Genomic DNA, 72,089 nt, shown 5'->3' with positions numbered 1-72,089 from the left:
GTAAAATCGACGCACCTTTACAGCTGCTGTACTAGCGGTAACGGGAACGACAGCAGAAGCGTTACCACCGCGTTGCCACGGTCCAGCGATTTCCCAGCGATTTTGTTCGGCTTTATCTTCCGTTCTCTTTTTTCGTTTATTTTCGTTGGTTTTTTTCCTTTTTGTTTTCAGTTCTTCTTCGGTCAGAGTCTCTTTGTCTTTTCGTCTCTTTTTTCGCATTCTCTCGTTGCGTTTTTTTCTTTGGATTTTCAACTCTTCTTCGGTCGTCGTTTCTTTGTCTTTTCGTCGTCTTTCGTTCTCTTTTTCCCTTTTCGTTTTCAGCTCTTCTTCGGTCAACGTCGCTTTTTCTTCTCGTCTCTTCTTTCGCTTTCTCTCGTTGTCTTTTTCCCTTTTCGTTTTCAGCTCTTCTTCGGTCATTTGATGTGCTCTTTTTGAACCGCCGATCGTCGTCAGCTGTTTCATCACTTTCATCGCTTTTTTTCCGCCTCCGTCTTGCTGTTGTTTCTGTCGAACGTAAGACACGGCTTCAAAACGAAGCAAGCACAACACGCTCCAACCGCTCTTTTTCATTCCCATCGAAACGGCGCTTTTTTCCAAAACTCTTTTTTGATGATTTTTCAACGAAATCGCGTACGACAACACGTTCACCGCATACACGGGACTCTTGTATTCTTGCAAACGAATCTGATAATATTCGTCGTCCGCGTCGTATTCCACGCCCAAGCAATAAGCCATCGTAACGTTGTACTCGACGTAATACGTTTTGTTAAAACACGACAATCGATTCGGTTCCAAAAAAGTCTTTTCGTAAAACGTTTTAATCATGTCATTCATTTTTCTTTCGATCGAAGCGATCGTTTCCGAAGATTCGACGATAACGGCTTCGTTGACTATTTCTCCGTCTTCGAACACGTTTTTCGATTCGTACGTTACCCTGTTTAACACGTCCTCGTTTTTAAACTCTTTTCTTTTGATTTTTATTATTTTTTTTTTTAAATTTGTTCTCTAAAAAAAAAAAACAATAACAAATTAAAAAAAAAAAACGTCAATCAACAGTTTTTATAAAAATCGATCACTTTTTGATTTCGTTGCGGATAACCGATAACGTTTCCCAAATACAATCCTTTTACATCTCTCACACGAGACAAAGCGGTAAACAATTGCCCCGGAGCAAACTGATACGAAGAAAACACCACCAGTTTGTCAAACGTGCAACCTTGCGCTTTGTGAACGGTCATCGCGTAAGCCAAAATAAGCGGATAGTTTGTTCGACTCGAAACCACCGTTTCCCCTTCGTAATGCCTTTCTTAGATTTTTTCGATCGCCGTCGTTTGCTTTTCGTTATCGAATCTAACGTATACGCAACGTTCGTCTATTTTAGTTATCGTTCCCAACGAACCGTTGTGCAAACGTTCATTCAAATTTTTAACCAACATTACCATCGCTCCCACTTTAACTTCGACTTTTTGAGGCAACTGAAACGAATAACCGCGAGCGTTGTAATCGCTGCTCGTAAACACGTGCGTTTTTTCGTTTTTGATCAGACTCAACATGTAACGATTGTGAACGTTGCATTCGGCGTTTTTAAAATAAAACCGAGGAACGTTCAAAGGCAAATCTTCTTCGTAACGCGAATTGAGAATCGACTAAGTTTTACTCGACACCGTCCCAACGCGAATTTCGCAAAGCATGCTCGCAAACGCTTCGTCTTTTTGTCGTCTCGACGTTTTCAGTTCCACTTTCGCAAAGTTCATTTCTTTCCAAGTTTCGCTTTCAAAACAATACTTTCCGCTCACCGGCGATATTTGAAAAAAATCACCGCTTACGATCACTAGCACTCCTCCAAACGGTCTTTCGTTTCCTCTAGCCTCTTTCACCGATCGATTTAAAAGATCGAAATAACTCCCGTCCAACATGCTTATTTCGTCTACGAACAACACTTCCAATTTGTTCCACGTTTCTTTCGCGATTTCGTTCATTTGTTTTTTTAAACCGTTTCCGATTCCGATTCCGCCTAACGAATGCAACGTTGTTCCGTCTTCGAACAGACTAGCGGCTATTCCGGTGCTTGCCGTCATGCGACATTCCGTTCCGATCGATTTTAAGTAACGATAGCATTTTCGAATCATGTAACTTTTACCGCAACCACCGCTTCCTGTTAAAAAAACGTTTCTTTTAGCATCGACGTTTTTCATAAACGAAATTTCTTGTTCTTCTTCTTCTTCTTTTTCTTCTCAATCTGGTTGTTTTTTATTCGTCATTTTTTTTTTTCTTTACGAATATTTTTTTTTTTTTCGATGAAATCGATAAGTTTTTTTATATCTTTTTTAATGTTGGTTCAGCTGTTCTCCGACGTAAAACCTCGTTGTCTTGGTAATGTATGACGTCAGTAAAAAAGTGTACAATTAACTATAAATATTGATTTATACTTTGACCTTTATTGTAAACGCTTCCGTTTACGTATATATCGTTGTCTTGCCAATACATGACGTCTATCTGACGTCACTATTAAAGTGTGCAATTGTCATGACGATACGCTAATATTGGTTTAAACTTTGTCCTATAAACATTGTTTTTATTGTAAACGCATCCGTTTATTTAAACAGCTGTTTAAACAGTTTTATGGTATAAATACGAGGTTTTTTTTACGATAAAAATCATTCAAAAGCAAATCGATCAAGAAGAAACAACTCATCAATCAAAAAAAAAAAAATGTCGAAGAAATTCGGTTATCCTAACTTATCCGAAGCTACTTGCTACATGGTTTCAAACGTGGAAAAAGTAGTCAACGATTCCATCACCGGAGGAGGTTATGTTCAAGCTCACGTAGTTCCTCTTTTTCAACTAGACACTCTCACTTTGAACAAGGTGTATTCGACTGTCGATTCTACTTTTTACAAAAAACCCATCAAAGTAAACTTACCTTTGAAAGCGGATCGTCGTTGGACAACCATTAAAAACGCCATGCCTTCGTATTCTTTGCTCGAATTTAAAAAAACCCTCGAACAGCACATGGTCTTTTACAGAGCGGAGAGAAAATTTTGCAACGACGACTCTTCTGTCAAACGAACCATGATTTTGAACAACAACAAAGAAAGATCGTTCGAAGTTCGCGATGAAATGGATCTCTTTTGCGTGCAACTCGTCGATACTTCTAACCCTGAAACCATGATGAAACTCATCAAAGAATGTGTCAATTATCAAAACACCATTTGGAATCGCGAACATTTCGAAAATCCATGGAAGGCTAAAAAAATAATGAACAACGAGTTTGTCGTTCAAGAAATTTGCATCGATAACAGCGAAAGATTGAGAAAATTTTTCACTCGTTTTTATCCTGAGGCAGAACAAATTAACGCTGTCGATATCACATTGTAATTTTTGCTCTCTTTTATGTTAATAAAAAATATGTATATTATTTTAAAATTGCGTTTTTTTTTCAGATTGTAAAAAAAAAAAAATGTCATTTTCTACTTGTTTGGAAGTATACGATGAACTATCTACTCGTTTGGAAATACACGATGAAGCGAACGGTTGTTTGGAAGCATACGAACAACAATGCAATAAAATCCTGTTTGGGATTGACGTCGATTGGAAAGAAAACGATTGGAGAAAAAAATTGTATCAGTACGACTTAAATCCCTCGCTCGATCCTTCGGTTGTTCGTAAAATAAAATTTCGTTACATTCACGACCTTAAAGAACTCGTTATTTTAGATCGAAAACTTAACGAGTTTGACTACAAATATCCCGGTCTTACTTTGGTTAACGCTTTGATGTCGTCTATTAGCAAGCAAATAGACTTGCGAGAACGAACGTTCGAAGACGAACACGAGAAACTCAAAACCGATTACGAAAAAATCGAAACACGACTAAAAGATATGCGTGAAGAAATGTTTGACGTGTATTACTTTGGCAATAGGATGACACCAGGTTCTAAAAACGCAATCGATTTTGGAATTACTCCTCATCATATAACGCGACTGTATATTCAAGACGAATGTTTAGACAATGATGGAAACGTAGTTTCTTCGATAACGAATTTTTCCATCGATATCGGATTGAACGATAACAACTTGGTTTGGAAAACAAAATTGTTCGATCGCGTCGAAGCGTTTTTGGCGTTAAAATCCACAACTCCTCATTTTTCAACTTCGAACGCTGTCTCTTTTGTTCGTAAAATAAAAGTTTGCTATTTTACCGATAATTCATTTGCTATTTTACCGATAAATCATTTTACACTAGATCGCGAAGTGAACGAATCTGATTATAAACACCCCAAAAGAATGTTCGTAAAAGCAGTGTTGAGCTCGATTAACCGACAAGTCATTTTACACGCTGAAATATTCGAAAAGGCGAAAGAAAAACTCACCTCCGAAATGAAGCTTATCGAAGACAGCGTTCAAGAAATGTACAAAGATATGTTTTGTGAAAGCGAAACGATACAATCGCACGAATTCGAATACGACAAGTGCTCGCTATGCAATATAGACGAATACGGTGATTGGGACGAGAAATTGGACGATTTTATTTGCAACTTGTGTAAAATTAAAAAATGCGATATATAATTATTATTATTTAAATACAATTTTTCTTTTCTTATAGATGGATGATATAAAAAAAAGAAAAATAACAAATGCAGAAACGGATAACGAAGAAAAAAGACAGGTGAGAAGATTAAAATTTGAACAAATTGCTTATCAACTTGCGAGTGATTGGAAACGATTGGGAAGGCTATTAAACATAGACGAAGACGATCTCGATTGTATCGATATCGATTATAAATTTATAAAAGAAAAAAGTTTTAAAATGTTAACCAGTTGGTTTAAACGAGAACAAAGAACAAGAAACGAAAACGATATCGAAAAAGAATTATCGCTTAAAATTCAACAGATTGGTCGATACGATATTTGTGCAAAATACGATTTTTTATTTTAGACGGAAAAAATAAAACCACCTCCTTTGGTTATACAACAACAACAACAACAACAACAACAACGAATCGTCGTAGATCCTTACGGTTTAAAAGAAAAGGGTTTAAACCCTGACCAAAGATTGTCTTTTCATAACAACCAAATAAAAAAATTCTAATAAAAAAAACACATTGTCATTTTTTTTTCAGATGCTTGACTGTTTGTGCAAACGATGTGAAAAAAAACATTTTGAAAAAAAATCGCTAGAATGGAAAACGTCTCGTTTCATGCAGCATATTCGAAGAAAAAAAGAAGATATTCGACAACTCAGAAAGATTAATTCGATTTGTTGCGATTGTGCGTGTTGTCAAGTCGAAAAGCAATTGAAAAAAGAAAAAAAAGAATCGCTTTTACAACTCGCAAACGACAAATTAGTCGATTGGTTAGAAAATCACGAATGTTTTGCTAATTTTTACAAAAAGAAAAAAATGTTCGTTGAAGAATTGTTTGCAAAATACGACGTTTACGTTGTAGACAAAACATCATTAACTTATTGTAAAAATCACGCTCGTACAATAATTCAAAACGAAGAAGGAAAATCGATGATTATCGACGATACTACTATAAAAAGCGGGTTCAAGCTCATTGTCATTTTTGCGCAGACTCATTGTCATTTTTGCGCAGACTCATTGTCATTTTTGCGCAGGATTTTTTTTGCGTCTTTCCATTTTTGTGCATTTTCATAATGAGATGACATTATGAAAAAAGGATGTGAATGACTTAATTTATTCTTTGTAGTGGTTCTTCGCGTTTTTCTTATTATTTAAGCAGCAGAAGCACACACTCTATATTCATCCTTTTTAAAACCTTCAATCAACGCCTCAATCTTTAATCTATTTCTTTTCTCCTCCTCATCATTGATGTAAATGATAAAGTTGTTTCCACCCGTTTCATTACGCATATCTTGTAACAATTCATTATATATATAATCATCATATTCATTTTGTTCTTCAACACTCATCGAATTGTAATCTAAAACTATAGTATCATTGTAAGGTCCATTGTAAGGCAAATCTTCAGGATCATCATCTTCAGGGCCAACTAACATATGCCAATTGTAAGACCTATCCTCAGCAACAGAACTATCATCGTGTTCGCTTTCATAGAGTTCATCGCACTGATCTAAAAAAAATTCATTATCTGACATACTCATTGTTATTTTTTATATGAAAAGAAATTTATTTAAGTCATTTTCAATTTTTTTTCATCTGTACATTAGATCCATGTAAATCCGCTTGCGGATTCATGGAAATAACTAGTGATTTTTTAAGCGTAATAATAGGCTTGTCCTAGAAGAAGGTAAAAGCTTCCGGATTGGCCGACTTGAGCATCACCAGAGTTGAGCGTGACAACGAGTCTTCTACCAGCTGCGACAGTAGGCATAGAATCTGCTTCTCCAAAATTTCTGTAAAAAGAGATGGTGGTGGCGGAACCGATGGAGGATGTGGATTGATACAAAAGTCCAGTCGATTTGTTGTTGAAGGAAGTCACATTTGATCCGTTCCATGACGACAAATAAAAATCTTCCAGTCCGGATGAGGAAAAGAAGCATGTGCTGTCACCGTCATATCCTGGAAAATACGTGTAATTGTTGGTGTTGTACGGTGTCCAAGGAGTGAGAACAGTGCCGTTACCTGGAGGTAAATTCCCATCGTACATTCGGACTCTTGATTCCCACCAGTTTCCAGAGGCGCCAATGATGTGCATCTTGATGTATTTCAACGACACGCCATTTCCTTTTCCGTTGGTGTTCAGCAAAACGTATTCACTGCAATAAGTGGTGTTCAAATATCGAAACGTTCTGCAGTACAGCTTGTAAAGAGGAATGCTAGCAGGAATAGAAGCAAGAGTGGAAATGAATGGTTGAATCCAATACGTGATGGCAGTAGCATTTCTGTTGACCAGTTGAATGGAGATGTCGTTTCTGAAAGGCATGTCTAATGTGAAATATCCTCCCAAGGCAGTGGTGCTAAACATGTTGCATCCCTGCAAAGAGTTGGCGTAAAAAGCTCCTCCCAAAGGAGAAAAAAGCAAATCGGTAGCAAGTCCTGTTTGATCCACTCCAATTCCTTCTGTTGTTTCTGCATAATTCCCTACATTGATTTCTCCGTCAGTAAAGATTCGAATAAAAACTTGACCTGGAATATTCGTACCAGAGGAGCTGTATAAAGCCAACCACAATCTTCTCAGCACTCCGGATTTTCCAGAAAACGCAAACACAGGAGAAGTGGTTAGCGCCGCAACCGTCTGAGACTTAAACCCTAAACTGGTAAAACTGGATCCTGGAACGACACTGGTCAAACTCGATTTTTGCAACAACAAGTCTACATAATTCTTTGTTGATCCATCCTGTGAGTTGGTTGGATCAGTCACGTTGATCAATTTGTGTGAATTCAAATCCAAATCTGCTACACCTACAGTTGTTCCACCTGAAGCATGAGTGTCTACGTAATTTTTCGTAGCCGAATCTGAAGCTGATGTAGGTTCAGCTAAATTAGTTAATTTGTGCGACGTCATGTTAATGTCGGTGTATGAAATAGTGTTGTAAGAGACTTTGGTGTCTACATACCCTTTTGTCGCTGCGTCTTTTAAAGCGGTGGGGTCGGAAACGTTGATCAACTTGTGTGAGTTCATGTCGATGATCCCTGTGATCGTGCTGGATCCATCTGTTTTAACACATAGACTCGAACTCACATCGACATAATTTTTAGTGGCGGCGTCATGAAGATTAGTTGGTTCGTTCAAATTGATGGCTTTGTGAAAATTTAAATCCAAATCTGCAGTTCCCACTACAGTTCCAGTACCACCTGTCACGTGATTGTCTACGTAATTTTTCGTAGCGGCATCGTGTGCGTTGGTGGGTTCACCCAGGTTGATGATTTTATGAGAGTTGTAATCCAAATCTGCAGTGATGGTGCTCGATCCGTCTGTTTTAATATAAACGTTGCTGGCTGAGTCTGATGCAACACTATCAAAATAAACACTGATTTCGCTTCTGTTGAATTTGTCAATCATTTTTTAATGAGGTAAAAATTTTTTTTAGATCTTTTAGATCTGTTGAAATTTCTTCGAATTTTTTAAATGAGTAAAACTTTTAAAAAATCACCAAAGGGTGTTGACAACGTCTTGAAAGCTGTCTCCCTCTTCGCATTTTTTCAAGACGTAAAGACACAAGTGACCACAATAAGACGTGTTTCCAAATTGTACCCTTTCACTGTTGTAAAAGACAGGACTTTTCAAATAGTCAACGAGCTCGACGAGAGGTGGCTGAGCGTAAGAGTCAAAGCTGAATTTTTTATCACCGTCTTTGAACCAACACACCCAATGAAACCCATCTGTGCTCGAATCCCCCGTGTTGACAATTCCACATTCTTTTTTTCTTGGCTTTTTTGGCAACGCGTCTCTGACAAAAACTCCTCTAAAGTTTTTTATTTTTAGTTTTTTTGCTGCTTCCATCAACTGAATAGTGGATAAAGCCTCGTTTGGTAAAACAATTCCCTCCACATTTATTTTTTTGTTTCTCATTTTTTTATTTTGTTATTTTTTTAAATCTTTCATTTTTGTTACTCGTCTTTATCACTTACCTTTTTTTAATTTGTAGTGTCCATAAGCCAACGTGTGTATTCCATCTTCCAAAATGACTCTTTTGTCATCGTTAGCGCTGAGTGCGACTTTGTTGATTTCTTCAGTGAAAATATTGTGATGATGAGATCGTAAGACGTTCATTTTTCTGAGCTGTTCTTCTTTAGTCAATAAGCATTCTTTATAATCTTGATGAGTGATGCGCTTTTCAACAACACATTTCTGAATTCCTTTGCATTTTTTGTGTTCTTTTTCTTCATTAAAGACCTCATAAGAGTAGAGCTTAGGACGAAGCCCAACAAACTCTTTAATTTGCTTACCACCTGTTTCATCCTTAAACTTGCCGATAACCTTTTTATTTTTAAACCCAACGTCAAATGCAAAGTTTTGAACGGCAGGATGATCTTTAGGAAAGTCGCTCGTGTCAAACTTGCTTTCAACGTCATCAGCAATGTCTTTGTAAAAGTCTTCCGTTTCTATTTCATAAAAGAGCGAGTCAGTATCAGTCATGAGTAATTTCAGCTTATCCTCGTATTTAGGTTTCATGTAGTCGTAGTGATGCTCATACATGAGAGTTTTGCTGATGTCTAGGATGCTCATTCCCAAGAAAACAGGTTTGTCGTAAAAAACAAATGTCTTTTCCATGTGAACCGCGATTAAGTTTTCATCAAAAATGGTGTTTCGTTTATATTTAATTTTTTTAGATAATTTTATAGCTTCTTTTCTCGTGGTAATGAGTCTAACATCAACGCGTTTTAGAATATTCTCCATGGTTTTCCCAAAGACAGAGTTGTTCATGAGTTTGAAAAATTCCTTCTCAAACTCGTTGGTGGCTTTTGTTCTCAATTCGGTGTTGAGATCAATGTACTTTTTCATGAAAGGTTCTTCTTCAAAGGTGATACCTCGATGAATTTTAGTAGTGATCAACCCCATTCGTTCATAGAGTTTTAGGTTTTCATGGTGAATGACATATTTTTCTTTGTTGTTTAAATTGGGAACTAACTTTTCCACTTTTCCAACGAGCATTCTTTCAGGAGCTAAAGGGTAATCATTGTGTAAATCGTGAAGACTTTCAGGATAATCTAAATCAACTTCGAGAATGCAAGACATGGATTTCCAATTTAAAAGTTCATCCTCAGTCATCCATCTAAATCCTCTAACGGGAAGAGGTTTGCACATAGCATATCCATAAAGATTATTGGCGTCTAAATATTGAAGGAATTTCGAAGGTTCTGAAGGTTTATAATCATCACTCATGTATTTGTTGTTAGCAGTTCCATGTCGATTGGAGATCATGCAGATTCCACCGCGTATTCCTTTTCGAATCATGTTGAGCATATCAATATCGGTTATAAGCTCTATTACAACTTCAGTTATCTTTAGCATAGCATCCCAAGCCAAACCAGGGGAGGTGTAATACCAAGCAGGATCAAGACTGTAATGTTTCATACAAGTGTCTCTAAAAGTTTCAAAGACATCTGCCAGTATCAACACATCCGACACGTTGTACAAATCGTGATAATCTCTGAACGTTTTGCATTGAAACGTGTTCCAAACCTTTTACGCATGCGCGTATTCTTCATCGCTTATCCCCTCGTGTCTAAGTTTTGAGAAAAACGCTTCTTTTGGTGGTAAGTGCGTTTCTTGAAATTTATCGAATCCGTCCACCCAATCGTAAGGGTATACGCCTTTTTTACAAAGCAAATTAAATTTTTCACCTTCAAAATGTAATGCAAGGCTTTTAAACTGCTCTGGCTTTAAATTTTTAGACAAAGTATCCAAACTGGAGGAAAGGAATTTAAAGCTGTCGATGAACCTCAATTCAATTTTTTTGTTTTTTGGTTTTCCATCTTTTCCAATGTACTCTCCCACTTTGATTTTTTTCGAGAAACTGATATATTTTTCTTCATTGTTGGGTATACAAGTGATCTTTCCACCTAATTTCTTGATGAACAAATGAGCGTCGTATCCAGACAAGTTATGAAAAACGACCGGGATGAATTTTGGAACTTGAAATTTTTTATTGCAATCGTCGTGAGCCGCTCCTCGATATTTTCCAGTAAAATGACAGTGATCGCGTACTTTGTCGTCTTTGAGATTTTTATTGCAAATGTGGCAAACTGTTGCGGATTTGAAATTATTTTCGTCCTCTTTTGTCAAAACCATCTTTTTTTTCTCGATTTTTCCGAAAATTTCTTTTATTTCTTTTTCCAAACTTTCGACAAAAAATTGAGCCACGTCTTGGTTCTCGTTTGACGATTCGGAAATGGATGGTTCAGCATCATAAACGGTTTCATCAAAACATTTGATGTAATAGGAAAAGGAACTTGGAATGTGTCTTTGAAACTTTTTTGTGTAAGACTGGTTTGAGTTGGGAGCGCACGAGCCTATCGGCTTGATAAAGCTTTCAAAGTCAGCATATACGATAAATGGAACCCTCATTGACTTTCCGATGCCTTTAAACTGAAGAGTTGCACCCTTTTTAGGAAGTTCAATTCTCATTGGCGCGTTTTTATAACAATCTTCTCGATGTTTTTGAAGCTTTTCTTCTTGATCATAACATTGAAGACACCTTCTGCAAAAATGTTGTTTTCTTTTACCTTTTGATGCTGAGGAGCCAGCAAATCGACTGAAACTATTAATGAGACAGTAATGTTCTGTGTCTTCGTTTTTAATATACAGCAAATCAACATTATGCTTTCGATCGAGAAAGTCAGATACTTTCAAAGGGTTGGGTTTTTTATTTTCATACTCAAAAACGTTGATGCTAATAGTTGGATTATTTTTTTCAAACTTGTCAATATTATGGTAATTCACAGGAAACTCCATTCCTTCCCAATTCAGCTCTTTTGACTTTTCAATCAAGTCTTCATCAATTCTTTCGTTGTTTTTATTTTTCAGATTCAACGCTCTGGTAACTGACCATTTAAAGCATTGATTGTCGTTGTTTTTCATGTTGATGATTGCTTTTTTGTCTTTTAGATCGTCAGTCAGCTCAATGTAGGATCCACCGCTGAGAGGTGTGTAATCGATAAAGTTTATATCCATTCTTAAAATCTTAGATAGGGTGCTATTAGAACCTAAAGCATTGTATTTGACACTACTTTCCAAGACTTTTTCTTCCATCTCACCCATGAGTTCTCTTACATCTGTAGCTGCTCGAATAATTTCCGAGCTGGATGAAAAGCTTGCTTCCCGAGTCACTTCTTCACCAGTCATGATGCTTACAGATTTCATTTCTCACGTTAAAATAATTCTTACTTTTGTATCCCTTTCTCCTTCCATGGTTTGAATGGCAGACTCTCTTACCAAATTAAAAAAGGATGCAATGTCTTGATATTGAGAAGAAGGCTCGTAAGAATATAACCTAACAGTACTACCCAACGCGTGTTCAGTCAACTTGAATTTTATTTTATAAGGCTTTGACAAGGGCTGTTTATACACTGTTTTTAATACAAGTGATTTTATAGACTGTATCTTTTTATCGATTTGTTCCGCTGATTCGTTTACCTTCTCCTTGACTACTTCAGGAACGTAGGGTTCTATCCAATCTTTAACATCATCAAACTTAGTTTTAACATACGACGCCACACTTTTTGCAGCTGCCTTCAGACTTGAAAAAAATGAAGGTCTCGGTGGAATGACTGGTTTTGGTGTTATGGCAGGTGTTAAATCTAAAACCGGTTCATCAAGGATGTGTTTTTGCAAATGAATTGGTTTTGGAGCAATAGGAGGTTTTACCACAGGTCTTGGTGGAATGATTGCTGGTTTCGGAGCAATAGGAGGTTTTATCACTGCAGAAGGAACAATCCTTACTTTTGTTGGCTTTATTGAAACTTTTGCCGGTTTTATTGAAACTTTTACAGCTGGTCTAACAAACCTAACCACGGTAGCATTATTAGGCAAAGGTCTTGCCTCAGTCGTTCTCCTACGAAGAGAAGCAGGAGCAGAGACAACTCTAGGAGGTTGCAAAGCCATTATAAGTTCCCCCTTTCTCATTTTAGAATACCCTCTTATTTTTTGCCTTTTAGCAATTTCTTTTAATTCTTTCAACGTTTTGTTTTCCATTTTTATTATAGCAAGAAATTTATTTAACCCAAAATCATTTTTCTAATATTTTTATTTCTTTTCAATTCTCTGAAAAAGAATTGAAAAAATTTTTTACATTTCTCACGGACTTTTTCTTTCAAGCTTTTCCGAATTTAAAATTTCAATCTTTATTCCATCTTCCACTTTTCCATTTCGACGTTCTAAATATCTCCATCCATGTCCTGTCTTTTTCATTGCTTTGTAAAGGGATTTGTATTCAACCACTTCCCCGGTTTCCATATTGGTTGTTTTCACAGACACAGGTTTATTTCGAATTGAAGCAAGCCTCTCATATTTTGGATCGATCGGTTTTTTTTCCGTTTTCTCATTTTTCATTTTTATTTCTTTTTTTGGTCGACCCACTGACCTGTGTTCTTTTACACCTTTCAAAAGCGAATCTTTACTTATTAGATTATTATCAATCGCAATCATCATCAAAGGCAACAATTTGTTTGAGGTTAATGTGATTCCATTTTCCATAAGCAAATTTTTCAGAAAATTTTTTGTATATCTCATGTTTTATTTTTAAAAAGAAAAAAATTTATTTAGATCATTTTTGTTAAGAATCTCATGACGAACTTTCAAACCTAATAAACAACGTTCATGTTGGTTCCGTCGGAATCGAATTTGATCAATCTGTCTGAAATGATCACTGCAAAAATAACGGTGTTTTCTGGTACTGCTGTTCGAAATTTGAGGTTGACCACCAATTCTGCCGTTTCAGAAACAACTCTTTCTTTTTGCTTGCTAATGTCTACAAAAAACAACGGATACAAATTTTTATATTCAAGCAGAGACAAACCAGATTGACAAACAAGTTCGTTTGTACAATAATATTTATCGTCAAAAGAGAACGCATCAGAATGAGCCATGGTAATTTTCTTTTCTCCAAAATTCAAATCATAATTGTAATTTGGATATTTTATTCCATTGACGGTTACGAAAAAATTGCTGACATCACAATGGTTGAAAATGGCTGGATTTATAATTTGACTGGAATTCTTGTTTGTCTGAAGTCCAAGCACGATATATCTCGGAACGCTTTTGTCTGTGATTCTTCCTAGGGTCTAAGTGAATTCTGTTAGACCAGCAGGAATGACCTGTCTTTCGACTCTGTTTGACTTATAAGCTACTGGGACGGAAATTTTACTCGCCATTAATTTCAAGAATTCGGATTTCTTCGAAACATCCAACTCAATTCTAGGCATAAAAAGTCTAAATTTTTTAAGGTCGATCATTCCTGCGGCAACAGTCTCGGCTCTGTAAATGGCGTCGTCGTATTCTTTTTTTGAAAAGGTAATTTTGTGTCTGAATCCATAGACAACTTTGTCGTAAGTTTCGCAAAAACCAAAAATGTGTTTTAATGGTATCTTGAACGAAAATGCACCAATGGATGTCGTGTCTGCAAACAAGTGGTCTCGCCTTACAACAAACCCTGAATTTCCGGTGGCGTTTGAAGTGTCTTTATACCACATTTGCTTCAAACCATCTGCAAGCTGAAAACCAAAAGGGTATTTCAACAATCCAAGCATGGTTGTTCCTTGACCTGAATACATAACCCTTTCCACTTGTTGTCCTCCTAAATCATAGGTGACATCGCTGAACAAATACATGATGGCGTTGTTTATCAGAGCAATGTTGTCTGCTGCTGTGTATGCAGTCCCATCCGCTTTTTTGAGAACCCCTTCAACGAGGATGTAAGCCTCAGACGGAACTGTTTGCACAGATTGACAATCAATTTCAAAAATGATCTCTGCTGAAGAATTTAAATCGAGGTTTGTTGGGTGGTACTCGAAAAAATCAACTTTTTCAATTCCAGTGTCATACTCTGGCATTTCATCAACTCTTAATCTATCGGTGTTTATCATTTTTAAAATGAGAAAAAAAAATTTATGTCATTTTTGATTCGTTAAAATAATCAAGCAATCAAAAGCCCGCTCCCCATTTTAACGAGATCTTGGATTCTAGTCGCGTTCTTTTTCGTCATTTTCTTTTTCACTTGAATGGAAGAACCAAACATTTTTTTATGCAGCTCTTCCATTGGATTAATATACGGATCAGTCTTTGCCGCTTCGTTTACAATCGTGGTGAGTATTTGGTTTGGATTCACTGTTCCTGTCTTGGCGTAAACTTTTTCAAGCGCTTTTTTTCCTTTGTCGATGGCAACGTCTTTAACAGTGGATATAGCTGAAGAGGCTAATTCTTTTCCAGCTGATTTGGCGGCTGTGATTGCTTCTCTTCCAATTTCGCTTGCTGCTGCTTTTCTCAATAAATGAAGAGACGATCGTGAAGCATTTGTGGCTGCCATTCTCCTCAAAAAATTTTTAATCGCGTCCATGATTCCTCCACCTCCAACGACGTTCTTTTTAAAATATCTTCTGTTGTTCACAATGAGCATTTTTTTTAAATGAGAAAATATTTTTTTAAATCCTTTGGATTCATTGAAATCTACGATTTCTTAAATCCGTTCTCACGACTCGATGTATTTTTGAATTGCTCTGTATTCTTCTTTGTTTATTTCCCCCTGTCTCAAAAGCTCGTCACAAATGGCGACGGCTTCGTTTCTCGATGCTATATTTCCAGCATGTCCTGCAGCGATGCTCAAGTTAAGCCTTGGCGTAAGCACATTTGGATCGCTCGGAAGAATGATCACTCCTCGACCTTTTCTTCCACTCGTTAGTGTGTAATTTTTTTTCCAAATGGGTGAAACAATCGTTTTCCACTTATGACCTCCCGAAGCTTTTGGTATGGTTGGTCTCCCTTCCTTCTCCATTGCATGCGTTTCAACGAGTATTTTTTCATAATTTTTCATGTCCTCGTCTGTTACATTTTTTATATCAGGTACAGATTTTGTGATCAATTCCCAAAGACCTATTGTCCCCTCATACTTTTCTCCGTCAATAATAACGTCGTTATTATCGATAAAAATTTCTTTGTCTCCAATAAACATTTTTCCGGGTTCTTCTTCTTTTGAGTGAATTCCAAACACTTTGTCTGCACTATTTTTAACTGTTGCGTAAGTGTATAAATATTTCAAAGCAGTATTTCCAACATTCATTTTTCCAAAAGTTTTTACAAAAGTTTTATCATCGCTTTTTAGACTTTCAAAAGACGACTCGCTTTCTGGATAAGTCAAAGCCAGTGGAGTGTTTTCAACCTCTTTGTATGCGATGCTTTTTAGTTCGTTTTTTATATTTTCATTGCTCTCAATCAGAGGTTTAAAAAACTTGCTCAAATCAGTCTGATAATTTGCATCTGAAATGTTGGTGTTGAGACTCTCATTATAAAGCTTTTCTCTATTAGCTCTATATTCTCTCAAAATCTCATCTCGCTTTTCAGGATCTTGTATTCTAAAAAAAGACATTTTTAGAATACGGAGAAAAAAACTTAAAACAAAAACTCGATTGCGTTTACTATTTCTTTTTTGATTCTTTAGTTTTTCTTAGATTCTTTGAATCCATGGAAAAATATTAATTTTTCTTAGATTCTTTGAATCCCATGGAAATCTACGATTTCTGAAACAAGTTGTTGAATGCTTTTATCGCGTCTTCTCTTCCTTTTTGGATCAACGACTCTTTAGTCAATTCGTCAATGACGCTTTTTGTCTTGGTTCGGATTTCTTCACTCATGGCTTTGAATTTTTGAAGCTCGTTGAGAATGAGTTCGTACTCGGAATCACTCACAAATCCATCCATAAGAGATTTTGAAATGTGGTCACTAATCGTATTCAATTTTGACTCGGAAAGAACTTTCAATTTTTCGTGCTTTTCAGCCTTTAGCAACATTTTTTTGTTCTGATGATTTCCGAAAATGGATAAAGCTCCCAATACAACAGCAATCCCTTCACACGCAATCGAAACTGGAGTGGCAACAACGGTTGATAAAAGTGCAATCCCTGTAACCCCTAAACCAATGCATACCGTTTGTAATCCGTCGTCGGTGAAACGAATTATTTTTGCCGCTCGATGGTATTTTTTACTCAAAGCCATTCGTTTCACTTTTTCATCCTCTATTTCTTTTTGGATCTCGCTTATTTTTTGAAGCCGGTAAATATGCCCTCCATCTGATGGTGCCGTTGGAAGAACTGGATAAATTTTTTCAGTGTTTTTGATTATCTCCATCTTTTTAACAAAGACACATTTTTTTTAATTCGAATCGATGTAGTTTATTTTACAAAGCTTTTCACCTTTTTTAACTATGACTTCCTGGTTGTTATAATTGTGTATGGTCATAACTATGTCATCCACAGACTCGGAAAAAATAGCATCGTTTTTGAAATAATTCAATTGGTTGCTTATTTTATCCATCAAAGTGATGACAGCAATTCCTTTGTCTAATTGTAAACCTACAGACAACGATATCTGCTTGTGAGATACAGGAGGAAATTTAATGTCTTGTTGAGCAAAAATCTCGTGCTGTCTGTAGGTGTTGAAATAGGCGGGATAATCCAACTTTTTCTTTGTTACAATAATGTTTTTCATATTTTTTCGTTCCAACTCTTTGATTCTATCCTCTAAATGACTCAGTTGGAAATTAAAATTGTAAATCTCTGCTGAGGCGCTGTTTTTAAGCAACTTGTGTGGGGCATGCATTTTTTAATATGAAAATAAAATGTTTTAAGTCGTTTTATTTTCAGTTTTTTGTGATTTTTACATTTCCTCATCAGAATCCATTTCTCCCAAATCCAAGTTTTCACACATCATGATGCTATGAGGTAAAGATGCATTTTTTACGATGATGGCTTCGGACAGTTTAACTTGAATAGACACAATCGAAGGGCCAATATACACCCCCTCAATTCTAAGTCCTCCAATAGCATAACATCGTTGATTGATAAAATCATGACCAGAAGATAAGACCAAATTTTTATTATGATGTTCTCCTTTGACTCCATTTTTTATATCAAGAGCTGTTTTCTTTCTATGAAATGTAGAAGTAATGAATATTTCGTCTTCATTTTTAGATACTTTAGTTATATACATTTTAGCATAAAACACTGGCGCTGCATCAGCATGGTTAGCTTTATATTTTAAAATACTCAATTCGTCTGAATTAATTTGCTTTCTTCTTCCTCCCTTTTTAAGTTTGGATGACAATTTATCTACTTCACCTCTAATAAACAAAGTAATCTTTTCCATTGTGCTAATAAACTTTGCTTCTTCTTCAGTTTTACCCTTTTTAGCATCAAAGCAAACAAAGGACATGGAATATCCAGTCAATTTTTGTGTTACCGGATCTTTATTTTCACACACACCATACGAAAATAATGTAGGTGTTCGTAATACAAGAGGACCATCTCCAGTTGGATAAGAATATTTTACTGGCACTTTTTGATAGACCACTGGTTTGGTTGCTGCGTAAATTTCTCCAACTGATAATTTGCTCTCATCAAAACTTTCAATTGTAATAAAATTCATTTCTTTTCTATATACAAGATTTTTATTTAACTCAAAATAAAAATTTTTTTCACTTCTTTATTATTCTACCCCTTGGCTAAGGAATTAACTTTATCATCATTTGAATTATTTCACTCATTTTACGACAGCAAAACTTCAAGTTATTTTTGGTTGTTCTCAATTTCATATTTTCTCTATCCCAACGATATTCATCTTGTACTTCTAAAAAATCATCAACCAATTTTTCTCCTAAATAATACATCTTTTTAAGGATATCATTCATATAATCTAAATTCTCTGCTTCATACATACTACAACGTAATTCATTCAACAACAATTGATACCTAGACATGAACATATACAAATCATTATCTCTCATACGCTTATACATTGCAATTTCAGACACATTTATTAATTCAATCATCCCATTCATTGTCGCATTCATTTCTTTTCTATATACAAGATTTTTATTTAACTCAAAATCAAAAATTTCTTTTTTTCTTGCCATACAAAACGACGAGACTATTTTTGCAAACGTATCAATTCTTCATTATTCACCCAAGAGTTGAATGAATCTGGATATCCAAACCATTTGACTAAAGATCTGTTCTTTTGCTTTCGAATGACTTTTTCAATTCTGAATATGTCTTGAGTTGACTTTTGCATCTCCTGTTCATAAAACGTACCTTTAATTTCTTCACCGTTAGCATCAGCGATTTTATACGTGGGTGGATTCGTATGCTGAACTTTTGACACGGTAAAAACCTCTTCAGTCCATCTCGGTGTATACCCCTTTTCAAAATGAGACTTCTTTTTTACGATCCTCACTTTGTCTCCCATTGAAAATTTTGGTTCTGCTCTTTCTGTTTGCGTCTTTCCATTCAGGTTCATCCAAACCCTATATTTATTCTTTTTATCCCTGGCTTCCACTGGAGTCATTTTGATAGAAGAGTGTTTGGTGTGGTTGTAATTTTTCACCATTTCATCTAATACGTCAATGTATTTATTGGTATTGTTGGCTGAAAAATATTTAAACATTCTCTCTTTCATCGTTCTATTCCATCGCTCGACAACAGAACTGTTTTCCTCGTTTTCAGTGGAATACAATTGCACACCTAGAGCTTGTACATGCTTGTTATAAAACTCTTTACCTTTGTCCACCCACATCTTTGTACACCTTCTCTCCTCAAATATTTTGCTTAGAGCGTTAGCTACATCAACTCCAGTTTTACTCTTTAACGGAACGATCCATCCATACTTTGAAAACACGTCGATCACCATGAGCAAATATTTTACGCCGTTGTTGAATTTTGAAAACGATTGCATGTCAACCAAATCTGCGGCCCATATTTCATCCATGTCGTTCACAAACACTTTTCTTCTTTTAAAATGACGAATGGCTGGTTTATGAAGCTCGTTTGCAAGTTGATCCGTCCATTTCAGGTTCTCCGGTGCTTTTTTTTTAGACCTAATCCGAATTTAGCTTTGGCTTTGATGATGGGAGTGATCAGTTTTCTTTCGTTTATCTCTTTTTGAGTAGGGTTTGGAATGGAGTTCATTTCTTCAAGCATCATTTGATCTGCCAAATTTCTGCTTTGAACGTCGTTTAAATATTTATAAGCTAAATCATGATGGTATGCTGCATTGTCCACTCGGTCTACCGGTTTGCTCCATTCTTGATACATATCGGTGGATGTGAGTCTTTTGTCCAAGTTTGTGCCAGGTCCTGCAAAATTCATTCCTGGAATGTGCATTTCTCCTGGAAATTTTGCCCATGGAAGCTTTATTTTTTTTGAAAAATTGTTAATCGTTTCCACCAAGTCTCCTCCTTTTGCCGTATGCGAAGAAACAAACTTACATTTGGTCGTTCCGCAAACGTTGCAAACCCCTTTAACCATATACCGGTTGTTTTTTGTGATTTCGTTTCTCAAATGATTCGTTTCTGTTTTCCTTTTGCATTTAACACAGTACATTTTATTTAAAAAAAATATTTTTAAACTAAAAATGGAAGTGTCTGATTTGTCATGGAATATTGGAAAAATCAAAAGAAACAACAACAAGCTTTTACCGAGAAGCATTCGAGGAATCATCGTTGGGAAATCCGGATGTGGAAAAACAACGTTGCTTCTCAATTTATTGCTCAGACCTGGATGGTTGGATTATAACCATTAGCAAGTTTTTGGAAAATCTCTTTTCCAACCCGAGTACAAAATACTAAAAAGTTCGTTCGAAAAAAAATTGCCAAAAAAAATAATTCTCGACTTGTTCAAGGTGCAAACCGAAATTGAAAAATTGAAACTAGACCCTGAATGTGTTATCAACGATCTTTCAAAAAATTTTTCCGAAACCGAGGGTATGGTGTGTGAATTTTTTGAAACGGCTGACGATGTGCCTAATCCTGAAGATCTTGATTCATCCAAAAACAATTTAATGATCTTTGACGATTTGCAACTTACCAAACAAAACAAATGTGAAAAATATTACATCCGAGGAAGACACTTTAACGTCGACTGCTTTTACCTCGCTCAAAATTATTTCATGCTCCCAAGACAAACGATCAGAGAAAACACCAATTTTATCTGTCTCTTTCCTCAAGACTTAAAAAACATTAACCACATTTATCAAGATCACGTTTCGAGTGATATGGGAAAAAAAGAGTTTGAAAAGTTTTGTAGGCATTGTTGGTCTGAACCTCACGGATTTGCGGTGATTGATTTGTCGTCAAAAAAGGACAATGGAAAATATCGAAGCGGATATGACACTTTTTATTTTCCAAAAGAAACCATTTAAGAAATCGTAGATTTCCATGGATTCAAAGAATCTAAAATTTCACTTGTGAAATTCCATGAATCCGAAGGATTTAAAAAAAATGTTACATAATAAAAAAATGTCAGGCATAACCATCGACGTGGACGGAAATTCCAACGTAATCATAACAGAATTTTTAGACAAAATCGTTTTTGACAAAGGAAAAACTTATGAAATGGCTTTTCTAGGGCTTGAGACGTACAACAGCTTTCCAAACATCATCAGCAAAAACAATTCTTTCCGGTATAGCATGAACAACGGAAGGAATTGGGAAAATGTCACCATTCCAGACGGGAGCTACGACATTAAAGACATCAACAATTATTTACAAAAGGTCGTCTCAAACACAATAAAAAATTATGCGTCTCAAAGCGCTAGCTACGTCACAGCAAATAAAATCAGCTACTCTCCCGATAACATAAAAATCGGACCCAATTTAAACACTTTAAAATCAACCATCACACTTGGAATGAATTATTTGATGGATTTGAATGTGGAAAACAGCATCGCCTCAGTTTTAGGATTTACAAAAAGACAATTGGATCCTAATTCCGAAAAAGAGTCTGACGATATTGTTAGAATTTCAAGCATCAACACGATCAGAATCCTCAACAACGTCATCGGGTCTGCTTACGTCAACGGATCCCAACTCAATTGCATCTACTCTTTTTATCCAGCTGTTGGTCCTGGTTTTAAAATCATCGAAAGACCAACTCATTTGACTTACCTCCCTATCAAAGTCCCAGAAATTTCCACAATGATCACTCGCGTTGTCGATCAAAATGGAAATTTGGTTGATTTTCGTAGAGAGGAGATTACGATCCGTTATCACATTCGAGAAGTGAAATAAATATTTTTTCTCACATTTAAAAATGAGCAAATATGTTAGTGTTAAATTAAATGTCTCTCAGGGACAGATTGAAAAAATAAAAAAATCAATGATAGCAGGTAAACCTGTGAGCATCCGTATTTCAAAAGATGATTTTAACGGAAACGACGTTTTACTTGTAACACAAAATCAACATCGAAAACTTTTGGACGCTCTCCATCGAGGAGTTGGAGCCACCATTAAAATGAGCAAAACCCAATTGGAACATAACGCAAATGTGAAAGGAGGATTTATTGGAGCTCTTCTACCTTTATTGGGTATGTTGGGTAGTACACTTGCAACAAGAGTAGTTCCAGCTCTTGCTACCGGATTGTTAGCAGGTGTAGGATCTTCTGCAGGTTCTGCTATGGTTGATAAAATTGCAGGAAGAGGTATCGTTTATTTGAAAAAGAATGGAAATGGAATGAAAATGGGAACGCACAGAGGAAACGGATTATTTTTAACACCCTGGCCTAAAGGAGGATCATTCAAAGACGGAGTTTACGTTAAAAGCGGAAGAGGATATGAATCTATCGGAGCTGGTTTGCTTCTCGGACCAAACTCTCCATTCTCAAGCATCCCTTTTTTAAATTTAATTTTGTAAATTATACAGTGAAAAAAACTTTTTTAAAATGACTTAAATAAATTTTTTCTTGTTATAAAAATGAGTATTACAGAACAAGAAGAATTTGAGGAATTCCTTTACAGCGAACTACAGGAAATAAACACTTTTGATCCAGAATTACACAGAATGGCCATACAATTCCACGATGATAATCACAAAAAAGAATTGATGAAAATTATATTAATAAAATTAAAAAATTAAATACCTTACCCATTCATACCAATACTAAACTCTTACTACGACATGGATTTGAAGAACAACGACAAAAACAACATGCACAAAGAATTAGAGAAACGCGAATAGAAAAATATAAACATCTTTTGCCATACTTGAACCACTACAAAGAATAAATTAAGTCATTCACATCCTTTTTTCATAATGTCATCTCATTATGAAAATGCACAAAAATGGAAAGACGCAAAAAAAATCCTGCGCAAAAATGACAATGAGTCTGCGCAAAAATGTCAATGAGTCTGCGCAAAAATGACAATGAGTCTGCGCAAAAATGACAATGAGTCTGCGCAAAAATGACAATGAGTCTGCGCAAAAATGTCAATAAGTCTGCGCAAAAATGACAATGAGCTTGAACCCGCTTTTTATAGTAGTGACGATAATCCTTGTTTGTGTAAATTTTTATCTTGATTTTATATATATTTTCTTTATCGTTTTTTTTAGCATATTAATAATATGAAATATCAAGAACTTATCAACGCTATTGCTCCTCGTATTGGAAAAGATTGGAAAAAATTGGGAAGAGAGATAGGTCCTATCAACATCTTTTGGACTCTATCGATTACGATTACGATCGAGAAAAATCTTACGAAAAATGCTATGAAACCATTAGAAGATGGTTAAGAATTAGAGGTTACTCGATGGAAGATGAATTAACCAATGACGAATACGTTTACTGGAATCATATATTTACCAAAATAGAACGAAAAGATCTATTGTTTGTTTATTTAGTTGCTTATTAATATAAAATACATATTTTTTATTTAGATAAAAAAATCTCTTTTGTACATACAATGTCTACTCCTCACACTAAAGCTGATAAAATCCTCTATCTATTGACGGATGTTGAATGCCAGATTTTAGTCATCGGTAAAGACTATAAAGCGGAAGTCATCGATAATGACTATAAAGCGGAAGTCGAACGAGGAAAAAAAGAAGCATACGATATGTTTAAAAAATTAAGTGGATTGATTGAACAGTACATCGCTTCCCCGCAAAAACATGAAGATTTAAAAAGTTCAGTACGTAAGACCAACAAATTAGCCATGACTTTTTTAAAAAAATGGAAGAGATTGAAAAAAAGATTGCACGAGCATTACGCACACAAAAAAACATCTTTTTCGGTCTGCTTTGTTTGCGAAATATATATGGAAAAAAACTCTGTTTACTCGACAATGTGCGATATTTGTCGTATTCCTTTATGTAACAGTTGCGAACGTAAACATCGAGCAGTTCATAGAAATGTCAACAACGACGAATCGGTGATCGATTTTTCGCTATTCAATTCTCATTTATAAACTATTATCATTGATAAAACGTTGTTTTTTTTGTTGTAAATGGTGTTGGTTTTATCGGTGGTGGTATATGAGTAACACGAGTGTTGTTAGTGAAACTGTTGTAATTAGGTGAAACTGTTGCAATCCAATCGATAGCAAATTGAAGCTGTTGAGTTTTTTCTTTTCCAAAATATAAACCAAAAAAAACAATAATAAAAAACGTTATCAAACTGGCTATTTTATTTTGTTTTATTACGTCAATTATTTGTTTAATACAACTTTTTTTCTCGGTGTTTTCCATTTCTCTGTTAATGTTTTAGTTTACATCGATATATATTATTTGTTTGTTCTTATTTTTAAACGGTTTAAATTACTATATTTAGATGAACTGTAAAAAAAAATGCAACCACTGTTATGCTCGATTTGATCCATACAACACCAACGAATGGGAAGATGTGTGGAAATTCAGAAATCGTTATTTGTTCATCCTTTCGCTCGACAAAGAGAACCTCGTTCCGTTTAATGAAATAAATACACTTTTAAACGAAGCAAACAACGATCGAAACACGAATATCGACGAAAGGGAAATCAAAAGTGCCATTACTATCTTTCTTCAAACTGCTGTAAACATTACTGATTTTGTTGATTGATTAAGAACTTGCGCTTATCTATGGGGTGCATCAAAACAAATCGAAAATATATTATATTGCATTACTAAATCAACCATGTTAAAACGTCTGCAAGACTTTATCGATACTCAAACCGTATTGTAAAAAACTTATTCTTTTATAAACCAATAATCGTAATGAATCGGTTTTATTCTCTTTATGCGTTTTTTCTCTTTTCTTTTTTTCCACCATCTTCTCAACCTCATAAATGGATTTTTAATCGTCATATCGATATGAATCGTTTGATGTAATGTTCGTCGAAGTTGGTAACGCGACAAACTTTTTCTTAGGTGATAATTTATCAAGAGCTTTCTTCACCAAATATCAACTTGCACTTTCGGTAAACGCCAATGGAAGAGGTGACAATATTTCAACAGCCTTGTTGGTTAATTCACCTCCTCCTCTCTGTCCTTTTCTCTTTGATGTTTTTTTTGTTGTTCTCTTTCTCTTGTTTAATCCGTTTCCACGATAAGGATAAGGAGGCATATATCTTCTCCCACTCATTTTATTTTTTTCTTTAATTGTTTTAACTATTACCTTATACGTTATATATATATATAACATTATTTATTGCTTAGCATCGTTACTTTATATTTTTAACGCTGTGTTTTTCAACAATTTTACTCAACTAAATTATAATAATTAACACCTTTTACTGTTTTAAGATAAACAATTGTATTTTTGTTTATATTGTGATATAACTCAAACTCTTCCAGTGACAACACATTTTTTGAATAATAATTTTGTTCATTTACTGTTAAAAAATAAAAAAAGTTGTACATTTTCTAACTTTATTTGTATTATTGTTTATATTGTGATATAACTCAAACTCTACCAGCAACAACACATTTATAAATTATATTTTTTTTTTGTTCATTTACAGTTAAAAAAAAAAAAAAATGGTTCGCGTTATTTATTTTTCAAAATATCGATCGACCTGCAAACCAACGTTTCTCGAACTCGATCAACTTCCAAATGCTGATGAGTTAGATCGTTTTTGGTTAACACTAGAACACGCTATTTTATTTAAATCAGCTCTAACTGAAATCGACTACGATCACGATGGAAATCGTTTGATATTTATCACTTTGTCAAAAAACGAACATGTTTATATTGCAAAATACGACGATTATAAAACCCTTGTCGATATTGAAAAAAATATTCTAGAGGAACGTTTCGAATTCAACGAATACGGATCGGAAGAATATGTATACATCACAAGCGATTTTTGTGTGACAATTGAATAACTTTGTTTATATTGTCATATAACACCAACTCTTCCAGCAACAACACATTTATTTTTTATTCGTTTTAAACGGTATTTTTTTCGTCATTTTACACGGTATATTTTATTCTGGGAATTTCCCAGGGAATTTCCCAGGGAATTTCCCAGGGAATTTCCCAGGGAATTTCCCTAAAAAATATGCTATTTATACTGCAGATTTTTGTTCATTACACCCGTCTTCGTTTTGTTTTACCCCCGGTTTACTTTTTGTTTACTTTTCTCTGCAATCTGATTGGTCGGTTGGTTTTTTGTTTACTTTTCTCTGCAATCTGATTGGTCAGTTTATGACCCCCCGCAACGGTTTGTTTACTTAAGGGCCGTCGTTTGTTTACTTAAGGGTCGTTTTCTCTATATATACCGGTGCGTTCTTCAAAATTTCATTTAGGCGAAAGCCCCAAAGGAGATCAGACGGCGAAGCTCTGCTCAAATTTTCCAAAATGGCGTCGAAGGAAGGTAACTTTGTTGTTCGTTTTATTTTTTCTTTATTTATTAAAATGCGCGGTTTAGTATATTTGGAGACTGGGAACTAGTTATATTTTAAAGGGTGTTTTTTTCATTATTTTACACGGTGTTTTTTTTATTATTTTATGCATATATTTGTTGTACACATTTTCTTTTTGTATTTTTCTATATTGGATGCTGTTTCAGATGTATTTATTTTTCAGCAATTCTCTATTCACATTTCTGTATACAGAGGATGGAAATGTGCATGTCTACGTCCACCTCTCTCTGATTGGTTGCTCTCATCACGTGATCATGACGTTGTTCATCACGTGATCGATGAGGTCATCATTGTCGTCACGTTCCATCACACGATCGATGAGGTCATCATTGTCGTCACGTTCATTGACGTCACAATCATGTTGGGGAGTCGTGCTTGCACGACGACAAAACGTGATTGGGATGACAATGAACGTGACGACAATGATGACCTCATCGATCGTGTGATGGAACGTGACGACAATGATGACCTCATCGATCACGTGATGAACAACGTCATGATCACGTGATGAGAGCAACCAATCAGAGAGAGGTGGACGTAGACATGTACGTTTTCAGACTCTGTATACACATCATCAGACCATATAAGTTTTAAAAAAGTTACCACACTAGTTTATACATAATTTAAATTTTAACGCCTTCGCGTGTGTGAATAGTTTCCTTCTTTTCAAGTTTTATTAACAAATGAGAAATAAAGTATTAATTGTAAATTGTCTTTACGTGACAAGAACTTCATAATTCAATGCTTAAGATTGACTATGTAAAATGTAATCGCGAGGCACAATGAGTCTGAAGAGTACAAAGAAGGTTCTGGAACACATAAGAGGAAAACTCGCATATGTTGCAGAACCTTCGGTGATGAAGCGCGTTATTAGGACACCAGAGTTACTTCAATAAGCTTAACCCCTGATTTTTATACACAAAATGATAGTTTGCAGTTATTAAAAACAATCAAATTAATAAACACAATGAAATAGTAACGATAGATAAAGAACCTCTAATTGTAATCAACTTTTAACTTTTCTAAATATAGAACACTTTTCTACCAAAAAAATCCTTTTTTTTTTTTTCTAAGTTTCCCCTAAAGTTATCACAACTAAAGAAAGATTGAATATGAACTTGAAAAATACTTCTTTAATATTTAAATTTTGTATTAAGCTGTTACTAACTTCAAATAAATATTTCAGGTCTTCTGTTTAAAATGTTTCTTAAAAGAAGAAAAAATAATTATTCGCTCTTACTGCAGAAGTTGCAAATGTATTAAAAGATAAAAATTAATGTATTTTTAAAAACAAAATGCTTAAAAAGTTCTCCATTTTGGTACGAACAATTTTGTTTAAAAAATTTTTTTTTTTATTTAACTTTTTTTGTTTTTAGTTGTATGGCTTCATTTAAAATGTTTTTAGCATAAAATGAATCAAAAGAAACGAATTTCTCTTTCGATTTGATTTCTCTACTATCCGTTCAAGGTTGTTCCAATTGTTCTTTTAAAAAAATCCACGTAGACAAATTTGCTTCGCACTTTTTTTTGACTGTCTTTCTTTACTATCTCCTGTTTAACATTAACTTTTTTCGGTACTTGCTGTTAGTGATATTGCCAAACACACTCATCGTAGTTTTTCTTTAGTAAGATGTTAGTTTTTCACTTTCGGTATAATTTCTAGTTAATCCGTGAATCTTCTGCTGAGAAGCGATTTTATTAAACGAAAAAAAGTTGCATATTGTTTAGCCGGCGATTGATGATATCCAAAAATATCAAAGGTTGTGAAGAAATATTAGCATAAAAATAAACAAAATGGATTGTAAGTCTAAAAATTATCGCATCGAATTGCGATAAATTTGAGTTTTGTAATACAACAACTTTAAAAAGTTTAACCATAAACTGCCATGAAAAAGTGTTAGTATAAAAATGTGTCAGGTCCACTTGTCGATGTTTTTAAAAACTTTACGTAACTCATTATTAATTTAACCTCTTGTAAATTAATACAGTTTATAAATCGCATACAAAATTGATTGGTATTTTTACTTAAAAATTTAATCATAAAATTAAGAATACATCTCAAAGGCACAGTTACGGAAATAGATCACCGCACAGAGGTCAGAATGTCCAAAATATATCAAAACTCGAAGAAACTAAGATTTAGTAAATTGATTTTACTTTGTTCGTTATGATTTAAAAAACTAGTAAAAACCTTTTTTAAAAAAAATTACCAAAATATTTTATTAAACCGAATTCGATAGTAATGCTATTTTTGGAAAATTTTCAAAACCCATTAAAATTTAAATAACTCAAAAATAGTTTGTTAAAAAATTTAATTACGCCGTTATTTGCCGCTAATGAAACCTTTTGAAATTTATTAATCACGAGCATTTTAATGAAAATTAAGTTCAAGTTGTGATGATATATCTTGATATTTTGAAGTATGCTTGTTTTTTGGAAGATATTACTTGGTTAGCATATGATTTTCAGCACTTAAAATTTATTTAAAACAACCAATTTTTAATTGCCCATTGGAATTAAAAACATCCAATATAATGGTATCCTTTAATTTTACGTTGTAAGTAAATTTTAATTGCCAAACTATTAGTTTTTTTAAATGTTCGATTGCTTATTTTTTGTGAGCTTTTTTCATTTTGTTAGCACTGATCTAAGTGGTGATGCGACGCATTTTCGTGCCATTTTTTAAAAAAATGTTTTGATCATTATTTACAAAAAAAAAAAGTTTTTATTAGCTTTTCAAATCATATCAAACGAAATAATATCAGTTTACTTAATATAAAAAAAATTTCAGTTTGTTAAAGTTTGGTTGCATTTTTCACAAATTCTTACCTCTCTGCGTCACAGAAGTAGTTACATACGTCAAGTTTCTAATGTTTTAAAGAACTCAATGAAATTGTTATAAAATAGTTAACAAGTTAGAAATAATTTTTGTTTTTTTATTAGGTTGTAATGGTGCTTATTAACAGAACTCTTCAATGTAAGTGTTCAACTGAGTTTTTTTATCCTGTTTTTTAGTAATACTTTTTAACGTTTAAATATTTGCGGTTTGTTCCAAAGTCGCGCCCAAGGAGCAACAGACAAAAAGATTCTTGCACGATTGCTAAATGTCTTACTTTCAAAAATAACTCATTTTTATAGAATAACGCGCACCATTTTTTCTTGAGTAAATATAATAATTGAATATGACATGTTGCTCTAAAGACCAAAATAATATTTTTAATGTTTCTGGAAACTACTTAGACTTAAAAATCAATTTTTGAAGTTGTACCACTGTTTTTTTCTAGGTACGATACCGGGGTGTGACCTAACAAAGTCCTATGCTTTAAGATAGTCCCAACTTAAGAAATGACAAATTTCGCATATATAAAAATAAACATTTGGGGAAAATAACTTATTAACTTTAACTAGATAACTAGTTAGTTAAAATAAATATATATATATTTTTTTAATTTTTTATTTAACATATACGAAACTTGTCATTTTTTAAATTAGGACTTTCTTAAAGCATAGGACATTCTTAGGTCACACCACGGTATATTATTTACATTACAACTTAACAACTGCATTTTAACAAAGATAATAACAGTTGTATTAAGGGTTTTAGATTGCAAAAAATGTAATATACTTACTTTTAAATTGTGTAAAAGACTGTTTGCCATCATTATTACCCAAGGAAATTTTGAAATATTTTAAGAGCCACCTTATTTTGTTAATTTTTTTGTTTTTTTGAAGCAAAATTTTCACGCTTTCAAATAATTAACGGTAGTTTTAAAATAGTTAATTGTAAACAATCAAGATTTATTCGCAAACAGAAATTAGAAAATCCATTTTAGACAAGAGGCTTCAAAATCGAAAAACGTTAAAACTTATTAGTAAAAAAATATAAAGTTAAAAAAAACTATCATTTATATCATTAAAAAGTAGAGTGAGGTTTCAGAAAGGGTATAAGACCGAGAAATCCAGAGAGAGGTCAGACAAATTTAAAACAAGATCAAAAGGTAGTTAGGAGAATCAGGGTAAACTATTTGGGATATCAAAAAAAAACTAGTGCTGCCAAGTCGACAATCCAGGAGTTGAAAAAGAGATGTCAACAAAGCATTCAAAAAGCAGATACTCCCTGGAAGCTTCAGGGATTATATATACGTGTGTGCCTACGTGTAAGTTTGCGCGCGTGTGTGTGTGTACTTAAAAAATTTTTTTGTTCTTTTGTATTCTATTTTTAAGTTTAGGGTCTTTTCTACACCTACCGTGAGTTTAACAAAGGTTATTATAAAATGTTACATTTTTGAAAAATTAAAACGTTAGAAATGAATTTTTGCGACAAGAAAATGTAATACTTAAAGGACTTTTTTACTTGTCTTAGAAAAGGCTTGTTTTCAAAAATGAAATACAAATTACAGATACATAAACACGCTAACGCAGGCACACAGACAAAAACATATGCCACATTAAGATATATATACAGTAGCTTGCTAAAGTTTATAAACAGCTAAATTTTTCAAGTTTTATTTATCATAACTATTTTACTTTTTACTGAAAATAAAAAAAATTTTCAAAAGTTGTTCCTATAATGAGATTACATAATTTACTTAAAAAAAAAAAAAAACTTGTAATGAAAGAAGGAAGAAACTCACATTTTATTGAAAACATAATCGTGCAAAAGTTTATAAACAAATGAAAAAAAATCAAAAAAGAGTATACTATTTCTCATTCCGCAACAATTTTTCATCAAAGCACACTAGTACTTTTTTTGATAGCTTTCAGATTTTAAGATAGCTTAACAACAACAAGATCTAGAGTCAACTAAGTTGATCAGAACATCTATGGGGATAATTGCCCTACAATCTGAAAGCACCTGAAATAAATCATTTTTAATAAATCATTCACCTGGAATAAATCATGTTTATTAGTCGGTTTCTCGCCTTTCAATCGACAATCAAAATATTCCCAAAGATGTTCTGTTGGATTTAAATCTGCGTTTTGAGAAGACCAATGAAGAAGGAATTTTTTTTCAAATTTGAAAATTTTTTGATAGATTTTGTACAGTGCTTCAGACTGTTGTCTTGCTGGAAAATCCAACCATAAGGCTTTTTGTCCTGTCCATTACATTCTTGATTATATCTAAATATACATTCTGATCCATTATGCCTTCAATGCAATGAAGTGGACCTATAGAATCATGGCAGCATAACATTCTTGATTGTATTTAAATATATATTCTGATCCATTATGCCTTCAATGCAATGAAGTAGACCTACAGAATCATGACTGGAAGATTCTCAAACCATTATATTGTCACCACCATGTTTAACTGTTGGCATTTGATACTTACGAGCTACCCAGTGGGCACGCGATGTCAATCCGACGTCGAGTTTACGTTGGGTTTTCATCGGCGATGTCAACCGACTTATTACGACGTTGTTATAACGTCGTGAAAACGACGTCAAAACGACGTCATTTTACCAACGTTGTTCTGACATCGTGCGATGTCTTTCGACATAAATACGACGTAAATCGACAATTTTATTTATTAATAAATAAAATTTACATACCACGGTAGGTCACACCACGGTAATTTTATAATATTTTTTTTTAACTGGAAGTTTGAATACCGGAAAATAAACATCTTACTGGAAAAAAAAAAGTTATTTAATAATAATAAAAATTATTATTATTGAAAAAGTGTATTTATTGGGAAGATTTAAATTTAATACATAAGACTTTATTGAGAGCCATTAACAAATAGTCTGCTATATATATATATATATATATATATATATATATATATATATATATATATATATATATATATATATATATATATATATATATATATATATATATTGTTGTGATGTTGATTTGATATGATTTGAGGGATGTATTGAACTATTTTTTTATTAGGATGACTAATAACTTAACAAAACAAAATTAATAACACGCAACATAATTCTTAAATATTTTAGTATGTATTCTAAAGTCTACCCTCTTTACAAAGTCATTCACAAACTTAGATCCCTTAACTGTACAAACTGGTTATTATTTTATCATTATTATTGTATTAGGGTGAGTGACCCTAATACAATAATAATGATATTTATTAACAATGATAAGTAATGATCAATTACTGCTTTTAGCTGACTCAGAACGAAGAGATTCAACTTCATTGTTAATAAATTATAGATTGTCATCAGAATCATTTTGCAGAGCATCATTAATTAGATTATTGATTTCTTGATTCTGTGCTCTCCAAGTATTAATGTAAGACATCTAAAGAATAATGTTAAAAAGCTGTTGAAAAAGTTTTAGATTGTGATACCAATCCATTTAATTGCATTTTTGAATATTAATGATTATCCCACTATGTGCCTATCCGAAAAAATTAACATGGAAACAAGAAAGTGGGACAAGATCATGGAAACAACAGAGACAAGAACTGTAAAGCATGATGAAACAGTTAACACATCTAACAAAGTGTATATTGGCATAACCACAAACATTTATTCACAAAAAGCTCAAATACTCAACAACTCTAAGTATTTGTAGAAAATAAAAGAAAAATTCACCACATTCCATTATGAAACAAGTTCCCTCATTTAACTATTTAGAAATAGTTTTTAACAGAAAAGCATAACATACTTTTTACCTGATGATTGCAATAAGCATGAAACTTAAAGTAGTAAAAATTATGTAGTTTTATTTTAAATTTATCACATAAAATAAAATATACTACTCTGATTTTATTTATTGAGCACTCTTGTTGAATTTACATACAGAAATAAACTTAAAAACATTGCAGTAATGAATTAACAAAATAAGTCAGATAAATATTTTTTACTAATTTACATACATACATACATACATACATACACACACACACACACACACACACACGCACACACACACACACGCACACACACACACACACATACATACATACATACATACATACATACATACATATATATATATTTGTGATTAGTAAAATACTTCTTCACTCGAGAGTGCTTAATAGCCTCCTATATATATATATATATATATATATATATATATATATATATATAGGAGGCTATTAAGCACTCTCGAGTGAAGAAGTATTTTACTAATCACAAATATATATATATGTATGTATGTATGTATGTATGTATGTATGTATGTGTGTGTGTGTGTGTGCGTGTGTGTGTGTGTGCGTGTGTGTGTGTGTGTGTGTGTGTGTATGTATGTATGTATGTATGTATGTAAATTAGTAAAAAATATTTATCTGACTTATTTTGTTAATTCATTACTGCAATGTTTTTAAGTTTATTTCTGTATGTAAATTCAACAAGAGTGCTCAATAAATAAAATCAGAGTAGTATATTTTATTTTATGTGATAAATTTAAAATAAAACTACATAATTTTTACTACTTTAAGTTTCATGCTTATTGCAATCATCAGGTAAAAAGTATGTTATGCTTTTCTGTTAAAAACTATTTCTAAATAGTTAAATGAGGGAACTTGTTTCATAATGGAATGTGGTGAATTTTTCTTTTATTTTCTACAAATACTTAGAGTTGTTGAGTATTTGAGCTTTTTGTGAATAAATGTTTGTGGTTATGCCAATATACACTTTGTTAGATGTGTTAACTGTTTCATCATGCTTTACAGTTCTTGTCTCTGTTGTTTCCATGATCTTGTCCCACTTTCTTGTTTCCATGTTAATTTTTTCGGATAGGCACATAGTGGGATAATCATTAATATTCAAAAATGCAATTAAATGGATTGGTATCACAATCTAAAACTTTTTCAACAGCTTTTTAACATTATTCTTTAGATGTCTTACATTAATACTTGGAGAGCACAGAATCAAGAAATCAATAATCTAATTAATGATGCTCTGCAAAATGATTCTGATGACAATCTATAATTTATTAACAATGAAGTTGAATCTCTTCGTTCTGAGTCAGCTAAAAGCAGTAATTGATCATTACTTATCATTGTTAATAAATATCATTATTATTGTATTAGGGTCACTCACCCTAATACAATAATAATGATAAAATAATAACCAGTTTGTACAGTTAAGGGATCTAAGTTTGTGAATGACTTTGTAAAGAGGGTAGACTTTAGAATACATACTAAAATATTTAAGAATTATGTTGCGTGTTATTAATTTTGTTTTGTTAAGTTATTAGTCATCCTAATAAAAAAATAGTTCAATACATCCCTCAAATCATATCAAATCAACATCACAACAACCATAAAAACTAGGGTTTAAAAATTAGGGTGAATAGACATAAAAACTCCGTTTTGGTAGTATAATTTAAAGTTATTAACAAATTGTACAATAAAAATATCTGTTTTTATACTATTTACAGTAAAACAAGCATTAAGATAAAAAGTAAAACATAATATCAATAGTATCTTAATGCTTTTCTTTTAGGTTGCCCGTCTTTCAAGAGATGGTGGGATTAAATTAAAAGAAAATATTAACATGTTAGAAAGGTAATATTGTGATGCTTTTGTGGGGACCGATAGCACTGAGTAAACACTAAATGTGCAACATAATAACAAACACAAAAATTTTTCAAAGCGTATTAAAGGTAGAGTAACTTTTAAGTTTATAAGTTTTATTTGTCTATGCTATTGTAGTTCATGGTGTTAATTTTTTTAACAATTTCTTTTATGCAGACTAAAAAATTATTAAAGAAGATATTGGGTAAACCATGAGAACTGATGAAAGTTTCCATGCATATTTGATAATTAAGAATATTTATTTATTGATATATTTTGATGATGAAATGGATACAACCCAAAAAATGACTGCCATAGAGGCCTAAAAAGTTTTTTAGGCCTCTATGGCAGTCGCAACACTTTGCACCAAAATTTGCACTTTTTAAGGATTGATTGATTGAGCTGAGTTTTTTTGACTAAAGTTTAAAAAGTATTTGGCACAAGGTGATGAAAGAGAAATAGGTACTCAAATTTTTTTACACATCACATTGACATGATCAATTACCAAATATGTCATATACTTGTCTGTAGCACACTCATGTCTCCAGATATTTGATAACCACTAAGAGTTTCAAACTTTGTAAAAAAAATGACATCTGCTGATGCAAAGTTCAAAAAAAAAACTATTTGTAAAACATTAAAATATACTTCAAAATTTCTCAGCATCTTTTTAGTCTCCATAAAAGTCAATAAGAGGAAATTGTTGATTTCATTTTTCTAATTTTAGGGAGTTAACAGTTTTAGTGGCTATAATTATTAGGGAACAGAAATTTTGTTGATTTTGTTGTATCTGTGAGAAATGACAACATCTCATGAGAGATGTGTGGCCACTTATGAGAGTTGTATCATTTTGTTCAACTCTTAACTTAGAAATATGAATTGGTCTCTATGCAGAAAAAAGAATTATGTGCGGTACTTTCAGAGAAGTAGGAAAGGGTTGAACTGCAAACCTCATGAATACAAGGTGAGCGCTCTTACAACTATTCTACTACTGCACTAAAGTTGACAACAATTTAGCTGATATCGACATTGACGAAAACCTGAAGTAACAAAACAGACTTAATATAAAAAGTTTTTTTTTTATTTACCTGTAAGGATGGTAAATTGGTTAACTTTTCTGAAAGTTTTTAACGTTTTCAGTCAGTTTAAGCTGTTCTTGTCGGGTAGTTAATGGATTATTTTTTTGAAGTTTCATTAGTTGCTTGTTTTTGTAACCGAAATAACTTTACTTACATGATTTGAAATTCTAAATTAATTAAAGTTGGTTTTTATATATTTATGCCTTTATATTTTCAACTTTTATTTAGCTTGTGTCATGACGAAAAGAAGCGAAGTTATGGTAGTCGATATCAAAGCGGAAGTTCAAAAGGTATTGCGGTAGGCTCTAGCAAAGTTGTTGGCAGGAATGGTGGGCGTCTCTAGAAAGATACTGATGCAAAATAGAAAGTTGTTTTTTGTAATGAATTCTTTTACGCCAGAAAATATGTGCTATTCTTTAATTGTATTTATTATGTTGGTTTAACATTGCTCTACCACATAATGACATCGTCTTTACGTCAGTATTTTGACCTCGTTCCAACGTTGGTTTAACATCGCTCGACGTTGGTTTAACATCGCTCGACGTTGGTTTAACATCGGAATTCTGACGTCGCCCGATGTCTTTTTTTCGACGTCGCCTAACCTTTCCATTTCCAACGTAAATCCGACATCGATCCGACGTCAGCTCCGACGTTGTTCCGACGTCGCTTTGCCCACTGGGTAGTCTTTTATCTTTCGGACGTCTCAAATACATGATACCATTTCTACCAAACATACAAAACTTTGAATCGACACTCAATAACACTTTTGCCCATTCTTTTAAAGTCCAATGCAAATTATCTTTTGTAAAATTCATTTGGGCTGACCTATTTAATAATACTAGTAATTAAATTCCAAAAGGAAAAAAGTTTTAACTTGCTCAAAAGATATTTCTCCAATGACCGCGTACATCTAAAAACGCGCTCTTTCAACGAAGTTAAACATTAAACATTTCTGTAGGTATTACAGATTATTGATTTCTTGGCAGGCCACACAAATTAGGCTGACGCAGGCGACGATTTGTAGTTTCTACGCAACACTTAACGACATAATTCTTGCTCAAAAAGCTATTTAATTTCACAATAATTTTGCGGGGATGTTGTTTTGATTTTCTTACCAAAGTTCTATCTTGATGTTCTGTAGTTATTTTTTGCCTGCCTGAACGATGCTTGTTTTCAAATGTTTTTTGGTCTCTATATCTTTTAACTAGTACGCTAATTGTTTATTTAGACACATCATGAAGCTTAGAAATATGCTATTAAGGAATTTTGTTCTATACAGCACCTAATATTAAACTTTTCTTTTCTCTTGACGATTACTTTGATTTTCCTATTACCTTTTAAATTCAATTTCTGTTAATTATTATAACCAGTAAATTAACTTTAAAATAAATACATTTTTCTAATTAGGGCATCTAGTTGTTTATAAAACTTTGCACAGTTATGATTTCAATAAAATTTGAATTTCCTCCTTCCTTTATAAGTTATCATTTTTTTGAATAAATCATACAATATAATCACATTATAGGAACAACTGTAAAAAGTTTCATTAATTTTCAGTCAAAAGTCAAAAAGTTATGAGAAAAAAAACTTGAAAATTTATAAACTTTTGCACGCTACTGTATATATATATATATATATATATATATATATATATATATATATATATATATATATATATATATATATATATATATATATATATATATATATATATGTGTATATATATATACATATATATATATATATATATATATGTATATATATATATATATATGTATATATATATATATATATATATATATATATATATATATATATATATATATATATATATATATGACAAATATATATAGAAATTTTAATTTAATCCATAATAAAAGTCTTCAACTTTTATCTTGCTTAAGACAATTTTTTGTTTTCAAAGTCTCATATATTTAGCTATTCCTTTTTAGATACAGTTATTTTACCTGAAAAATTTGTTATTTCGAGCTCAAAGGATATTACGTTGCAAACCATTCATGCAAACTATGTTGTTTCGTTGAAAGTGAAGTATGATTTAATTGCTACCACGCTTACTAACGTGCATCCGTACAAGGTTATTGATTTTTTTTCCAAGGACGGAAGTAGAGTGTTTGGATTATGGATTTCATCAAACTCAGAAACTTATATTAATTCAACAAGTTATGGTCTAAACTTTTTAATTGGAATTGATTTTTTGGTTGGACAATCTATAAAAATATCTCACTTACAAGTTAAAAATCTTCGTTTTAATTTTTCTATTAGTTTAAATGAGAAAATTGTTCATTCCATAATTGATAATTCTTCAAGAAAGTTTGAAGATGTTAAAGTATATGCCTTTCGCTCATTTCCCTCGGTCATTGGTACCATAAACATAACCAGCAAAGGAAATGGTAAGTGTTAAATTTTCAGCTTATCTCTACGTTCCTAATTTAATACTTAGTTATCATTATTGTTTCAATTTTACTTCTTACTTGTACTTCTTTCAACTGCACTTTAAAATTAATCTTTTAACACTGTTGGCGGAGTTATAAAATAGACATCGGTTTTTGACAAACCAATGGTCAAAATAGTGGTACGCAAACTTTTTAATTTCGAATCCATAACTTGTGTATAACTTTGCTGCGACCCCTGGATAAATAGTACCAGAAAAAAATTAACTTTTATCAATTATATTAGTTAATTTTTTTTTTGCAGAAGATAACATGCTGCTTATTCAGGATACTATACAAACATCAATGAAACTTACCCAGATATTGTTCGCTTTGTGGGAGAAAAGAAATTTGCAAAATTATCATTTATGTGTATAACCATTTCTGACCCCAGTATGTCCGAGCCATTGATTTGTTAAATAACATATCAATCTACATTAATGTTTAGAAAAACGACCTTTTCCATATTTTCATATATATCATGACAACCTTTACCAGTTATTTTGATCAGATTTAACAAGTTCTCATTTCTTTAAGATTTTTTAAATTGAATAGACAAATGTCAACAAATTATGTTAATAAATAACCCAATGCACCGAATTTGTCTCAAGCATGACAAATTAAGAACTTTTGAGAGCATTTGGCTCAAAAGGTTTTACGAAGAGAGTTTTCAAATTTCAACAGACCAAGTCTTGATTGATCGCATCAAATTAAAACCAAAAAAAAAAAAACTTTTATTTTTTACCGTCACTAATGAAAGTTGTCTAAGCGAAATTGAGATCTATTGCAGATGATTGAGTTTTGTCATGCAAGAAACAACAAACTTTTATTTAAAAAGAAATACATAATATACTAAAAAATCAAGCAATTTTTCCTTTTTCTTATAAAAAAAATATTAAAGTTTTTTTTGTACGATGTATTGTCACCAATTATGAAAATACTTGACAAAACTTACATTACATTCGAATTTTTCAATGAGTCAAGAGCATAACTGAAATCAAAATAGGAAGATATGAATAAGGTCATAGCAATAATTCTGGGTGATTTTCAGAAAAGTATATTTGTGGTTCAGAAAAAAGTTTAAGCTTTTATTAGACAAATTTACGATGTAGAGATCATCATGAGACTATTTGATGGGATTCTTAAGAGCAACTTATAGCCTGCTATCAAATTGTTTTATTATTTCATGGTCTATAAAATTATTGCAATCGTTAACAATGATGTTAAGATAAATCGACCTTAAACTAAAATATTAAACTAATCTCAAATGGGTGTTCATATCAATATAAAAGTTTCAAAATAATTTTAAATCATTGTTTTCATCATAAAGACTTAGGTCTTTTTTTTAAGAGAAACTTTTTTTGCGTCTAGTAACGGTAAGCAATCCTTGTAATAGGATGGGTGGTATAGCTAAACTTTTCTCAACACAAGAAAGCTTTAAAGAGGTATAAGTAATTATATTTTTCCTCTGGAAGCATTGTGCAAATATTGAAATGAAATTTTGAAGGTGTACATTTCATTTTTATCTCATCAGGAGATATGACATTGGTATGAAACACTCTTAAAGAATGATTGGATACTGAAGCTACCACACCTGGAGCACATAGTTTCAATCAGTTTGAGCCACTTGACCATGAAAAGGCGAAAAAAAATTCTTATTTCTTTTGCCTTTTACTATTATTTAAAAAACTTTTATCATTATTTCTTATTTAATTTAGTTCAAAATAATTTTATTTTTCCTGTATAATCGTCGAGATATTATATCGAGTTTAGGTCCGCTACTTCCTTATTACAACTCAATCTAAACGATAATGAGTAAAGCTGATTAAATTCAAATGTTGTTATTTTGTCTAGATAGACACAAATCTAAACAAAATCCAAGAAGAACTTGCATTAATTCACAACTTTGAATTAATGCAAGTTCTTCTAGAGTCTTTATTTCCTATGAACAAAAGTCGCTGATAGGAGCTATTGAAGAAATTAATTTAGAAGTGACGTCCTAATCAAATTTATGTGCCAGTAATCAAATTTATGGGCAAATTAAGGTTGTCTCATAAAAGCAATATGTTTAATTTAGCAACAAGCTAAAATTATCAATAATATGTTATTTTTTAATCATATGCTTAAAACCTATCTTTTGAAAAACTTATCCGACCTTTATTTCACCCTCTTTAATTCCAACAACATTGCAAAACTAGGTTATGCAAATTTAAAAGCGTAAGCACATTAATATTACATCTTTGGAATAATGACTACATTAAAAGTTTACTGTCAACTCACGCAATAAGTTGTAACACTGTCAACTCACGCAATAAGTTATAAGTGTTTTATATTGGACTTGAGTCAAAGCCTGCTTAGAGGCATAAAAGCGCTTAACATATCAAAAGCCTTCATAACTTTTTTAGTTAAAAGCACTTTAAGTCATTCTTATGATGGATGGTGATGTGCAAATACCGGGCAAGTGCTGAGAAAGCGTCAGCAATATCCAAAATAGACAATGAGCATGCTAGAGCCTCTTGTTGACGGCGTTTCAAAGCATAAAAATATTTTAAAGCAGAATATATCGAGCGATAAAGGAAGTAATGATAAAAACATGTGTAGAAGAAAACAAGTGACGAAATTTTCAAATTTAATACAATAGGTGCTACCAAAGTATGTCAGCAATGCAGAGACGAATTCACTTAGCCTAAATCAAAAGTGAAGCAGGAGGCCGTGAAAAGGAGGCGTACTATATAAACTGGAGGAGGAAGTCTCCATGATATACTCCTCAAATCAGTTGACTCTCAAATAAGTGCTCTTCTTTGCAGTGAATAGAGCTTGGGTGTATGTGAATCATCAGAAACAGTAGTAAGTTTTTTTTTAGCGTTAATCATAAACCTTATCCTACCAAAAAGTTTCAAAAAAATTAAAATGTAAACAATAAAAGTATCGTCTTCAGTAGTGTTCACATAATTACTTACATTTTAAATTTCTTACAAATCAGTATTTTGTTTTCATTCAGGTACAGAACAATAATGATATAAACTCAATCGAAGAAGAAGATGATGACGAGAAAAGTGACGTCACAGAGCCTACAATAATAAAGGACATTCCCCAGTTTTAGGATGAATATAAACTTTTAACTAAGCATGTAGGACAACACAATTTAACGGAGGTTGGGGGAAGTCAGTGTAGTACACTTCGCAATCAAAGCTCTGCTTCCTTTCTCAGCACTAAAGAAAATAAAGATGGTCAGTACAACAAATCTCGTAAAGTTGTTTCAGAAGAAATGAAAGTGGCCGGTAATGCTCAAGTTGCTATGCGGCAAGCGATGACGAGATACTTCTCTGCTAAAGCCGAGTATTATGAAAGATTTAATTTGAACAAGTGTACCATGAATTGACATTTGTAATTGTAATTGTCAAAAATTTGGTTTAGGCTTTCGCTACCTATTCGTAGTGCAACCCTTCATACAGTGATAAATAGTTCACTGTTATCATAAAATCCAATATTACCAACCTAGCTGACCCAAGAATGCCGCTTATATGGGGTGATAGTGTATACATCCCAGGATCACCTGGTGCAAATTTTGAAATCTTTTTGGAACGTCTGCGAGAAAAAAGTGATTTTGAAGTTACAAAAATGGAAAAAATTTTCCTTCTTTTTTGACATAGCATAACTGCTATAAAAGCCATACCATTAATCATAGACCAATAAAATTTGGTGGCAATCTAGCCTATGCCAATATCAAGATTTGGGTGAAATTTTATCCCAATCTCTACAGTATAGCCGAAGTTATGGTAGTTTTAGTGTTGATTTTTTGTTGATTTTTTCACTTCCAGTGCAAAAATTTACTTATTACTGCCTATTACAAGCTCCCAGGCCATAATGTGGGTAACGCATGTGCTCCAGTAGAATATACCAACAACATTGTAAAGTTAGGATTTTGATGTTCTTACCAAAATGTTTGGTTTCGAGTCAAAACTGTTGTTCTTCATTGAGCCCTATTTAAAGCATATGGACCTTTTTTTTCTATATAAAACCTTATGTGCAATACTGTTAGTGCCTCATAAAGTTTCTTTTAACTAAGCTACTACCTTAAAAGTTAGTTGAGACATTTTAACAGACTTTTGATGAAAATTATAAAAAATCTTTTACTCTAGTAAATTTGTGCTTATTCTACACATGGATTTAGCCCTGAGGATTTGTGAGCAAACCAAATAAATGTGTTGAAAACCTTTCGGATGTGAATTTTAACTGGTCAACACGTACTGTGTGTAGAAAAACATATTTCAAAATCAGCTAAAAATGCCTAGAATTTCCTTAGTGTTTGTTTTCAAAATCATTATCAAATGTACAAATTGTAAAGTTCAATAAATTTACACTAACAGTGAATTAATTTTGAAAATTTATTCACTTCTATTCTTTTCTTGTGATATCTTCACAAATTTAGCTTATTTGACATGACATTTAAAGCACTGGTCAGCTTACTATTCTTAAAATGAATATTTTTTCTACTCTATTATAAGATATGCTTAAATTTAATTTCAAATTTTAAAATATTTTAGTTTTAGTCTTGTTCCATTTTTGTTTTAACAATGATTAGAAAAAAAAAAAGGGTTTTGCATAAGAAGAATTAACAACATCGACCCATCATCACGTGAATAAGAACGTACATATTTTTTGGTTTTTGCTTTGATTTTGTACGCTTTTGTTCATACTTTATTTGAAATAATTTGAAGTAATAAAAAAGAGAACCAATAAACATTTTGAGTTATTTGATTAATATTTCAAATGGTAGTAAAGCTGATCAGGAATATAAATAAGACCTGATTTTTATGTCAATATATTTTTTGAATTAACAGATAATACAAAAACAAAGGCCAAAGAAAAAAACAAATAACTAGTTTAATTAGTTGTAACTAATTTAATACTTAAATAATTTGTAAGGAACATTTGTGCTCATATATTGAGAAAATCAGGATGTTATGATATATTAGAGAATGATATTGCAGAGAAATCGTTCTCCATCTGACCAAATCAATCTGCAATCAATATGATTAAGCAAGGTGTTAAAAGTAAGTTTTGTTTGCATAAACATTAATAGGATTGCTACTAAACATCGGCCTAGATAAGAAAATCACAAACAGACACATGATAAATGAGCTATAATCATCCATCAAAAAGCGAATATTAGTTTAGTACATTTACTATATTGCTCAATCCAATATATATTCATGCACTCACTGGTTTTTTATTAAGTGGGCAAGTTCTGGAGGTGAAATATAAAACTTGACCTTGATCAGCATTGTATACTCTAAAGTAGGTGTCATCCTATTATAATAATTAATGATAATTGTCCTTCGAAAGCATTTTGCTTCTAAAAGTTGGAAATGCGATATTTTATTAAAACAATTTTTTTTTATGTTAAAAGGAAATTCTAATGCTATATATTCTATCTGGTATATACTGCATTTGCATTTCACATCATAGGTATAATGCATTAAAAATCTAAACATGAAAACCTCACTGACTTTTTTCTTTTTTAAATTTAGATCTTGGTGTTTTGGTTCGAGATATTTACTTAAATATTTACAGTCCATATCATACATTTCCATATTCTAATTTAAAACATAGTGAAAAGTATCCTCAGTTTCCGGATGGCTACCACTTTATAAATGAGTTTAATGCTCCGCAAAATTTTGATGACAATTATTGTCAGAGAGTTAGAGGATGGTTTCAAACAAAATGCGATGGGAATTATACTTTCTACATTTCTTGTGATAACTTTTGTGATTTGTATTTAAGTGGAGGCATTGATCCTGACAACAAAACTATTATTATTAGTCAGAAAACATGGAATTACTATATGAAATGGGAAAGGTAGGATATATGATATGAAAAAATTTAGATTACATTTATGACCATGTAATCTTGCTTTTTCAAAATTCTTATGTTTTTAATTTATGTCAACTATTGTGTTAATAAAGCAAAATTTGCGGAACTCACTGCTTTTTTAATTTGAAGAAACTTGTACCCGATGGACATCATTAGCTGCCATCGGGTACAAGTTTCTTCAAATTAAAAAAAAATCAAACGCCTTTTTTTAATGAGCAAACAACTGCTGCAAAAATGGTAGGGTTTATTATTATTTGCCTTGAATAGTGAAGGGTGCAAATAGTTGATCCTTTACAAAAGTCCCCGTCAATTTTTACATTTAAATAAACAGTAACTTTTATTTATTTCCTTCCTTTAAGTATTACTAATAACAAAATTCTAAACTGAAAAGGTAAAAAATTGACTTCTCATCGGAGTCTTTACTATTTCAAAATACAAAACTCAAATTAAGTTAGTTTCAGATTCAGTTCTGGCTTAAATTAATCATCAATAAAACGAAAACAAACACAAAATAATTATTACTGTATTTCTATAAAAAAATCGCTTCGAGGTTTATGAAAGCCGAGAGAATAAATATCTATTAAGATGTATCAACTATGTTGTTGTTGTAATCGTCAACTTCCAACATAAAAAAGGTGTAAAACAACCATAATTTATGGTGGTAGAATTTAGTTGTCTTAAACCAGATAAAATTATAATAAAAACATTTACATTTTATAAAAAATTTTGTTTTACATATTGTAAGTCAGTTTATTTCACGTATTTTGTCATGTTTATTTGCTTTAAGCGGCTTTATAGCAATTATTTATTTGGAGTAATGGAATATGGTGTGGTTTATTTATTAGTAAGGAGAAAAAGAGATATAAGGGTATGGGAAAAGAGATATAAGGGTTCTGTGCATTCGAAGAATTCTAACTAAAAATTGCTGTACGCGTACTTAGAGATCGAGGTTTATAACATTCCTTTTCTTTAGATAACGTTTTCATCAATAGCTTTAAAATATAATCAAAGTACAAGTACTCTTTCTTTATTTACTCTAAAGATCCTTTATTTGGACGTATCCAAGTATAAATCTACCAATCCTTTAACACCTGCTCATTAGCTACAAATGAATATAACTTGTCTTCCGCACTTCAACTCTTTCATAACATTCTCTTAACCTGGTTCTCAACCTCTGTTCTTGTCTTTATATTTTTAGAGTTTTTTATTATTGGATTCTTTGTTGGGCATCGCGTGAAGGTCAATTTTGATCTAAAATGTCATTAAAAGTATTTTGATACAAAAATTCTTCCTGTTTTTGAGAAGCTATTAACTTGTAAAAAGACCTAAAGGTAGTTTTAAAAATCTAAGAGTTTATTTTGCATATTTTTCCATCATTATAAATGGCGGCATATCTCAAAAAATAATCCATTAAAAATGTTAACAAATTTTCACTGAGGCTACTTTAAGGTAAGTTTTCTTTTTTTACAAAGCTTCGGCTGAAAATATTCATAGCTCATTTTCTTAAGAATATATAAAATGGAATTATCACTTGTATTTTATAATGAAGCTTTACATTTTGTTTGAATATAGTCACTTTCCTGGTATTTCCCATAATCCGGCTTTTTATTCTGTAAAATATGACCATTTAAAAACAAATGAGATGTTTATATAATTTCACTTTTTTCTTCTGCTGTCTACTAGAAGAAAATTCTATAATACTTTAAGGGAATTATCTTCAAGTTATTTAGCCTGTTTGGAAACTCTTTAGAAAGCCATAGCAAAGCTTAAGGTGGTACATCCCCATTAATTTTGAAATTTTTTAGAAAAAATCAATTTTTTGAAAATTGGTTTTTTAAATTCAAAATTTTTCATAGAACAATATTATTATTTTTTTTAATAAATAAATAAGGAAGTGTGTACAATTATGTGTTTTGTGGCCATAGTAAATTGAGAAGTCCGTAGCAACGCCATAGCAACGCATTTTAAAACAAAAAATGTAAACTTGCTCAAGCTTATAAACATCAATAATTCTTTTCTACTGCAGCTTGTTTATTTTGTGCTTCATGTTTATTTTAAAAGCTATAACTTTAACTACTAATGCGAACATGTATCAAATGTATCGTGCTTGCATGCACTGTGAGCCATAAAGACCGCCAGGTTCGACTTCTCCCCACCTCTAATTTTATTTTTTAAAAAAGTAAATGCAGTTTTTGTAAGTCTTTTTCAAGTGCAGAACAAATCAAAACAAAGTCAATCAGAAAAGTTAGTATTTTAAGTTTTAAAAACTAGAAAAACCTAAAAATTAAGCTTCAAAAATAATGCAATCCGCCACTTTGGCTTCTTTTTCTTTAATAGTTTTGAAATGATTTAAGTAAAAAACATCATACGGTAAAGATGGCTGATTTAAAACAGTCTGTTTGTGCAGTTTGTTTGGAAAAAAAAGGTAAATATTCAAAATCTTTAGTAAAAGTACGACCATCTGTAGCAAATAAAATCAAGGAGTATATTTGGCCTGAGTAAAATGCAGAGTTTAATGTCTGTCCGGATGTAATTTGTTCAAGCTGTAGAAGAAATATCTTTTTGCTGGAAAAGGTAACAAACAGTTATCTTTCAAACTGGATAAGTAAAGTTTCTCAAGTATTTGACTTAAAACTTATTTAAGTTAACTGATAAATACATATAAAGATATAGATTTTTCATAAAGTACTATTTTTGAATTAGGTTGACAGACCAAGAATTAGACGTAGTACTGAGCTTAGTGATGTTATACAATTATCTCATATTAATACAAAAGATGTTGAACCTCTGAAAGAAAATATGTGCAGCTGCTGCTTTACTCTCCTTGCAAGAGGTTAAAGAATAAATAATAAGTTACTTAATAAGTAAATTAAAAGTTTTCAAATATTCATTCATAAATTTCAATAAAAAACCTTTAGGCGTATATTAATTTAAGAGTAAATTTTATTCTTCAGGATGTCATAACAACTGTTGTTCTAGTCAGGCTGTTTTGAATTTAATTAATTTGTCAGAAACTCTTGATCCCGCATCATGTGAGCAAGTTGCTTCAGGCATAATAAAAAACAAGATGGAAATAGAAGGCATTGAGAGAGGCCAGTCCTTTAAAATATCTACAGGTGTGTAAGTTTTTATTTTCATTTTTAAGTAATTAAAAAGGGTTTATATGTTCAGATAAAACTTCGATGCACATATAGACAACTCAGTAGAGGCTTTTAACTAAGCAATTGTATAGGTTGCTAACAACTTTTTCAAAATGTTTGCATTGTAAATTTAAAGTAGGGTTAGGTTAAAGATACATATAATTAATTATACTTTATCTTTAAGGTGGAAATCCGTTAACTTTAACTGTTGGAACTAAAGACAATAAATCTTCTAGAAAGTTTTTTAATCAGATATTATTTCAAGCAGTGATGGAATTAACTTCTGTACTGGAATTGACAAAAAATAAAACAAAAAAACTGATATCAAGTCTCCGTAAGAATCTGGGATCATCTACTGTTGTGGAGAATAACGTAATTAGTATGATGGCATCATTACAAGAAGAAATTGAATCTAAATATAAAATAGAACAAGATAACTTTATTTGGAATGATTAAATTGTAACAAGACATGTAGTATTTATCCATGACACTTCTGAATTTATTCTTAGTATTTTAATGGAAAGAGGATTGAATCCTCTCTCCAGTATGGTACGTATATCAATTGATGGAGGTCAAGGATTTCTTAAAGTAATTGCAAATGTCTTTGATAAAACCAATAAAAATGAGATTTACATTGACAGTGGAGTTAAAAGGTGTTTTATTCTTGCTATTGTTGAAGATGTTTGTGAAGACAATGGAAATTTGCAGAAAATCTTGAGTAGATTAAATCTGGATGATGTTACGTATCACCTTGCATTTGACTTAAAATGTGCTAACAGCATCTTTGGTTTGTCTTCTCATTCAGGTAAATATGCCTGCTTGTGGTGTGAAGGCGAAAGTTCCCTAGAAAGTGGTACTCCAAGAACATTAGGTTCTTTTGATCATTGGTACAACTTATTTGTTGAAAATGGGGCAAAGCGATTAGAGATGAAAGATTTTTAAAATGTTATTAGTCCTCGACTCGTTTATTTAGATAAAAATGCTGAAGATGAAATTAATCACTTAGTCCCTCCACCAGCGTTACATCTTCTTATAGGGATTGTGACATTACTTGGTAGACTACTTTTAGATCATTGGCCTCTTTTTAAAAATTGGCTAAAAGAACATATCTTACTTCGAGGTTATTATGGGATAGGCTTTGATGGGAACAATTCCAATAAACTTCTGAAAAAAGTAGATATTTTAGAGAGAGATGTGTTAGCATCTCAAACTAATTTATTGCCGGTAGTTCATTGCCTCAGAAAGTTTGCAATGGTTAAAGAGTGCACATTTGGATACAAATTAGGCAGCAATGCTTCTTCAGTTATTGAGGAGTTCAAAGTATCGTTTTGTGACCTACAGCAGTATGCAAAGATACATTTAAATACAGAGCTGAAGGTTACCTGGAAAGTCCATATAGTTGTCTGTCATATTCTCCCATTTGTGAAGTTTAATTGTTGTTCTCTGGGATCATATGCTGAACAGACTGGAGAAGCTGTTCATAGTGCCTTCAAACCAAGTTTGTCTCGATACAAGCGAAGGATTGAACATAAAGATTATGCTAAACGATTGAAATCTGCTACTGCCACTTTTTTTTTAGATAAGATGTAAATATTGTTATATAAAAATAGTTGTGTTATTTTTGTTGCATTTATTGTTTTTTTTTTCTTTTAATTATTGCTATAATGTTGTAAATGGAGTTTAAATCACTTCAATTTAAGATTAGCAAGAAAAAGTAAGGATTGTTTTAAGGAGGATAATGAAATATTAATTAAAAAAAAAATTTTTTTCTGAAAGGAGGTAATATCATCATAAAGGGGGTAACTTTATCACTTGAAGGGGGGTAAATAGGGTAAAAAAATAAGTTTTTATGTTACTTCTGATCGACTTTAGATTTGTCCAATACAAAAAAATAACATATCTAACCAGTACTTATCTTAAAATGACAAAAAATTAGAGGTGGGGAAAAGTTGAACCTGGCGGTCTTTATGGCTCACTGTGCATGCTGTTTTAATTTGTTAATGTTCTTATAAATGAATAGCTAAATAAGATATGGGACGTTCTATGGCTCGAACTAAAAAAAGAAAGTTTTCTTGTAATCAACACCTAAAATCTTCAAAGTTTATTCAGCTTGATACATCAATTTCTAATCCAAGTTTATCAGCAAGCTCCAAAAAAATAGTAAACACTAAAATATCTGGAAGTCAAAAAAATTACAACATCATTATAAACTTTAATATTTTAAAACTAATGGTTAGTGAGTTTAAATGCCCCGAATGTGGAAATGAAGTTTGTTTAGAAAATGATTTAAAAAGCAAGAAAGGTTTTTGTTTTTATTTAACTTTACAGTGCCTTTGTTGCCAATTTAGCAAAGGATGCCACACGCCTCAGTTTTCTACTAAAAAATCTAAAAGTACTCCAGGTGTTCCTACTGCACCAGTTAATTTTCAAGTCGCTACTGCTTTTCGTGAAATTGGTAAAGGTTATCAATCTATATGCAAATTTGCTGCAGTAATGAACATGCCATCTCCTATGAATTTTAAAAACTATATTGCAATAAATAAAATTTGTTAAATATTTATAATGAAGTTGCTTCTGCAAGTATGTCAAGCACAGCCAATGAAACCAAAGATATTATTTCTAAATCAAGCAATGTTAATGATGTTTCTGCTTGCCAGGTTTCTGTTGATGGTACCTGGCAAAAGAGAGGCCATCAATCTTTAAATGGTATTGTCACTGCAATATCAAGAGAGAATGGAAAATGTCTTGATTCAATTTTGTTAACTAAGTTCTGCAAAGCTTGTAGTTATTGGAACAAAAAAAAAGTCAACCCCAGGTTATCAAAATTAGAAAATAAATCATGTTTGTGAAGCTAACCACAATAAATCATCAGGATCCATGGAAGCGTCTGGTGCTGTTTCAATTTTTCAACGGTCAATTGAAAAGCATGGTTTAAGATATGAAGGATATATTGGAGACGGTGACAGCTCAGCATATAATGATGTTGTTGCAAGTAATCCATATCCAGGTTTTGAAATAAGCAGACTTCATTGTGTTGGACATTACCAAAAGAGACTTGGAAATCGTGCGCGTAACCTTAGAGTGACACTTAAAGTTCAGTTTCTTTCAGATGGAAAAAAATAGATGGAAAAGGTCGACTGACAGATAAAGCCATAAACACGTTTCAAAATTATTTTGGTATGGCTATCCGTCAAAATTTGAATAACCTATATGCTATGAAAAAAGGTGCTTGGGCTGTTTTATTTCACAAAAGTGACATAAGTGAAGAGTCAGAGAGACACAAATTTTGCCCACGAACTAGAACTAGTTGGTGTTTATGGCAGAGTAATAAAGTAACAGGTGAAACAACATACAAAACTAAATTAAGCTTACCATTAGCAATTAAAGCAGTACTTATGCCTATATTTACAGATTTGACAAATGCAACATTATTATCAAAATGTTTGCACGGACAAACTCAAAATAACAATGAAAGTCTGAATGCCTTAATATGGAAGAGATGTCCTAAAGATTTTTTTTTGGGAAAAAAGTTCTTGAGATTAGTATGAACTCAGCTATTATAGCATATAATGATGGAAGCACAGCAGTTGAAAAAGTAATTAGTGCTGGAGGTATCGAACCAAGTATATTTATGCAGGAAGGACTTCGTAAATTGGACTGCAACCGAATTAAAAAAATGAATCACAAATCAAGTGCTAAAGGTAAAATAAGAAGAAAACAGCTTAGAGCCATCAAAAAAGGTTACATAGATATTGAAAAAGAACTGGAAAAGGACCCACAATATAATAGTGGAGGTTTTTAATTGGGCTCGTGCTTCTTTTCCTAATATAACGAACTTTTATTTTGTTTTTTGTGTTTTTCTCAAAATGTCATTTTTACCAAATACCTAAATTTTAATACGCAATATTTTCAGTTTGGGACCATATGCTGACTTGAAATTTTCAGGGTGTATGTGTTATAAATTGACTTAGTTAATGAACCAAAACTACAAATAAATATGATGTATAAGTATGTTTAAAATCTTTTTTTTTTGCTTTTTTTGTTAAAATTTATCTTAAATATATAGAAAATTGTTTTTAAGATGTTCTATGCATCTTTAATGCATGATTTTGGTTCATAACCTCTTTGTACCTTTTAGGAACATAGTGTGAAAATTTCAGAGTTAAAAGATATATAGAACTGGAGATATCTTGTTTTAAATTACACCCATATTTTGGCAATTCGTAAGGAATAAGTGAGGCAAAAGTTGGGCAATCGAGATTTCTTATTTGAAAAAAAAAATCAACATACTTTTTTTAACTTGTGTATTGAAGTTTTAATTTTGTATTGATTATTTTAAGGAAATTTTTTAGAATGGGGGTGTACCACTTTAAAGTAGCTACAGGGCATGAGGCATGTAACGAAAAAACTGCCTGGTCAATACGCATTTAAGAAGAATAAAGTCCCACATTATGGAAAAATGGAAGCAATCCATACGCATTAATGAGAGATTCTGGGCAAATAACTCCAGCTGGGTAGACTCGAACTTAGAGTTAAAAAAATTTCCCCGTGAATTGAAAAAAAAAAGGCTCTTGAAAATTCATTGGCCAGAGAGAAATTTGGGCAATCATCCCCAGCAAGCACACAACATTAAAACAACGTTGAAACAACGTTGATCAACGTCGATCAACGTTATTTCAACGTTGTTTCAATGTTGTGTGCTTGCTTGGTCTGCTTAGGAACTTTCTTTTGCAGCTCAAATGAAATTAAGAGAAGTGTGGCAAGTAAGTTCGTTATTTCTTATGATGAAGGTTACTGAAAAAATACAAACTAGATCCAGGACCATCCGTCGAGCATTTCATTCATCTCAAAAGGATCTTAAAAAACCAAGCACTATGACTAAAACCAACGCTTTATCACTATATTTAGATAGTGACTTTTCAAAGTCATTATACCAACTTATAAGAAGAAATGTAAGAGAGCACAATACCATTATCTATTCACCTAATAGGAAGCTCCTGGAAGCAAAAAAAAATGCAATGCTGAGATTATCTCTTTTTTAGAAACTGTTACTGAAATTGTTCTGCATGATCTATTGTATCACACTACATCCAAAATAATTGATTTTAACAAAAACATAATAAATTTACTTAAAACTTCATCCTTTCCTCTCAATCTCATTTCAAAATTTGGTTGTTATGGTTCATCAGGACAGAACGAATTTAAATAAAGATTTTATTCAGATAATGATGTTTCTTTTTTTGACAGTAATTTATTCATTTTCTCTTTGGTTCCCATTAGATTCCATCCTTTTTTTATTTTTTGCAATAATCAATTAAATTCAATTATCCTCAAGAAAAGGTATTGGGCAGATAGTTCCACAGCCTAACAAAGGAGGTAGTGGTATTAGAAATATCAAAACGCTGCACGAAGATTTTTTCAACAAAACGAAACAGCATTTCAAATCACTGGCTTTGACAAGAATCCTTATTGAACCTTCGTTGTACTCTTCAGGTTATGTCAAGTGGAATGGTTATAAACACAGAAGCATTGAAAAATATGCATACGTAACAGCTGAGAAACTAATAGCGTCGTTTCCTTAGTATTCCTTATCACTTTCACTTTACAAGATTCTTATTCATGGGGCTTCAACCTTGAGGAATACATTGCTTCCAATAAGAATGATGTCAGAAGAGGCACAAGAAAGCAGGAACAAGGATCATCGAAATTTACGAAGAGATTATACAAGAAAATTTTAGTTGACAACAAACAAGGACTTGATCCACCACCTTTTGGCAACTTCTAACGCAATCTCTCTATTAGAGGAAGCAACTGATTTCTCCAGATTTCTGAGATTCAATTTAATTTCCTCAAGAAAACTGTTCTTTTTTTAATTGTTAAGTATGAAAGTGATTTTCTCATTACCTGTTTAGAACTCTATGATCTTTTTTTTTTTTTTTTAACTATATAAGATGAGAAAATGATTGCTTTTCAATTAGAGAATTTAAATACCTTTTAGATAAATTTATTTTTTCAATCATGTCAGTCTATAAAAACATTTTTTTCATTTTTTAGCAATACTTTTAAGATAAAGTTATTTATTTTATATGAGTATTTATGGACAGTTTAAGAAATGTTGGCATTTTTTTGTGTGTGTTTTGAAGAATTTTTTAGCTTAAAATTATGATTTGAGCAAAATATTAAAGGTTGATTTTGGGTTGTTAGACTGTAACAAATAACATTTTCCTCAATTTTTTTATTAGAACTAGTTTTCTAATTTCATGTTCTAATTCAAAAAATTAAAGAAAGTGAGAGAGTACACTATGGTTTAGATGAGCAAATTATAATTATATAAATTTATAGAATGTTAAGTGTTACAGATGCTGAAGTTAAAATGCTGAAAGTTGAATGAGCTGAAAGTTACCCTTATACGGCCTGTTTCTTTAATATAAGGAAAATTCATTACCTGCTATCGTAAAGCGAAACTGAGTTGACAATATTTATTTGAAGAACTGAAAAAAAAAAGAAAACCATTCAAGAATCCCCTGAAATTGATTTAGCTGAAAATGTAAGTAAGATTTTCTAACCTACTTTAAAGAATATAAAGGAAACCTGCGTCATTTGAAGTAAATTATGTTTTCTGCACTGCTTTTAAATCAATCAATTTATTTGTGATAAAAAAGGCATTCATCTGGTTGCCAAACAAAATTTATTTTTACTGATATCACTCAACCGTGGTCACAAATATGGTCAAGAATAGTTATTAGGGTATATGTTTGTGAAGTTGTATAAAAGGTTTTAAAACTTTACATCTTTATTCACTTTCAGATGATCAGTTCAGTAATTAACTTATAAAGTATAAATCAAAAATGTCACTGAATTAAGTTGATGCCATTAAAGATAAAATTTTATAGTCAATCATTTTCACATTAAGTTTATATCAGATAGTAACTATTATCTTCACACAGTTTTTAAACATAAGTGAATTACTTGTAAACTCCGTTCCATGTTCAATTTATGCAGAGCTAAGAAGTATTTTGATACTATCTTCTCTTGAGGTTTTTACTTATTTTTTTAGTGAATATCAACTCATCAAATTTTGTATATCCTCAATTTGATATCTTGCTTTTTTGGTGTTGTCATTTTTTTTATGCTGTTGTGGATATGTGTAACCAGAGAATTTTACTATTTTAATGCATTTTTTCAATTATTACATGAAGTATGGTGCATATAATTTAAATTCAAGCACAAATAATTTAAGCCTGCTTGTTAAAATCAAAGCATTACTTACATATTGTCAAAGACTCATCAATTTTTATCAAGTCAAATTTGATTCAGCTTATTAGCTAAAATTAAGCAGCACAATCAAGGTACTTGTCTCATTATATCTCCAAATTTACTATTGTATTGGCTGCAAAGTAAACTTTAAAAGTTATTCTCTGAAATTTGAAAAAGCTGACAAATTTTCTAAAATTTGTGAAAGTTGACAAATTTTAGAGAATTGTTCAATGTTTTGTTAAACATGCACTTTTCTTATCAATTTAGTAATGCAATTGAGAAAGTTATAATGGGATTCTTGTTTTCAGATCTTTTAAGTGTCAAGTTAAACGAGTGACTAGTTGTTTTATTATGAAGAATTCACAACTTTTTTTCCCATGCCGTCAGTGTTGATTATTGTTTTAATCCAGCATATCATCAAAGTTTGTAATAAATGAAGAGTTACTATCTGGAACTGAATTGTGTAAAAATCAGGAATTAAATCTTCTTCAGCAACAAATATATATTCATTTTGTGGGAACAGTAAATATTCTTACAGCTTTTCTTAGAAATATTCTCCATTATAACTAAATTTAACAGTTTCTTTAGGTTATAGGAAAACTAGCCCCATAATATGTAAACTTTAAAATTAAGTAATTTTTTTTTTTTTTTTGAACTCTCTGATTATATATTAGTTTTTTAAATTGGATTTTTTAATATCAGACCAAACTTGCTAATTTTAAATTCTTCTTTTGCAAGCATATTTCTTTACAACTCAATAAAAACTTAATCTCTTTCATGTTTCTTAACATTAAAAGCAACAATTTTCCTTTTTGTAAATCTCCAGTTGCTCATGGCATTTCAATTATTTTTACTTTTATTTTGGTAACTTGAAAGTATAAATAATTTCAATGCCAGCATCTGGCTTGACAAAAGTACTCACTCTGTACAAGTAGCATATACTTATGTGACTTTAGTCTACTTTTTATCTCATGCTAAAATAATGCGGAGCCAGAAGAATTTATGGTAAACAAATTCTATAAGTGACAAATAATATCAAATAATAATGAATAATCCTAATCAGTCTAAGAGGGAAACCATTTCATTTCATTTACAAGTTGTTTTATTGAAAAGTTTCATAACATTTTGCTTACGCAAACTTTTAGCTAGCTTTGCATTTAAGGAGGCATTAGTTCATTTCATAAACTTTTGTAACACTTTAAAAGTATTTGTACTGATTTTGATATGAAATATTTGTGGTTTTTTAAATTAGAGAAGACCAAAAGTCAGCAGAAATCCATTTAAAAGCAAACAATAAATACTATATTGAGGCCCTGATGTGTCAATATCAAGGAGAAGATTCATTATCAGTTGCTTTTATGCAAAATGAAAAAACTGAATGGTTTAGTCAAATGAGAATTGGTAAGTTCTGTAATGTAATTCTGTCTTTTACGTGTATTTAAGTTATCTTTTTCTTACTTTTGGATATTAAATTACGTTATTATTTTGTTCTCAAACATATTAGCTAACAATTATTCTAAATTTGATAAAATACAAAAAAAGGAATGACCAAGTAACATTAAAAATATCGACTATTTGTTTAAAATATCGACATGATTAACAAGTAAATTGCTTTGTGCTTGATGCATTCAGAATGCTTCTTTATCATTCTCATTGTTCTTAGTAATAATTTTGTATGGAAATTATTATGCAAAATTATTAAGTAATTTCCTTTTTCTATAAAAAATAACATAAATGAAATAAGAAATGGCTTCCAGGTTCTGTAACATCAAGTTTTTATAGCACTAAATTTAACAATTGTTAAAGTACATATCATAATTTCAATATTTTTGAAATTTAAACAATGTTTAACAAAAATACTAAAATTATATCTTTTTTATGATCTAGAAATGTCTTGTTGAAGATATACTATTATAATTCAGGGATATGTGGTAATCATTGCCAATTGTGGCTGGCAGTATAAATCTATAACCATCATCAGCTGTTTATATAAATTAAGACACCACAGTTATGACTAGTCTATAATGTCTCAAATCTTGATTCTGTTTGTGACTTCTTAAAATACTTAGACTTCTGAGAAACTTGTTGTATGTATGTAAACAAAATTAGGAAACTCCCCAATAAGAAACTTTCAAATGAATATTTCCCTTTAACTATCAGTTTTTTTTAAAAAAGGGATTTAGTAAATGGTGTTTGCAAGAAATTTCTAGAAAAATCATTTCCTTCATTTCTTATGAATACTTTTTTGATATTTAGATGAATACCCATATGATAGCTTCAATATTATGGAAAATGAAATATGTATTTCTGAGAACGGTACTTATAGAGTTTGCACATGTAAAAATGGCTATGCATATGAAAATCAAGGTTCATCATGCGTAGGTATTTTCTTTCTTTGACTGTAATACTTAAATTCATAAACATCATGTAACACATGCCACATATTCATAAGTCAGTAGAAAATATTTTTATCGTAATATTATTTCAAAAAATGAATTTAAAAATGGTATGAAGTAATTAAGTGAAAAAAACCTAATTACTTATATCTTTACTCTACGCATGTTAATTGAAAAGCTATGCAAATATAGCAATGGCTGAAATATTTTTTAAGAATTTAATTTGTTGTTTCTAAATACTTCTATTAGCAACCAAATAAAGAAAATATTTAGAGTTATATTACACATTGAAACATATTACTTTCTCTTAAGTAACTTTCCTATAATGATAATTCCGTTTTTAATTTAATTGCTTAATTTTTTTTTTTTTTTTTTCTTATTTTGTTTGAGCTAGGTTGTTCTGGCAAGCTTACAAAAAGCTAAAATGTAAAAATCCGATAGTTTCTAAATCCGCATAACAGTTTTTGTTTTCTAAGAGCTTTTTAAAGATTAACTTTTTTTTTGTTGTTGTTTTAGTTTACATTATTTACATGTCGTGATTTACATGTAATATAAATATATATACTTGGAATTTGGAAGAAGATCATATTGATCTTGTCGCCAGAACTATATAAAAAATTACAATATAACTTTTAGACCATATAATACAGTTTATAACAAAATATTGTTCAAAAGATTTGAAAAATAGTTAGAATAACATCTCAAAAATATTTCAATTTATTATCCGTTGAAAAAATAATATTCTTTAACTTATTTTTAAAAACAGAAAAAGAGATAGATGAATTTAAATTAGGCTGGACAGTTTTATTCCAGAGATAAGGTGCTCGATAATCTATACAAAACTGTTTAAGCTTTGTTTGACAAAAGGGTTCTTTTAAATAGTTTTTATTTCGCAAACTATATTTATTCTTTACTTTAAAACTATTGCGAGTAACAGCCAAATAACTTATTTCTTAGAGTGGCACCAAAACTTTTATAAACCAAACTTTAATTAAGCATTTTTTATGTTTGAAAAATAGTACATGCATTCTCGTGTGTTGTTTTGGTAGTTAAAAATGATAATGACAGGTGTTTTAACATTTCTTGGTAAATTCAATTTTTTGTTCGTTTAAGAAAAACCTTTAAACCTGAGTTCCATGAATCATAGAGAGCAACTGAGGAAATACATTTATTGATGAGAAACTTTTACACTCACGATAGAACTTTTAAGGAAACTTATTGACCCATGAATAAAAGAAAGAAAAGAGGAAAGAGTATCAAACTGGTCAAAAAGATTGTAAAATAGATGGAGTTATATCAAGATTTGAATTTGCTTATTAGTACTGTGATAATAAAAAATACTAAAAAATCCCCTTGGATGGCTCCCCTTCTTAAAGAAAGACGAGTTCAAAAAGTTTAAAAGATTTTAGCCGTTATTTAAAAACAAGATAAAAGAAAATTTTGTGCAATGAGGAATTTTCATTCAAAAAGAAAAGCAATAGTACATGCATTAGGTTGTACCATTATTTTTCCTTAAGTTCAAGTGTTTCACTTCACTGGTCCTGTCTTCCCAACCAATTTGTAGAGTTGTCATTTTCCCTACCCATCCAAAAAGCAAATCTAAAATAAAACATTTTACAGCTAAACAAACATATTCTTTTTTAAAATCATAATTAAGAGTGTAAATAAAATACTTTTCAAATAAATATTTCAAAACTTTTTCAAATCCTCTGGAGAAGGTGATGGTGATTCAAGTCCTCTTCAGTTTTTTTTTTTTATGGAAAGAGTTAGTTTGGGTTTCTTAGCTGGTTGATGACACATCAACCCCTCTTTCAGCCAACTGCAATTGGTCCAGTCCGACATAAAAACACAAGCTTTGTAGATAAGCTCAACACTTGGTGTTGTTTTGCATTTTGGTGATTCCTTAAGACCAAAGTCCTCTGCAGTGATATTTAAGTTCTAAATATAAGTTCTATTTCCGTTTTTGCTCAGTTCTGGTAGCATTGATTTAATTTTTAACTTTAATTTTACTTATTTTGAATCATTTCTGATGAAATTTATATCAGTTCAGTTGTTATGATTTTAATAACTTTTCTTATTTCAGTTACTAATTCAGTTCATATTTTACTTTTATCAAATTTTACAGCAATTAGATGTCCTAACGTAACATTTTTTTGAAAAAATCGAAGTGTAGTATTGAAGTGTATGAATTTGGATAACTTCTACTAGATGCATTTATTTTAAAACAAATTTATGGCACCTTCCGGGGCCTCAAAAAACAAAAAAAACTTACACCACCCTGGCATAAGTTGGCGCAAACAATAAAAAAGATTATTTACGTATAAGTGAGTAAAAATTTATGAAAATTATTTAACAATTTCTATGAGCTGGTTGCAATTAGTATTTTGAATAGGAAAGCAATACAATGACCCATCTTTGTTCCTGGTTACAAAATCCCCTTAAAAAAATTTTTTTGTAAAAAAAAGAACTTTTTCTATATTGTTTCAAATAAAAATTAAAAAAAAAATAATTTTATAAAAACATTTTTGCTTTCCAACTACTCCATGAAAATTAGGCCAATAACCCCCAAAAGCCTTTCAATAAACGGCCTATAGATCCTGTAAAACGGAAAATATTTAAAAAAAACCTGACTGACAATAGCAAAGCAATTGTGACTGGAATATATAATTGTCAACTAGGAAAGTTCTCTAAGATTTTTACGACTTTTTGATGAAAGACTCTGCAGATAAACGCAATTCGTCAACTTGCCCCTGCTGCCAACTAGCCCCGGTCTCCCTATTATTATTATAAGAAATAATGTAAAACATAAGTTTCAAGAAAAACATTTAAACAATTTTTTAACTTAGTATTATACAATCTAAATAAGCATACAAATAGTCATAAAATAGTCATTCAATAATTCAATTGAGTTATAATAAGATTTTCTTTCGAAAATGAAAGAAATTATCTGGTTGAATTGTAATTAAAAGTTTTAGTTCAGATGCATAAAAAATCTTATCTCTAATGATTTTTTCATTCGATTGCGGCGATCAACAGTTAAAATTCCACAAAGTGGAAAAATCGTTTCTACAAACGCCTGTGATGCTGGGGCGGACAGTAAATCTTCAGCCAACATTGCAATCTTGCTATACTTGCTTTTGTTTTTCTTTCCTAAAAAGCAGGTTGTTACTTAGCAGCACATCACCACCGCTTATGTTTGCCAAATACCTTGACATATTCGACGATATGGAAAATGATCTGGCAGGGATATATCAGTTTGTAATACTGAGACTGGATCCATTCTTCCTCAGATTCATGTTTAGACTTGTCAGATTCAAACCCGTAAGACTCAGATTCGTCAGATTTCTTGGCTGCTTGCACATCCTGTAGGGTAAGGTTGCCAATTTGTACCCCCTAAGACTAAATTTAAAAACGTAGGCAATCTACTGAGTAGAAACATGGATTTTCAATTGGATATCATAATTTAGGGATTGTTTGTTGTAAAGATGTTAAAAAAACTCAAAGTTTAAAAAGCGTTAAGTCTCGAAGAATCAAATTAAAAAAAAATAGCGCTAAGAGTACAATTAAGGAAACTAGGTCCTTAATTGTACCATTGTAATCCAATATTTAAGCACTTTCTTGATTTAAAATACTTTACAACTTCGCAACTATTTTATGATTTTAGACTTAAGGAATTAAACAAACTGATTAAAAGGAATGGTTTTTTATAAAATCAGCAATTGGAAATATTCTTATATAACATAACACCTAACTCCCCGTAATATAATGAAATGAAGTTTTTTATTTAATAAACTCTATGCAACTTGAATTTTTTCGTCTGGAAAATCCCGAAAACAGGTATCACCACACATGGTACAATTTTTATTTAAATTTTATGTTTACCAATGGGTTTGCTAAGATTAGAATAGAAGATGAAGGTAGGTATTAAAGATAGTTATACTAAGTAATGCAAAACAATATATACTATATCTGTTTTAAGGTGGCTTCACAGGAAATGTTTTTTTTTAGTAAAATAACTTAAATCTGTTCTAAAATCAGTTTTATAAATTCAATTTAATGAAAATAACAATAAAATATAAATGCTTATTGAAAAAAAAAAAAAAAAGAGGACTTTATTTATAAAAAAAGCATAAAAAAGCATATATTTATTTATTTTTCAAAACACGATTAAACCAGAATGGCTAATTAAAACAACTCGCAACTTTGCAATATTATTATCTGATATATGAGGTAGAGGATGAACTAAGATCAATATATAAAAACAAAAACATTTCTTTAAAGTCCCTAAAAACTGAAAATTGACTAATTTTTAGGGGGTAGGGTTCAAAAAAAGACTTAGCAATCAATAAATATTCATTCAATTATCAAGATTCTAGTTCATTCTCTACATATATATGTATTGGACAATTAGGGAAAGTTTGAAGGTCTAAGCATTTTTTAATGTTGAGATATCGTGTTTTGAGTTTATAAATTATGTTAAAATCTTCATTTTTAGATATAAGGCAAATAAGTTAAAAAAGTTTTAAAAACATCCCTTTTTGTAGCTATTTTTTGATAATTGTTCTTGATCTTTATCAATCCAACCTTTCCTAATTCCTCTCAACTCTTTTCTTCTTTTTTTTTTTTTTGGTTGTCCTTTTTTCACCATATTCTGTAACCGCTTTCGGTCTTTTTTTACTGAACTGGTTATTGTATTTTTTCCAAAGTCTAGATTTAAATCTTTAAATACACGATAAATACCAGATGAACCTTCATTAAAAGAAAGAACTGCTGAGTTTACTCCCATTTCAAGAACATCTGTCTTTACATAAACATTTTTAGGACATCGGGACCAGATGATATTATTTAGTCCTTCATTACAATTTTGAGTTTGCCCACTTGGACAAGTGCTTCTCCAGAGTTAAGTTTTTCTTTTGACTCTTGCTTAACATTAAAAGCAGCCTCATTCATTGATTGTTCTGAAGCAACTTTGTACGCTTCTTTAACGGTTTTACTTATATTGTCAAAAGCATTTACAGTTAAACATGACATGTTCATAAGTCGTGAAAAATTAACCATTGGTTGGTGTCCTTTTCCAATTTCACGGAATCCAATTACCATTCTCAGGTTAACATCAAACATGTTTCTACCTTTTTTATCATTTTTAACAATGTTTGAAGTAAAATTACTGTATGTAAAAGAACATTGTGCATTTGTACATGTTAAAATAAGTTTATGGGAGAAACCCATTCTGCTAGAATAATCATCTGTGATGTTAACTTTACTTTTACAATCAGGACATGCACTAACCAAATCAAATAACTGTTTGATAAAAATAAAATTAACAAGAAGAAAATAATCATTTGTGTTGGCATTACTTGTATCTTCGACATCAAACTTTAACTTTTTAGAACTGGTACATGAAACATTTTCAGACAAGTTACCAGTTACATTCGTATCTTTAATACATTTGGTGTGCTTGTTACCACTAAATTTTCTCTTCTTAGATCTTGAAGTATTCTTATAATTACCCATTATATATTTAATTTATTAATCTAAAAAAATATTTCAAGTAAACATTGTATCAACACAACTTGTGTTAGTATAATGGTTTTGTCACAAGAAGTAATTAAATGATCGTGGAATGATGCAATTTTAATAAGTGGAACGGTTTTATTTTTAAAAATGAACATGGTTAGCCTCTAAACTAAATCTTTTATAATTGCAGAACACGAAAACATACCAAAAGAGTGGTTAAACAAAAGTTTTCATACTGCTTTTTTCCGTTGCTATAGGCGTTGCTAAGGAAGCTACTTTATATCATACCTGCAAAATGCAAAATTGTTGCTTAAAAAATTAAAATTATTAAAAAATAATTGTACCATCATTTTCAGCATTGTTAAAAGTCTCAAAAATCATGTTTTTCAATTTTTTTTTTTTTTTTTTTTGATTTTACACCTTTTATTTCCTGTGAAGCCACCTTAAAAACAACCACACAAAATATTGTAAAATAAAATACATAAAAACTATATTTTTGGCAAAAGTTTCAGATATATTGTGTCTGTGTTTGATTAACACCTGCACAGTCAACATGACACCAGCCTTGACATATTGTTAAAACTGAACTAGAGAGTGGATCTTTTTAAGCACTGCTTGTCAATACAAGAGTATTACTGAAATTTTTCTTTTTTTGTTTAAGTGGTGACGTTTGTATTGTAAGTATGTATATTTCTCTAATTGGAATCTCAAAAGGAACTTTTGAAACTTTACATGCGTTTTTTAGCGGTCAGAATGGTTGCGTCGGTAAAATTTAGAATATGCCTTGAGGGACAATTTACGCAACTAATCTGACATTCAGATAATTAAAAAACTTGACAACTAAAATAAGATATTTTAAATTCTAGTTATTTATTTTGAATTTAGATAAATTATGCATTAACATAAATATATCTTCATAAAATCTTTAAATCATAAAATCTATAAATCATAAAATCTATAAATCATAAAATCTATAAATCATAAAATCTATAAATCATAAAATCTATAAATCATAAAATCTATAAATCATAAAATCTATAAATCATAAAATCTATAAATCATAAAATCTATAAATCATAAAATCTATAAATCATAAAATCTATAAATCATAAAATCTATAAATCATAAAATCTATAAATCATAAAATCTATAAATCATAAAATCTATAAATCATAAAATCTATAAATCATAAAATCTATAAATCATAAAATCTATAAATCATAAAATCTATAAATCATAAAATCTATAAATCATAAAATCTATAAATCATAAAATCTATAAATCATAAAATCTATAAATCATAAAATCTATAAATCATAAAATCTATAAATCATAAAATCTATAAATCATAAAATCTATAAATCATAAAATCTATAAATCATAAAATCTATAAATCATAAAATCTATAAATCATAAAATCTATAAATCATAAAATCTATAAATCATAAAATCTATAAATCATAAAATCTATAAATCATAAAATCTATAAATCATAAAATCTATAAATCATAAAATCTATAAATCATAAAATCTATAAATCATAAAATCTATAAATCATAAAATCTATAAATCATATATTCTACTTTTTTTAGTGAAATACGCTCAGCCATAAAAACCTAAAATAAGAAATCTCCTATAACAAACCAACAAGAGCTTATTCTGGCCTTAATGCAGTTGGATGACAAAAAAAAACAGTTGACCACTTAATTTCATTCAGCAAAGATAAAAAATAAATTAAAAACTTCTTATGGGTTGTAAAAATAACGAGTTATGTTAAAAGCACAATATAGATATTGGTACAATATTAGCAACCTTACCCTAATAGCCTGATGGTTTTAAACATACTTATTTTTTTTTTTTAGTTAAAAAATATTAATCGTTATATAATAATATATAAACTTGGTATCTGAAAGAAGATCCAAAAGATCTTGTCGCAAGAACCATAGAAAATATATCAACCGTTATATATAATAAAAAAAAAATACAATCGATTTAATAACTAGTAACAATGTAGAAACAAAAACTGAAAATATTTTTGCAAATTATCCACAGTGAAAACAATTTTTCATTTCAAAAATATTTATATATATTGCCAGTAGAAAGAATATAGTTTTTTAATTTAGTTTTAAAAACTGAAAATGAAATTGACAAATCAAAATTTGGAACAACAATTTTGTTCCATAAATATGGTGCTCGATAGTTTATGCAAAACTGATTAAACTTTGTTTGACAAAAGGGTTCAAGTAATAAAATATTATTTTGTAAAAGATATATGGCCCATATTAGAACCATTGTCTGAAACAATCAACATAACTTGATATTCTCTAATGCCTCAATGTTCAAAACATTTCTTCAAACATTCGGCAAGCATCTCACCAGTGTGGGGATGTTGGATTTCCATCAAATTTAGGAAAACATATCGTGTTTTTTCAATGGTGGTGTTATAGAAACAAGCAGATATTCCAACAAACGATGCTGTGAGACCTTTCTTCTTCCAACTATAAAGACAATTTATTACTTTGCATGTACGATTAATCAAGTCTTTCAGTTTTGCAGATTGTTGAAGAAAACGCTTGTTTATCCGCTTGTTCAGTTTTGCAGACCCTGCAATACAAGATTTAACTCAGCTAAAGTTTAATGCAAATCAGTGTGTGTTATTAGTTACTATCGTCGTACATTAATGATACTATAATTACAGGTAAACTCAATTTTTAAATTCAATCAATACTAAACAATTTTTAAATTTTCAATTAAAAATTTTTCAGTATTGATTGAATTTAAAAATTTAGTTGTGCTAATCATTACCTGGCAATTAAAATTTTGGGTCAAAAACTGTTTTTTATCAATTACTCCTCTTTTGTATTTTCTTTTTATTACAAATAGCTCTTCTTTTTTTTTCTTTATTAAAAGCGGTGGAACTTATGTTTACTTGTCTTCAAAAAATTTTCCTTCTGACTTCTATTTATTTCTTTACTTCATCTGTTTTATCAACAATTTTAAATTCTTCAATAATAAAAACTCTTTCTCTAAAATTCTTTTTAAAAATTTTTTTTAAAACTCAGATTTCTTCCTTTTTTTCGATTATATAAAAAGAAGACCTTTTTCCTCTTTCTTTTTCGTTTACTCAATCAGAAATCCTTCTCTCTCTTTTTGTGTTTAAAGAAGTCCTTCGTAACATTATTTTTGAGCTTTTATAGTTCTAATTATTATTTGTTTTGTTGCTATATCTACTTTTAATCAATTTGCTTGACAGGTAAATAGGTCTCTAAGTGTACGTCTTTTCTTAATTGCTGTCTTTTTATTTTTGCTTCATTAGGTTTTATTGTGTTATCGTTTTTTCATATGACATGGTGAATAAGTCTCTGTATGTACGTCTTTTCGCTGTTTTTAACTTCTCTCCCTCCTCACAATATGCGCTATCAAGTTACTGGAATTTTTCCGCCATGAACCTATAAAGGTGAGTTTCCACTCATCCGTTTTTGCTAAGGGAAAGGGAAAAGGAAGGGAAAATTAATCACATGAGCGTGCGCAGTTTGTAATTTTATTTTGAAAATTAATCACTACGCATGCTCAAGTAATTAATTTTCCCATTCCTTTCTCTTTCCCGTAGCAAATCGGATAAGTGGAAACTCACCTTAAGAGATGAACGTGCAACCTATTGTTTTTTTTTCGAACCATGCTCGTTGCGCATTGTTACAAATCTTTTGTTTTAAACAATAGAAATTAAATTATATTAAAGTCTATTGAATTCGACGAAAGTTTTTGGTTTCTTCTAACCAGTAACATCAACTTCCTTTTAGTTATTCAAGATAATAGCATTAGAATCAGGTTTAAGCTTAATTTCATATAGCTAGATATTCTTAATACTTTAAGAAACAACACTGATAATAATACAGAACTTGAGATCATTTACTTAACTACTTTAGTACATGTATAACTAGAGATGCAGTAAATAATACAAGTTATCAACTAGTTTTGTAGCTACCTAGAGCACAATGGTTTCATGTCCAGGGAACTACTCCATCTACTATATTGCTGTAGACTTCTAGTTTATGAATATTATAGATTTTTCTACTTTTATGTTTAACAACAGAAATATATACAGTTAAGGATAAATAACGTATACATAAAATGAATGTAAATACAAGAAAGAAAAAAAATCTGTCACAGTTTTGAAAGAATTTAGCAAATTTAGCAAATTTATGGTAAATCGCAAGAATAAATAAGTATTTAATTTTAACATAACATGATTTATCAGCTATATATAAACTAATTTTTATTTGACAAAAACAATTGGGTTATTATGTGCCTTTTATGACAAATGAAATAATATATGAAATATGAAAAGCGAAAACATGAAATATCTGGCCGCATTTTGTAAGATAACTATAAATTTGAATAGCTTTAAAAGGTTTTGCTTTATCAAATGAATTATAAAAAAGCCCATTAGAAAATACACCTACTAAAGAATAATCTATAGTAGAATATATATTATGGAACTTATAGAGTAGTCGGGGCAAAAAATAGCGACATATTGGTAAATATACTCAAAAATACACAAAATTAAGCCTGGTGAATGAAGGACCAAGAAGTTGAATGAAACCAGATCTTGAAAAAAAATTTATTTAAGCTTTTTTATATTTCGCTATACTTTTTTTAGTCATTTTAAAATTACCCTTACAGGTCTGTTTTATTATTGACGGAACTTTGTTTACACGAAAAAAGTACACAAATTTACAAATAATGATCTTGGAAAAATGATGAAAATCTGTTCGTGCCGACAACTAATTTTCTTTTACCTTGGTGTAATTTGTTTAGTAATTTGTCACCGCGTGAAGTAGTTATTTTATTCTGAACAATCTTGTTAAACAAATGCTATAAAAGTTTAACCTAATACCACGTGATCAGAGCTTCTGTTGTAAAACTGTGAGCAGCCATTTTGATAGATTTTTTTGTTGACGGGTGAAAATTTAGAGTTTGTCTGAAACTCGCATTGCTCGCTGATTTTTGCGGCCTCTTTGATGTAAAACAATGGTTGCATGTCCATCTCTTACAGGTCCATGTTTCCGACAAGAGTTGCGTCAAACGCGACCTCATTATTCTTATCCTGTATTAGACATAAGGATTTGTCGGTTTTTTCATCGTAAATGAACAGTTTCTATATAGGACTCTCAAAAGATTGAACACAATGAATTTATACTTAACGTAGTGACGAGAGCGTGACTAGTTTTGCGATCTAATAATACATCTATAAGCGTTCCTATTATGATTGTAATTGTCAAACATGTACGCCAATTTTAAAGCAAGTTGTAAAGTTTGTGAAGTGATTGTCAAAAAAGAAAAAAAAAATGTTGTATTAAATTTTTTTTAATTTTCAATAATTTTCGTTCGGTAATAATTCCTAATTCTATTCCTATTTTCTTTTCCAATGCTTGTATTCAATTCTATTTCAGTTTTCATTCTTCAGATAATTGCTAATTTTAGTTTTTATTCATATTAACAATATCGATTATTTTTACTTCTAATTTTTCTTAACGTTAATGAAAATATCACCGCTTCTCTGTAGTATGAACTTTTTTTTTCTGTTGCATAATGATTTACTCTTTAGCAGTATTAATATTTTATGAAAGTTTTTTAAAAAATGGATAGAGTTGGATATACTTGCATTTATAAAAAAGTTACATTATATCTTTTATTTAAAGATTAGGATCTGTAAGTGCTTTTAAATGTTTTCTATATCCTAATAAATGTGTGTAGACATCATCCTAATATCCTTATCTGGGGCCCTAAGATAAAGTTCTAGGTGTCCCCATGGAATTGTTTGACATTTTAAATTTTTTTATATATACTTTTTTTGTAGGTGTTATTGATTGTAACGTTAATTGTAAATATCCTAATTCAACTTGTGAAAATCTATGGGGAAGAAATAAATGCTTTTGTCCAAATGGCTCCTTGTTTAATGAAACCATACTAGATTGTGAAGGTAGGATCCACAAGTTTAAAATTTCATTGAAAACTTTTTAAGCAATGGTTTATAAAAGGGTTTATTGCTTTTACTGAAGAACAACTTCTTGGGATCATTTGGAGTTGATGATTTTCTTTTGATAAAATTTTTTAGGTCAATGAATTTGCTTTATCAATCATATAAGTTTTAATTATTGATGTTTGGTGATACAGAAAACAAACTTTTGATTGCTGAAATAATTGTCATTTGTCTTTTTAAAATTGATTTTTGTCATTTTTGGAGTAAGTTAAGAGGAGGGAACATCAGTATCATTTTTTTTACAAATCAATTACAGCTACATAAATCTAGTTCCATTCTGGAGCTAATCCTTTTGTTACAATTTTTAACTTCTATAAAGCTTATTAAGTAATTGAAACATTAACAGAATATTTTTATATTATAAAATGCACCTTGATAAATATGGTTTGGTTTCAATAACTTGATTTAGCTACAATTTTTTTTTTACCTCATTTATTTTCAAGAACTGAAACAAATTTGTTAACATTTTATAACATAGCAACAGAAATGCCTTAGTCTTTTTTTTGAAAATATATTCTTCTTTACTTTTCATCTTACACAAATATCTATTTTTTCTCAGATATTGATGAATGTTTGGTAAGCTGCAGATATCCAAATTCTAAATGTATAAATTTAAATGGAACATTTGATTGCATTTGTCCACAGGGATACTTTTTTAATCGAACAGTTTTGGAATGCCAAGGCAAGTTTCCTTTCTTACAACTTTACTCTTTTGATAATATAAGCTACTTCTGTTTTTCTAAACTTAAGTTTAGCTTAATGTAATAAACTTTCGGAAGATTTTTTGATTTCAAAAAATCTTCTGAAAGTTTATTCAAAAAATCTTCTGAAAATTCTGTTTTATACCATATTTTTTGTCAATTTTGAAGAGCTGATGCAATGACAATTTATTTGTATTGCCTGTATAGCATACCATTTTGAATACTTATAGATTTTGACGAATGTTCAGTGAACTGTATGCACCAAAACTCAACTTGCAAAAATTTTAATGGAACATTTGAATGCAATTGTCCGCTGGGATACCATTTTAAAGACACAATCAGAGATTGTCAAGGTTGATAAATATTCTTACCTACTGCTAAAATTTTTGATAGGCTTAAACTTTCATATTTAAGTTTATTAGTTTCGTATTTAAGTTTATTATTCATATATAAGCTTTTAAGTTTATTTTTGTACACTCAAAATGTTTGAGAGATATTTCTGTTTTAAAAATTCTACTTCTTTTCTTCATTAAAGGGCTACACACTTTCAACGCTTACTTCAATCATCTATAGCGTATGTTAATTTATATAAATTTAGACTTTGATGAATGTTTGGTAAACTGCAGGTATGCAAACTCAACCTGCCTAAACTTGAATGGAACATTTAAATGTATTTGTCCACAAGGGTATTTTTTCAATGACTCAGTTTTGGAATGCCAAGGTGAGTAAAAGACCTTCCATAGAACTTTACTAATACGATAACTATTGCTTTTTTTTTTTTCTGAACTATAAGTTTAGCTTTATCTACTAAACTTTCAAGAAGTATATTGTTTTAAGAAATTCGCTTTAAAGCAGAACTTTTTTGTTCTTGGACGTCTGACAAAGTGCTAACTCCAAATGCATGCAGTGCATAATACGTTTCAATTTTTTAGATTTTGATGAATGCTTAGGAAGTTGCAAGTATGGAAACTCCACTTGTCTAAACTTGAATGGAACATTTAAATGCATTTGTCCACAAGGGTATTTTTTCAATGACTCAGTTTTGGAATGCCAAGGTGAGTAAAAGTCCTTCCATAGAACTTTACTAATACGATAACTATTGCTTTTTTTTTTTTCTGAACTATAAGTTTAGCTTTATCTACTAAACTTTCAAGAAGTATATTGTTTTAAGAAATTCGCTTTAAAGCAGAACTTTTTTGTTCTTGGACGTCTGACAAAGTGCTAACTCCAAATGCATGCAGTGCATAATACGTTTTAATTCTTTAGATTTTGATGAATGCTAAGGAAGTTGCAAGTATGCAAACTCCACTTGTCTAAACTTGAATGGAACATTTAAATGCATTTGTCCACAAGGTTATTTTTTCAATGACTCAGCTTTCGAATGCCAAGGTGAATAAATATTTTAATATACAGTAATGTTTTTAGGATAACTAAAAATTTTTCCTTTTTTTTAAAGTTAAGATGTGCTTAGTGTGCTCGGTTTTTAAGATTTTTTTTTTTTTCAAATTTCCACTTTATGGTTAAATTCTTGTTGACTTTCAGGAGCAGATGCAATCAATGCTTTTTGTTATTGCGTGATGTACATTATTTTTGTATACTTTTAGATTTTGATGAATGTACAGTAATCTGTAAAGACACAACTTGCACAAATTTGAATGGAGCCTTTGAATGCCATTGTCCGCAGGGGTATCATTTTAATGACACAGTTGGAGAATGTCAAAGTTAATAAATATCCTTCATACTGCTTTGTTTTGTGTTTTTTTAAATTGTAGCTTTTCTCATTCATCTAAGTTTATAGTTCAGTTAAATGCATTTAAACCGTTAATTCAGATATTGTTAGGTTTTTGAAGGACAATCAAATCTAGCATTTTTTATAATTGCTTCTTATTTAATAATTCTTTTTCTAGTTATCCACAATGCATATTAACTTGGACTTTTTTAGATTTTGAAGATTGCTCAGTGAGCTGCAAGAATGTAAACTCTAGTTGCACAAAGTTTAATGGAACATTTAATTTTGATTGTCCTTATGGATACTTTTTTAATCGCACAGTTTTGGAATGCGAAGGTAAAATAAAGCATTTATTCATTTACTTCTTTTTAGCAGTTTATAAATTTTAAGAAAAAGTTGAGCTCCTTGTTTAAATTTAATAATGCACGCATCACTTATCTTCTTTTAAAAATTTAATCAGATGGTTAATGAATGTGAAAGTGAAAACGTTAGAGAGGTGATGTTGATGTTTGAACATGTTTTTAAATTTTGAAAGCTTATTAGATAATTTAAGAAATGCAAATAGTAATGCACATTAATACAAAAACTTTGAATAAACAGTCAGAAATTAATTTGCCTAACACTTTCAGAGTTTTACAAGACTATTCAGAAGAAAAAAATCAATATTAAAGTTAATTAGCCTCTGTTGTTTGTATTGACTATATCGTCCCAATTTGTTATAACAGTTTTTAACAAAAATATAGAATTTATGCCTGAACTATTTGATCTCTTACTTTTCCGTTCTTACCATTAGACCAAAACAACAGAACACTGATCTGTACTTCCCCTATATGAATGTATGCATCAGCCAGTAAACTTAAAATAGAAGTGAAAACTATTAAAGCAAATTTCTTAACAAATCTTCGTTTTGGTTAACATTAACTTCTAATTCTTAATAAAAATTCATTTCAATTAAACTGTCCGGAATGTTTTGTATGTATTTATGTGTGTTTATATATATGTGTGTGTGTGTGCCTGTGTGTGTGTGTGTGTGTGTGCATTTTAAAAGTGATTGAGATCTTATCTCTATTTTTTAAATAGTATCTTAAACCTAGGGTATACTACCA

General features: G+C 31.0%; 1 protein-coding gene, 3 long non-coding RNA genes and 2 pseudogenes across 9 annotated transcripts; 5 read left to right on the top strand and 1 right to left on the bottom strand.

Annotated features, from left to right (window-relative positions):
• Positions 1-13,710: 13,710 nt before the first annotated feature.
• Positions 13,711-14,511, bottom strand: LOC149890511 (uncharacterized). The gene has a single exon (XM_090081066.1). It carries the CDS (start codon positions 14,509-14,511, stop codon positions 13,711-13,713), a length of 801 nt encoding a protein of 266 aa, XP_089937192.1.
• A 17,324-nt stretch (positions 14,512-31,835) lies between these two features.
• LOC149890510 (uncharacterized) lies at positions 31,836-35,021 on the top strand. Of its 5 annotated transcripts, none has more exons than XR_016451061.1 (3): positions 31,836-31,859; positions 34,724-34,883; positions 34,972-35,021. It is a non-coding gene; the product is annotated as an uncharacterized LOC149890510 (long non-coding RNA). The 5 variants fall into 5 exon arrangements; XR_016451060.1 differs by having other exon boundaries at positions 31,853-31,874; XR_016451064.1 differs by lacking the exon at positions 31,836-31,859 and adding an exon at positions 31,909-31,947.
• A 609-nt stretch (positions 35,022-35,630) lies between these two features.
• On the top strand, positions 35,631-36,293 carry LOC149890509 (uncharacterized). Its single transcript, XR_016451028.1, has 2 exons — positions 35,631-35,758; positions 36,102-36,293. It is a non-coding gene; the product is annotated as an uncharacterized LOC149890509 (long non-coding RNA).
• Positions 36,294-46,491: 10,198 nt separating this feature from the next.
• LOC145186773 (uncharacterized) lies at positions 46,492-48,967 on the top strand (annotated as a pseudogene). The gene is made up of 4 exons (XR_016451172.1): positions 46,492-46,819; positions 46,904-47,033; positions 47,155-47,316; positions 47,525-48,967. The product of XR_016451172.1 is annotated as an uncharacterized LOC145186773 (transcript).
• Positions 48,968-50,217: 1,250 nt separating this feature from the next.
• Positions 50,218-51,231, top strand: LOC149890508 (uncharacterized; annotated as a pseudogene).
• Positions 51,232-69,856: 18,625 nt separating this feature from the next.
• Positions 69,857-71,319, top strand: LOC149890507 (uncharacterized). The gene is made up of 5 exons (XR_016450414.1): positions 69,857-69,975; positions 70,187-70,309; positions 70,521-70,643; positions 70,859-70,975; positions 71,197-71,319. It is a non-coding gene; the product is annotated as an uncharacterized LOC149890507 (long non-coding RNA).
• Positions 71,320-72,089: the final 770 nt, after the last annotated feature.

The sequence above is a fragment of the Hydra viridissima genome, unplaced genomic scaffold (assembly GCF_058129835.1).
Source record: "Hydra viridissima isolate aposymbiotic clone 2 unplaced genomic scaffold, HvirCarnegie_v1 scaffold_3, whole genome shotgun sequence".
Lineage (NCBI taxonomy): Eukaryota > Metazoa > Cnidaria > Hydrozoa > Anthoathecata > Hydridae > Hydra > Hydra viridissima.
This window is presented reverse-complemented; position numbering and strand designations above follow the sequence as displayed.

Coding starts and splice junctions, on each gene's coding strand:
- LOC149890511 (XM_090081066.1), bottom strand. CDS start 14,511: ATGATAAACACCGATAGATTAAGAGTTGATGAAATGCCAGAGTATGAC.